The following is a 67,655-nucleotide window of genomic DNA, read 5'->3' as shown; positions in this document are numbered from 1 at the left end:
ATGTACAACAAAATATTGTTTTGATCTCAGAATATTGTTTGTGTAGCTGCACTAGTAACTCACGCTCTAGAAACCCCAAATTGTGAGCTAGAGGAGGCCTAAAGCCTTCCTACATCCTTTAGGTCCCTACGCTTTGGCTCTAACCTGTGACCTTTAGTTCTCCACCCCCAAACAGTCGTAGGATTAGTCATTCCGGTCTTGTCCTATGCCAAACTATCTTTAGTTTTGGGACACTAGATTGAAGGAAAAAATTCATACATTCTCTGTACCATTGATGCTTGCACACCTATGAAGCAATTTGTCAGCATAACCCACTCCACCGATCAACCTATCAACCTTTTCTTCAACACCTGTATGCTTGAGCTCTTTCTCCTAAAAACCCTCTCATTCCCGTCCTCATAAATCGTCTGAAGTGTAGATGGAAGGCTAGACACCACAACATTCTTCCTCTTGCTGACCACGCCAGTACTTTCTAGGTTGCAACTAATGAGTCTAATGATTTTGATCCAATGGCAATCAAACATGGAAAATACATAATTACGGATTTTTACTGCTATCAGACAATGGATAAGAAGGTGGTTTAGTGTTTCTTCAGCGTTTGAGCATATGCTTCAAATATTCTGCATCCTTCAATATCTATTGATTAGGTGGTCAATGGTCAAAATTTTGTCTCGCCCCATTGTCCATCAAAAAGTTGTTAAATCTGGGGGTGCTGGAATAGAACACAGTGTTCAGTTCTCCCCCCGCCAGCAGTTCACTTCCCATCAATGCTTTGAACACTCACCATCAATGCTAAGTACATAGACTCAACAGAAAACTCACCATTAGGTATTTGTGTCCATATTCTTTGATCATTTCTGTGCAGCCACACAAAGTTATTGCCAAGGACCTCCATTAATGAAGCTACCACATCTATTTTCCATTCCTAGAAAACTTCTCCTAAATGTCGGTGTCCATCTTACAACTTCAGCTATGCACTTTAGCTGAGAACTTACCAATGCATTCTTGTCAATGGCAAGTCTGAAAAGTGACTAAAATAGTGAGTTTAGAGGCGATTCGATGAACCATAAGTCCTCCCAGAAAGTCACCCTATTGCCAGCCCCTATCTGATATCCTAATCCACTAGAGAATGGTTTATATGATGACGTCAATGTCCTCTATATTCCCAATCCTTCACCTCTTCCTAGCCTTCTTGAAATTCATCCATTTCTTTCCAACCCAAATTTCTTTGCCATAACTTCTCCACTCCACCATAAACTTCCAAAGCCATTTCCTTAGAAGAGCTTGGTTCATCTCCTTCATTTTCCTAACCCCTAGACCCCCTTCCCACTTTGGTTTACAAACCAAATCCCATGCTACTAAATGGTATTTTATGATTCTCCCCACTATCATTCCATAGTAATATCTCTTGGATTTGTCAAAATGGTCCACAACATTACATGGGCATGGATGAAAACATATAGTAGATGGGCAACTTGACAAGAGCTGATTTTATAAGATACCACCAAGGGCATGAAAAGTTTACTTTGAATATCAATTAAAAAAAAATCCTTTTGAACCTCTTCACGACCGGGCTCCAAAGGGTCATGTTCAGCAAATTGATGCATGGCACACCAAGATAGGAAAAGGGTAAATCTGACATGCCACACCCCAAGATAGATGCAATATTTTCCACTAGCAGCTCATCCATCTTCACTCCCAACACTACAGATTTAGAAAATTTGACATTGGCCTTAAACTGCCTCGTAGCATCTTAGAACATCATTGAGCTCCACAGCAATGTATTATCTGCATATTTTAAATGGCTTACGACAAAATCTCAGCTAACTACCTTGAATCCATGTAACAGCCGTCCAGATGTGGCCTTTTCCATCATCTTGCTTAAGGCATCCATTACAAAAGTGAACAAAAATGGTGATGGTGGGTCGCCTTGTCGTAACCCTCCTGAACTTTTGAAAATTCCTTTGGCGTTCTGTTAACTAGGATCAAGAACCATGCCGACAAAATACACGCTTCCATCCATTGCCTCCATCGATCTCCAAATCCAAGCCTCTCCAACATATAATCTAAGAAACTCCATTCTATTCTATCATATGTTTTTTCTATATTAATTTCGTAAACATATGCTTTTCTATATTAATTTTACAAATGATCCTGCCTCCCATTCTTGTAATGATGGTCCATGCATTCATGAGCTATCAAAGTTCAATCAATGATTTGTCTTCCATTGGTAAACATACCTTGTATACACACTCTTGATTGAGCTTATAGGTTTGTAGTCCTAGATCTCTTCTGTCCCTTCCTTCCTTGGGATTAATGTAATAAAAGATTCCCCGCTACCCGTATCCAACCTTCGTTGATGGAACCCCTTGAAGACTTTTATTATATCTCTTAATGTATAATAGATTAAATAACGCCTTCTCCAACAGCTTAAGCTTTTGGAGTAACTGGTTGTTTTCACATGGTATCAGAGCAAAGGTCTTGAGTTCAAACCTCCTTGATGTCAAAAATCCAGATGCAATGGTCAACCCAAAAGTGGGGTCACATGTGCCACGTGTAGGCCAACCGAAATAAAGAGGGGCCACGCATGAGGGGGAGTGTTAAAAGGATAAAAGATTAAATAACGCCTTCTCCAACAGCTTAAGCTTTTAGAGTAACTGGTTGTTTTCACAACATCTTCCATAAGGAAATCCAACAAGATTGAAAAAAGGCCATGCAAAAGCCAAATGACCCCGATGATGTATCGCCTTTCATTGCAAATGGATCATTTTCAATCACTTTTGTAAACTCATCTTCTGGTGACCTCCGCTTATCTACGGCAATGGTTTTAAATTCAATCCCATCCAACCTCGGCTTAAAATACCAGATCTGATGTTATAACTCTTTGTAGAACCGAATAATTTCATTGGCTATTTCTAAGGAATCGTCCCTTCTCCCTCTATTTATTCTCATGCTTGTCCCTTCTCCCATTTTCTATGTTGTGAAGGAATTGTCTTTTTATCTTCGTCCTTCAACTGTTGTATCTTTGATCTTTTCTTCCATATTATTTCTTCTTGGATTATTATGCTCCTTAGAGTGTGTCTTGCCTATTGCCTATCTTGGCTTTCTTCCTTAGTTAACTGCCTTTGTTCCTCCCTTCTATCAAGGATTTCAATTAACAAACCTCCTCCTTTGCTTCGATTCCAGCTTCCCTAATTTTCGCCTACATTGTCAACTTTTGCTGTCTATTTTTTGACCAGTCCATCATGATGGATTTCTCTGCCTTCCACCAATCTTTAATTTTATCCTTTATCCCGGTTCCTCCAACCACCACATTTCAAACTGGGAAAAGGTATTGGTCCCCAAGATCCTGCATCAGATTCGAGCAATATGGGGCAGTGATCAGTACGTTTCGGTATTTCTTTTTTGGATAATGCCCGAAACATGCCTCAGTCATCCATCATCTACAAAAAATCTATCAATTTTGATCATTACCGAATCCATCATTACCGAATCCACCTAATGATTTGGCCACGTAAACTTAGCTACGCTTAACAGAAAGTCTAGAAGCGAGTTTCTCCTCACAGAATCTAAAAAAGCAATCGTACTAGGCGAAAAATTGGGACCCTTTCCTTCTCGTGGCAAAATTAGATTACCTTAAAATCTCCACGCAAACACCAAGGATCAGTCCACTCCTAATCTCCTCCAGTTCCCACCACATCTCTCCTCTCATCCCTTCATCATTAGGGGCATATTGCCATTATGAGTTGTAGGCTTAGGTGTGAAATGAAGAGATAAGAAGAGGAGAGGAGAGGAGAGGATGTGTTTTTCCTTGTGTGTAGGTAATTAAATCCTAACCCACACAATTATAATATATAGAAGAAGACTAGTTACAAAACTACCTCCATTATACATAAATGACAGAAGTACCAATAGCACCAGGCATTCAACTCGTTCAATACTCCCCCCTCAAGTTGGAGCATATATATCGTATTGGCCTAACTTAGATAGAGCCTTCTCAAGTTGAGCTTTAGGAAGAGCTTTGCTGAACATGTCTGCAAGTTGACTGGAGGACCGCACAAAGGGAGTAGATATAATCTTGGAGGCAACTTTCTCCCTAATAAAGTGACAATCTATCTCAATGTCTTCCATTCTTTCATGGAAATTTGGCTTGTTGCAATGTGCAATGCTGCTTAATTATTGCAAAACAATTGCATAGGCCCTTTGATGGGAAACCCCAATTCACCCATCAAGTATTTAAGCCACATCAGTACACATGTGGTAAGAGCCATTGCTCTATACTCAGCTTCTGCACTTGATCTGGCAACAATACTCTACTACTTACTCGCTCGTCCATCCGACAATTGAACGTTTCATAATGACCAACTGCTTCATACTCGAGAAATACCCCAACATTTCCATTGTACCTCTCTGACTTAGTCGTTGGATCATCTCCATCCCAACTCCAGAGCTTCTCTACCATTAGTTCAAAATGGATCTCTTCCCTCATTGCCATGTCATCACCATCAAGCTCTCTCCCTCCCTCGTTCAATCCCTTCAACACTAATCCTTTTCTGCCTTATCACTTGGCTTCAAACTTCTCCATCTCCATAAATCCTTCGTCGGAATAGACTGTGTTAACATAATAGGGTCTTCCCATTTGCTCCTTATTGTGATGGGAATCATGAGATACCACTGGTCACTTGCAATCTGCACCACGGAATGGATGACCTACCAATCCCATGACAATACCTTTACTCATGATATATCCAGTCCTCTTCCCAAAATTGACTTCTCATCCACCTCGACGACTAGATAAAAAATGGAGTTGGTTGCCTTGGAAGTTTCTGAAAGCCATGCATGTAAAGGGACTCCCAGAATGTAAACCCAAAATGATTCGCCCCTGAAAGGCTTGCTAGGTACATGGATACAGGGTTATCAAAACTGCTCCTTTGGCATTGCTCCCATCCCAAAATTTTATCGGCTTCGCTCTCCATTTGAACTCACATAGATAGATTACTGGCCTCAACCTTCTAACCTTCAAACCAAGCTTCCTCCATCTCCGAGATACCCACTCTTCCAGAACTTCCACAGCTAATTCGTAGTTTCGTACCCTTGTATCTCCTCGACTAAGTAGCACCCATGGATTTAGATTTCGGTTTCGGCAGAAATTTCGGCTGAAATACTGGTAACGAAAAAAGTATTAATTTATTAATTCCAACATTTTGCCAAAATTACCGAAATTTCAGAATTTTAATATATTTTTGAAAAAAATTCAATATTTCGAAATTTCGGATGAAATTCCCGAAATTTGGGAAATCCTGAAATTTTGGATTTCGAAATTTTGTTAAATTTCGGATTTTGGCCAAAATTTTAAACCATGGTAGCACCTCATCTCTCATCTCCTCTTTTCGACTACCTTTTGATCTACGATTGCAAATGGTTCCTAATTTTTCATCACCACCTTAAAAATCTCCCCATTTGAAATGTGTTACCCTACCACTGCTTCCAAATAGGGTTTCTTCCTCACATCAAGTATCCACTGTTGACCTAGTATTGTATTACATCGTCATTCTCCGAGAGATACTGCTTGCCTTCCTTCCTTCCTCCTCGCTTCTTTATCCCTTCTCTTCAACACATTGAGGCATACCTTATCTTTGCCCTAAAAGCTATAGTTCAGGCATCTGCATCTCTAGAAAATCAATCCACCCCTTTTCTCTTATCGTCATGCTTTCTCTACCTTCTCCGTTCTCTTTTGTTGTCTCGATTTGAATTCCTTCCAATTCTCCTACCTAGGCCTTTCTGAGCAACCTCATCTTGGCCATGGTTTTAAATGTTGTCTAAGCATTTCGTTTCGGCCAAAATATTTCGATTTTGGATGCTACTGGAACGAAATCCACTTAGTTTTGAAAAACACAAGACTTTGCTTGAAATTTTGAAATTTCGCCCGAAGTTTTGGTAAAGTCAAAATATGCGAAACATGTAACTTTTCATATAAAAAGCGAAATTTTTGTTGAAATGTCGACATTTCGACAGAAACCCGTGCAAAAATCAACTCCACTCTCATAAAAAACAACAAAACACACTTGGTGAAGAATCTTACATGGATTTTATTTTTGACAGTAATTTCGTACAGAAAAGCTTTTGCGATTTTACAAGATTTTGGCTGAAATTTCGTACCAAAACCGAAATTTAAAACCTTGATCTTGGCATCTCTTTCTCCTAGGACTCACACCCAATTAAGGCAATGTAGAGACCAGAATTTGGATGAATTAGGATTAATACAATCCCATGATCAAGAGGTCGAGGAAGTTCGTCTTAGGGATCTAGTGAAACAACTCAAATTATAAACACCAAGGTTTTGGCAAGTGGACAGACACATCCCATGGATTCCTTACATGGGAGATTCCAAAACCAGCTGCTCTGATATACACATAAGCCAATTTCACAAACAAAAAATGGAGTGAAGCAACAAACAAATGCAGGAAATAAGAAACCAGAATGTAATAGTTCAAGGAAAGATCAAGTATATCATTTTATGACAAAGTCCGCCATCTATTGCTCAAAATAACAATTCAAAATAGTTGGCAAACATCAATGGTGGTTTTAGGCTATGATTTAGTTGAACTTCGAATTTATTGCTGACACAAGTGTCTGTCCGTGTCCAACACGACACCCATGTCCACACGTGTTGACACTCCTTTGGACACTTTTAAAGGTATGACTAGAAGTGTTAGACTTAATGTGGGCGTGTGGACACGTTTTTTGTACTGTGTCAAGTTTGACATTCAGTTTTATTATTGAACATTATGTTTACCACTTTTATTATTAAGTCTTCTTTTATTATAAACTCTTATTTGAACTCTTCTTTAACTAATATTTGCTTCCATATCCCTTCCCATAAACCTAAAACCATAAACAAACTCTTATTCCAACACTATATTCATTGTATCATATTGGTCTCCTTTCACGTTGTACCCCTTTCACGTTGTATACTGGGGACGGAACATAACTAGATTAAATTGATGAATGCGTTATTATTTGATTATCTCATATGTTTTAGATTATAGTTGATTAATTCTAAGTTAGTTTGTTAAATGAATATCATATTTATATTATAAATTATGATAGTAATCAATAATTTTATAATAATTTTATATGTATGTAGTGTCATCATGTCTAGATTTTTAGATGTTGCCATGTCAGACAACTCATATCCGTGTCGAAACTCAACACATGAATCCGTATCTACAACGCATGATTATATATATTTTGTATTTTAGCCGCATCCCCATTTCTAAAATTTGGGAGTTTGCCATGCCCGAAACTCTGTGTACGTGTCGACGTGTGGCACTCATGTCAGTGTCCACAAATCATAGGTTTTAAGATATAATGTAGCTGAATAATGGTTACACCTATTAAGGAGATTCCACATAGACAATTTCACTCCACATTGAACTTTGAGTGGGAGCTGTGAAAGATAACAAATAATGACGTTGCAAAAGGAATAGGGTATAAGACCCTCAGGAAGCACTATGCACCCAAAACTTTAATAATGTTGTTTAATGCCTGAGGAGGATGGTCTTAATTCTTAAATCAATTCTGTGATAAATATGTTTTCCAAACTAAAACAAATAGGAATACACTGGAGTTTTATATTATACATATAGCAATAAATAATTGAAAAGACAATAGCTTTTAGTAACAAACAGCCTTGTTGACGTGTGTCTAACACAATAAATTCTCAAAAATGATGTGCCTTACATTCATGGTTGGATAGAAAAATCAGACAACAAATTCCATGACTACTTACTTAGTCCTTTGAATCATAGTTCCATTCATTATAACATAAATTTATTTAAAACTACATCATTGCTTCTGAGAAATTTCAAGTCCATTACAGATCTCCAAATGACTACCACAAGAAAACAAAATGACATTTGATGATCTGCCTTGAAAACATAATGATACACTGCAACAAAGAAACTTCATATGGTTCACTTGTAAATAGCAAAGAGAAAATTCAAATATATGAGCCAGATCAACAGAAAATGAGATGACATATTCATTATAACAAGCAACCTCATTCAAGACCATCGACTTTTTTACCACCTAAGAAATGATTAGTGCTTCCAACCAAATGGTAAAGAAGTACACCGGCAGCAACACTTACATTCAAGCTCTCTACAGCTACAAAGGACTGATATTCCTTACCTGAACATATTGGATCAGTCCCTTCAGATTCCTCACCTTCAACTCCCCCGGCAGATAAACCCATGGGAGTGTTCCCGGGGATTCTAATCAACTGAGTACAGGATCTCTCAACCAGAGGTCTCAAACCAGTGCCTTCACTACCCAACACAAGAATAGTCGGTGCACCGCCAGCAACCTCATTCAATGGAACAGCTTTCGAAGAAACCGAGCCTCCAAGAACCCGCCATCCATTTTCAACTGAGGATGCCAAAAACTGCATCATATTTTTGCAAGACCTTAACTCAATCAATTCGAGTGAACCCGCACTCGCTTTGCTCACAACTCCACTCAGAGGAGCTGAATTCTTTGCACATAACACCACCCCTGCTGCTCCAAAGAAATAAGATGACCGAACAATGGCCCCTAAATTTTGAGGATCTGTAACCTCATCCAAAGCAACCCAAAGGGGAGCTGTAACTCCCTCAACTAAAACAGGGTCTAGTTCCCTAATACTAACCATCTCCAATGGAGAAGCGTCTAGCACCAAGCCCTGATGAGGCCGGTTGTCGACAACCATATTGAGGTCATGCTTTGAAGCTTCTTTTACAGTTAATCCTATCTTTTCTGCGATTCTTATCGCCTTCTCTATCCCTCTCTTGTCCTTCTTTTTCCTGTTATTTCCACTCAAATCCATTCCTTCCTGAACATACAAAGTATAGAATTGCCTTCTCCCTACTGTTAGTGCTGCTGAAACAGGACCAACCCCATAAATCCCTTCACCAACCATCTTTGGTACAGTTGATTCTGTAGCCTCTTTCCATGTTTTCCTACCCCAATTTTCCTGTTTATTCCACGTATGAATCTCCGGATTTTCAGGCCTAGTTTCTCTATCTATAATTCGCTTGTACTTATTCTTAATCCTATCCCATCTAGGATCATCAATAGGGCCGACATCTTCGTCCTCCTCCACCACCTCAACTTCCATTTTCGTAAAATCCCTTCTACCTTTTTCTGAATCATCTACCATTCTAGTTTTACTCTCCCAGTTCTCTAATGAAGGCTTCGAGCCGTTTTTCAAAAAATAAGTCTCCGCAGATTCTTCCCAAGAAGAACGACTAGTTCTTGCTGTTGGCATTTTCTCTGATCCTTTGGTCTCCCTACTTTTGTATGATGCAATCCAAGGGAGATTTTTTCTGGGTTTTACCTCTCTGTTGCTTTCCATGGCATTCTGATGAGACCCATTTGAGAAATTCCTGGCTCTCACTATATTTATGCTCTCTAGGGTTTTCAGACGAAACCCATTTGAGAAGTTTCTGGGTTTTACTTTATTGATGTTTTCTAGGCCTTGATGATAAAACCCACAAAAGAAAATTCTGGGTTTTGCTCCAATGTTGTTATCTAGGGTTTTTTGGTGAAACCCATTGGAGAAATTTATTGTTTTTTGACACCCATTTGAGAAAGAATGAATCTGGAAGCTCTGTGAGGAATTAAAGCATTTGGGACGGCCAGAAGCCCTAGAAACCAGAGGAAATGCGTGGCCTTTTGCGAAACTGGAGTACATGATAGGCATTGAAAAAAAATGTATTAAGGAGAAATAAAACTTTGAAATGTATCTCAGAGGGAGAAGGGGAAACCTGGAATGCAAGAACCCATTGTTGGAAGAATACATTGCCAAAAAATTCTGCTATTTGCCTCTTCAAACGCCTTGAGTTTCAGAGGTAAGGCTAAGAAGAAGCTATATCATACGAATAGGAATAGGAATTAACCAATACACTGAGGCCATTGATATTGGCACTACCATGTTTTAAAAATTGCACAAACTCTTCTTGTCTTTTATTACTTAAAGACATGCTAAGCTTGTGCAATTATAAAAACATGGTCGTGCTAATGTTGAATAAGATCAACGGTCTTGATTCCACATACATGTCCCGTATGGGGCCTAGCATTGATCATCACCTTTGATCTGTCATGAACAACATGAGATGATAGATTCTACATAATTGTGCAATCAAGACCGTTGATTTTGTTTAACATCATGAGGGGATCCACGTGGACTTTGTCCCATGCCAATCGAACATCTCAGGAAAAATAATCAATGACAAAAAAAAAATCAACGGTTCATCTTTTGATCTGTCCGATCAACGGCTCCGATCAAAACACCGCTCTCCTTTTTCTATAGGTCCGATCGACGGCTCCGATCAAAATACCGCAGCCCAGTTCCACCTCTTATTTCCCCTTCCCCAAACGACCAGCTATTTTTATGGTTTGATTGCTTCTCGACCCAAAATATCTAGGGTTTTTAGGGTTTGACTACTACTCGACCCAGACCGCGAACATCTAGAACTTTTAGGGTTTGATTACTTCTCGATCCGGAAAATCTAGGGTTTTGAGGGCTTGATTACTTCTCGACCCAGAACATCTAAGGGTTTTTAGGGTTTTTTCTCTTCTAGGATTTTTCTTCTTCTCTTCTAGGGTTTCAAGGATTTTAAGGGTTTCTAGGGTTTTCTTCTTCTCTTGGTTTCAAGGGTTTTAAATTTTTCTAGGGTTTTTCTCCTTCTCTGCATCCATGGGAACCCCAGAAACCTCTCGAGAACCCTGCCCGGACCGAATCCTCGACGACATAGGCGGGGCCTTCGGCATGGGCGCTGTGGGCGGCTCCGTATTCCACTTCCTCAAAGGCGTCTACAACTCCCCGAAAGGCGATCGCCTTATCGGCGGCTCCCAAGCCGTCCGAATGAACGCTCCCCGCGTGGGCGGGAGCTTCGCAGTCTGGGGCGGACTCTTCTCTGCCTTCGATTGCACCATGGTCTACGTCCGCCAGAAAGAAGATCCCTGGAACTCCATCATCGCCGGAGCCGCCACCGGTGGCTTCTTACAGATGCGTCAGGGGATGGGGGCCGCCTCGAGATCGGCTATGTTTGGTGGGGTTCTTCTTGCTCTTATTGAAGGTGCTGGGATTATGCTTAATAAGGTTCTTAGTGCTCAGCCTTTGCCGCCGATTGAGGAGACTATGCCGAGTAAACCCGGCGTTGGAGCGGGGTTTCCGGTGGGATCGATGCCGGCTCCAGCACCTGCGATGGAGGGTTCTGGGGAGGGGTCGGGTTCGTGGTTTGGTGGGTTTTTTGGGGGCGGGAAGAAGCAGGAGGCTGCGAATGGGGGTGGGACGAAGACGGAGATTTTGGAGAGTTTTGATCAACCCAGTTCGCCGATTCCGTCGTTTGAGTACAAGTGAAGCAGTGGAGGTTGAGTTGAGGTAAGATGAGGGTTTTAGTTTATTTCTTTCAGATGTATTTGAGTTTAAATTGACATTTTTTTTTTTCATGAATTTAATGTTCAGGTATGGGTTGAATTTTGAATTTGTTATGTTGGTACATGAATGTATTGTACTGCTTTTTGACTGTAAGTGTTATTGAAAGTTTTTAAAGAGAATGATTAGGAGGCTCTGATGAGAGATTTATCTTTTTTTTTTTTTTTGTGTTTCTTTGAACAATGCACTACTCCTTTTAATCATATGTTAATGTATTTGCATCTGTCGGTTATTTGGCTTTCTTTGTAATGCTAGATTATTTATTTGTTATCTGATGTGGCTACATAACTCTCTTTAGGCAATGATAGAAATGGAAAAAAAATGAAATTGTGCTGTGGTTTTATGAACTCTACTTGGTATGATTACCCTCCAATTTTTTTGTTATCAGTTGTATTAGTGAGTTGAAATCTCATCCCTTTCTTGATTTTTTAACATGTCCAAATGTTTGGTAAATTCTATATTACATGCTAGGTGAAACCAAGCAGTGGGTGGATGAGTTACCACTGTTTTCTTATCAGATCAGATGGCCATGATGGAAGGCTCAGTGTGACTTTTCTTGATGAACTCTTTAGGGACGGTCTAATGGAGCTGGCGTAGCAATCCTTGAGATATTCTTATAATAGCCTGCTGTGAAAATCTACAAGTAACTAAGTTAGATATTTTTATCTCTGCAGGATAATGATGATGATATTTTGTTCTTGCTTACACTTGACAAGTCAAACAGTCCACAACATTACATCAAAATTCTTATATGTTCGAATCAATTGAAAGTGTGGGGTTTAAAAAAATTAAATAGACAAATTGGTTCCCGTGGGTCACTAGGCCAGTGGATAGTGATCGAAAATGATTTATCTGATATTCGGTAGGAAGGTAATGCTTTATGAATGACATAATATTAAAAGCTGTTGGTTGGGCTTTTTGTTTTGGGATTCTAGAGGAGTGTCAAATAATGTCAGATCTGCTAATTCGAGGGCTATTTTGCAGGGTGGGAGAGTTTTTTGGGATTGGAATTAGGTAAAGGGTACCTGCGGGCAATAGAGTCTGTAGGAAGAACCATGGTGTGTTTTAGTGCTTTAAGTCATTGGGAGATATGTAGGGAGTTATTAGGTTGCAAAGGGGTGAAGGTCGAAGAGTATTACTTAAATATAGATGATAGGATTGCTTGGAACTTAAAAGAAGTGAGATTGGGTATTTTTGAGATTTCTTAATATGCTGGACTAGGTTTGGTATACTGTTAAGAGTGTGGAAGTGATGTCCCAATGCAGTCTCATGTCTTTTTATTGGTACTTCAGTAGGTATGGGCTTCAGTCGTTCCTAGGTCTACCTAGAGTGTGCTTTTCGTTGGATAATATTTTTTAATAATATTCTGATGGTAGACCACTTGAATCATTGGCCTTGATGCATCCTTAATAATTGTGCCATGTGTAAGGCATCAGAGGAGGAGATTATGGTGCGTCTTCTCTAGTTTTGGAAGTAGCTGTGTGATGCCGTCACATATAGAAGCTATGGTTCTTCTATTGGAAGTTATGCATAGTTTAAGTTGAGCAGTTGGTGTGTGAGGCCATATGGTATAGGGCTGCAACAGGGTCGGGTTGGGTCGGGTTCCCATTATCTCGGCCCTTACCCGCCCTGACCATGAGTCAGGGCCGAAAAACCTCAAGCCATTGCCCGTCCTACAGGGCTCAGTGCTGGGCCTGGCCCGCCCTGATTGGGCAGGGCTTGGCCGGGCCGGCCCTAATTGACCATAGTGCAAATACCTGTCAAGAGTGCCAAAAATAAAGCAACCACTTATCATATAGAACAAAATGATCAATAAACAGAGAAAGGGAACAAAATAAGACAATATGAATTCAACATGACGGGCAACAAAAACAATTAATAACAAAAATCTAAAGAAACATCAATCCTAGATAATAGAAAACATTAGCAAAAGAAACATGCATAGATGGTTCAATTCTATAATAGAAAACTTAGGGTCGGGCCGGGTCACGGTACCCGAGGCATTAACCGAGAACCCGACCCGACCTGAGTCAGGGTCTAAAAAAATGAACCTTGACCCGCCCTCAGGGTTGGAAAATCCAGCTCTGATCCTGTTCGGGCTCAGGGCGGGTCAGGGCTGACAGGGCCAAACTTGCACCCCTTATTATGGTATATCTCATTATTTTGTCTCTTCTTAACAGTCATTTTTTTTCATATTGTAAATGTTAAAATAAGTGAATGAAGTAGCGCATACCCCACGATATGGACACACACTCTTACTCCCACTAGCATTTTCTCTCTTTCTCTTCTTTAATGTTGTAAATTACATGGTATCATAGCAGGATTAGATCCACCTTGCCTTATATTTAATCCCTTCTTCTTCATCAATCTACATCAAGTAGTCCAAAGAAGCTACCAAAGAGTGAAAATGAGAAAACCCTTCCACCCTACCTGTACGACAAGCCCCATCAGCTGTATGACACATCTCATTCTAGGTCTCAGACATGTGCTAAGTGGTGAATAAATATCATCCTTGAGATATTTTTAAAGATATTTATTTCAATTTTGTGGATGGATAGAAAGTTTTTTTATAAAAAACATTTTTTTATAAAAATCATCTATTCTTAAATTTAATAGAGCAAATCTGTAATACTTTGATCTAATCTCTCCATTAGAAATATCTTTTTTTAAAGTGGCTTCTCATGTTTCAGCATCGTTTTTTCTATGGTGAATCTTGTGGAAGTAATTTGATTTGATTTGGATAAAGATTGAGGGCATTGGAACTGATTTTCTAAGGCTCTTGTGATCTTGGAAGTGACCTATTTTTCATGTATTTTTGTCTGAGATTAAGTTTTTCATGAAAGCATATGTTGGACAGCCATTATTAGGTATTGATTGATGTGTTGAAGTTGTTTGAGTTTGGACCGTGTCCAAAGTAAACTCATCTGGCAGTTTTGTATGAGTGTTCGGCATCCGACTCTTGGATATTAGGAGATGAAATAACAAGGAACGATAATTCCTTGCCTTCCAGGTATAATGCTTCCTGTTCTTAAATAATAATTTAGTAATACGTAGGACATGCAATGTAGTATCTTATATGATTGTTTTGCTCATATGAATTCTTTATCTAGCTGATGCCGGGTACCCTTTATTGGGACATTTTATTACTCATATCGGGGCACAAGATACCATCTCAATGAGATCATGGGCTGCAGGCCAAACATTGCTAATGAGCCATTCAATCATAGGCATTCATCATGCTGAAATGTCATCCGAGTGTGCCTTCGATGTTTTGAAGAAGCGTTTCAACATTATTTACGAAGAACCTATGTATCCCTTCGAGAAGCATATCGATATTATGTTAACTTGTTTGTTGCGTCGACAATTACACTAGAGGGTTTTTTTTTTAAAAATATTAAAAATTGGGAAAAATACACTTAGACCACCTGTGGTTTCTGACACATTCAACTTAACCCCTAATGTTTAAAAAGTTACAAGTAGACCCCCTATGGTTTCAATTTGTATACGGTAGGCCCCCTCAGTCGACGGATTCATCCACAGATTGAAGGGTTAGGATGATCCGATGGAGCTGATTTTTTGGGCACACCCTATCTATGTCAGGGCCCATCAAATGAACGCTTTGGATCATCCAAACAATGTGCGACCTTACCCGAATCCAAACACTACCAAAAACACAGTGGGCCCACATTGTTTGGATGATCCAAAGCTTTCATTTGATGGGCCCTGATATAGATAGGGTGTGCCTAAAAAATCAGCTCCATCGGATCATCCTAACCTTTCAATCTGCGAACCGTCAACTGAGGGGGTCTACCTTACACAAATTGAAACCACAGGGGGTCTACTTGTAACTTTTTAAACATTAGGGGTTAAGTTGAATGTGTCAGAAACTACAAGGGGGCCTAAGTGTATTTTTCCCTTAAAAATTAATTGCCAGGAAATCAAGACGTACAAAAGAGAGGGACAAGGTGTCCCAAATACAATACCAATTACACTAGAAGGTTCATGCCAAATGATTTAATAGTGAATGATATCGATCAACATAAAGCGTATAAGAAGAGGATAGTGAATGATATCGATCAACAGAAAGCGTATAAGAAGAGGACTCTGTTGCATTTCCAACGCTTTCAAGGGAAGAAGATCGAAGAGACGGATTAGAATTAGAAATTAAATCACGACAGCTGTGGAATGATTTCCAACAAACCCGTCAACGTTAGGATAAAATATTCACTATGTTTATGTATTTGTACTAATGTTTATGGATATGATGACATTATGGTTATTGATTGTTCGGTTCTGTAGTTGTTTATTGTTATGATGTTGATGTGGTGGTTGATTGATCACACTCATATGATTGTCTACTGTTATCATGTTATGTTTTTTTTAATGTCTATCATGTTGTTATGGTTATTGTTTGATCAGTTATATGTTTAAGTTTTCGTACTACAGTACTTATATTGGTGTTTATTTTCACAACTTTTGTTAGCGTGAAAATGGCATTTGATGATATAAAGAGGAAAGGGAAAAATGTAATGTGGAACATTGAGATGGTCTGGGTTTTAGTAAATTCTCTGTTACAACAAGCCAGCGGAGGTAACAAAATATCTAATGGCTTTTAGGACGTGAAGTATAATGCAACGGCCAATGACATTAACAATCACTTCAATCTGAAGCTGACAAAGGATAACAACAAAAATCGTATCCAGACCATAGTTGCCGGAAACTCCTTGGGCGGGTGGGAAACCCGTTTCTCGCGGTTGGGAAACTCGTTTCCCCTAAAATGAGGGAAACACTTTTCGAAAACGTTTCCAAAATATGATATAAAATTGGAGAAATATTTCTGAAACACATGGGAAACATATGAAAAACTAATGTAAATAATGTGTAAACGCGTGATAGACGTATGCAACACTCATAGAATTCTACGCATATGAGATGTGTAGGAAACATGTGTGGAACTTACAAAAATCATTGTGGAAAAAACACATCATTTCCTAAGACGTTTCTCTTACGATTTTCTATTGTTTCTCATTTCTTGTTTCCCTTGTATTTTTTTTCATGCGTGTCCCATTTCCGTTTCACGTTTTGTTTCCCGTTTCCGTTTCCATTTCCATTTCCCACCCTGGTAACTATGATCCAGACCTTAAAACAGTCATATAAGATGGTGAATAGCCTGCTTAATCAAAGTGGGTTTGGCTGGGATAGTACTACAAAAACTATTTTACTATATACTTTTCCCTTAAAAAATGCCGTTCAACTAACTCACTAAGCACAATTTCTTAGGCCAAAAAATATTTGGTTATGTATCCTTAATACAGCGTGATTTCTGACATCAGAAGATATTTGTCGACAAAAGTTAAGTACAGTTGTTAGGGACTAAAAGTGTACGGGTCTTACATGTCTCACATAGTAGTAAGTAAATCGTACATGCATTACTTATTAATGGATTTCAATTGTTTGCTTATATATTTTCTCAGTCCTTGTATTTCAAAGAGATTTTTTGAGGTCCGCATGAGTTATACAAGGAGATGAGGGATGTTTTTGGAGTAGATTATGCCACATGACAATGGAGTGGGTAAAGGGTAGCAACTACTCAAGAGGTGGATAGCAGCATTCCCTCTACTCAACTGATAGGTCTGGAAAACAAATCAAACAACTTTTTTAATGGCTAGACACCATCAAAATCACAGAGTTGGTGCCACCATCTATTGGGTGAGCAGTAGAGGAGTCAGTGACTCATCCCCACTTTCAGGGAATAGACAGGAACCAAGCTGAAGGCAAAGGAGACATCGAACAGGTCAATAAATGGGTACAATGGAAAAAAGTTGCTTTTAAGATGACTCAGGTGGTACCATTCAAAAAAAAAAAAAAAGATGACTCAGGTGGTTATTGCTATCGAAAAGCTTTCTATCCGAGTTGACCTCGAAGATCTTTACACAGCAGTTGAAGGGGTTCAAGGTCATAGCTCAGAGGTACTGTTGAAGACATTGGACTATTGGAGTACCTCAACTGTAAACTGATTGTAGCTCGACTATCTTTTATATATAACGATGTTCATAGGAGGGCATTCATTGGTTGGCAATGGCCTGATTTATCTAGTAGATGAACGTTTTTTATGATGGATTTGAATCGTGGGATTAGGACTTTCTATACAAGAAAACTTCTATGAATAGAAAAACTTGGATATAATGTTTTTTGGATATTTTTTTCTACTTTTATGCATATTTGACTGATTTGCATGTTCTAACCCTTCATATTGCTTGTTATTAATCTATGTACTTATATGTACATATCAAAACATGCGCAAAACAAATAAAAATTTATTACGTCGTCTTTAGCGGCAGACAAGGGATGTTTTTCTCTTGGCCAGAGTTTTAAGTTCAAGATGATGGCTAAAATGGAGCCTTATACTGCTCGTATAGTAGTGCGGAGGAGGCTGAAGAATAGTTGACCGCAATACCGCATACATGGGTCAGAACATAGTAGCTCCACTTCAAACATAAGTGTTTGAAGAACCTAAACCTACAACTTCAATGCTGCTATGAGTTGCTATCATTATCATCTTGTTTTTGGGTTATACTTTTTTCTCTTAAAAATATTGGTTGTGTTGTGAAATGTATAGTGAGTCCACTTTTTTGAAACATTAGGATGTCTCTATGTGGGTCCCATATTAGATGCATAAATTGGCAAACATTGGTTTCAGATAATATCTATGGTGAAGTTAGTAAACATGCCATGTGCTTTCTATCCTACAGAACGCGTCATTTTGTATTTTTAATTTATTTTCCTTACCGTTTCTAGACAACTGCATGCTCAGACCACTGCTTTTCCTTTCCAATTCCTTACTATTTGCCATGCCATTTCCTTTTCCTTTCCCGTTCAAGTAGCGCAACAGTAACAGAATGAACCATTCACAAAACTTGTTTTCACTTCTAAAGTTTTGTCGTGCAGTGGAAAGTGAGGAAACCTTAAACATCTTAGAAGTATATATAAGGCTTAGGCTAGAGACGTTTTAAATACACTAGACACTTGAAAGATCTAATAAGTCTATAAGACCTAGTCAAGCCCAATTCAAATTTGAAAGCTAGTTCACTAAGCCACAGGCATACTAATAAAGTGGTGGGTCCAATGGATTAAGCAAGGGCCTAACCATTCACAGGGATAAAAATTAGCGTGGTTAGATAAAATAGACCCACCGCTAAATGTGCTGACTTTGATCTAATTGATTAGATGCAATAGGCCCACACCACTCGCTTTTCATCAAATTACTTGAATACAACAGACCCCTCTGTTTGTGGTAATATGGTGCTGTCTTTAATCTAATTGATTTGATATGTTGTCTCCACCACGTACCGGTATTTGTCTCTATCAAGCTGCTTATACACACACGCACACACATCAGTTAAAATTGCAAGCTGCTTATACACACACACACACACACACGCACACACATTAGTTAAAATTGCTTGATCTTTTCTATAAGATCCTTGGTTATCACTAGGTGGTGTTTGACTCGATCTTTTTCATAAGATCTGTGGTTATCTCTGAGTAGTGAGTGGCGTTTATTTTTTGAATGATTCACCAAGTGGTGTGTGTCTTGATCTTTTAAATCTACAGACCTTAGTGAAATGTGTTTTAACTCGATCATTTTCTTAGATATGTTAACTTCATTGAGCTGTGTTTGCCTCTATTTTTAGTGACGATTTATCAACATACCAAGTATAGTTTGTTGTGAATCTCTCTAGCATCTCCTTTAAAGTGTTTGTGGGTATCTGATTATAGCCCCCACTTTTAAGTTTCTCCTAATTAAGATATATTGAACTATATTGTTAACTCAATGATCTCTCTCTCTCTCTCTCTCTCTCTCTGAAGGGAAATAAATTGATTCTCCAGTTATAGTGTTAACTCAATGGATTTTTTCTGATCACGGTGGGGACTTAACACTTGTGATTTTTTGGGAATTCTTAAGGAGACTCAGTTATACCCTTCTCATATTTTGGTAGTGCAAACCTCATCTTGAGGTCATATAGTCTGGTACGGTTTAGTCCAGGATAAAGAGTTGCCAAAATCCCTTGCATGTTGGTAGGCTAACTATATTCAATAAGGGGCATTGTGACACATAGTTTCAAAACTCCGTGTTATCGTAGACTTCCCTTAGTCGACTCCCTTTTACCTTGGCCGTGTTGTCCAAGTCTGCATTTTGCGTCACAGTCAATCAAAACTCCTTTGACTCTCGCGAGTTATGACCGCATCAACCAAGTACTCGACTGCATCGTGCCAAGTCGACTAGGATTTGCTTTGGATGCCTTCTGACCCACATCCACGTTTTAAAACGTTGTTGCAACGCACCTCTAAGATCTGATTTGAAGGTTATTAGATTAATTGATTGACATGCAGTTTATTTTCAACAATTTGAAGATATATTAGGGTCTATTAATTTTGTTAACCCGATGAACCCTAGCCAAGTCACGGTTGAGCGCTTTGAGAGGATGAACTTTCAAAGGTGGGAACAAAAGATGGAGTTTCTGCTTAAAGCCTTAAAAAACTTGAGATTGTGCTCGTATGCATGCTGAATCATCTCCTGAAGAAACTAAAGCAAAGGAAGCCTTGAGGGCTCGTATTTTGAAGATGGCCAATGATGATTGCATGTGCCGACTTACTATTGTGATTGCCCTAGTAGACAAGCTCTATGACCATTCTTCAAAGAAGATAATCTGTGAAGGCATTGTCAGACTTTGCAAAATGTATATATAGTTGAGGAAGCTACCACCAAGAAGTTCATTAAAGTATTTACATTGAATTCAAATTCACAAACGATGGCCCAATAGGGTCTCAAGCGATGGAGCTACATTTGTCTTTCTTTGTTTTGCTTTTTTTTTTTTTGAAAGGTAACGATTTTACTCCAAGTACTAAAAGCCTACTAGATAGTAGGGACAAGATGTCCCAAGCATAACAGTCAGATTTACAATGTAAAAAAGTGCAAAAATTAGAGAAGGGCAGCGGAAGGCCCAATGCGAGATACATCAAAAATCACAGATGTATCTCCCCGTAAGCGCCCCCCCCCCCCCCAAAGCACCCAAGCAAGACCATCTGCCAACTCATTAGCCGATCTCCGCATATGCACCACACCCGGGGTTTGATGAGGCGTACCAAGTCCCGCATTTCATCCAGTACATGTGAAAGCCTCCGAGGACCCGGGCAACGATTCATAGCCCAGGCAATCACATTTGCCGAATCCCTTCGATGATGAGTGGTTCCCTTCTTTGTTTTGTTTTCCTTCGCGCATTTAAGAGATAGAGGTGCTTTTTTTAATTGCTAGAGATGGAGGTACTTAATTACACATTTTTGTTCTTTTCCTGCTGCTAGAGGTGCTTTTTTTAATTGCTAGAGATGGAGGTACTTAATTACACATTTTTGTTCTTTTCCTGCTGCTTGTGCTTCTATTTGAATTTTTCCTATCTTTTTTGGGACCTACTGCAGCTCTTTCTTATTTGTGTTATGAATTCAATTTAGCAAAGACATTTTTTTAGTGCAGAAGGTGAAAATGAATATATTAATCCTGCTTTGGATATATTAATGTTGGTTTGTAGGGGATGGATCAATTTTATCAAGTCAGTCAGTTTTGGTGGCGTATCTACATCTATGGGTCACTTGGTTGGAAGCACCATGAGGATTTTAGACCATGTAACTTCTTCAGAGTCAGCTCAAATGTAGTTTTGTGCATGCTTACTTGCATAGTGTTGTGCATGCTAGCAATTCAAGTAAATCTTAATAGTCTCATCTGGGGTTGGAATTTGGCATTTGTAAGTATTATTAGATGCATGGTGTGTATACAGAGATAGCTTTTAGAATATGGTGTGTATGCATGGATATGATGATACATAAAATTGAATTAAGCTGTTTCAATGTGACAGTTTCTTTTCCACATTGGGTTATACTTCGAGTCGGCGGTGTTGCATGTGCACGAACAGGTCTCACAGTCTCACCCTCTCATTGTCTCACCCTCTGAGTATGGTATCGGATTTCACACCATAGAGAAGTACCATTTAGGTGTTTCGAGTCAGTTCAGGTGCACATCCCTCGGCGTTCTAGTGATGAAAACCCAATTTATTTGCATCTCTTTTTCTAGCCAAACTGTTAGCTCTTAGATTTTCTAAACTGATGACCCAGAAAAGGGCTTGCCAGTTTAGTAGGTTGAAGAACACTGAAAGGACTGCTGTTATTTGTAAACAGTGTGACCTGGTTCATGTGTGATGGGATCCTGTTAAGAAATCGAAAGTCTAAGCCTAACCAAGTTGTAGTATATCAGAACCTGTAGATTTTATTCCGGAGCATGCTGAGCTTATTTCTGTGCTCTCTAATTGCCTACATTATCCCCCTGTTTTCTACGTTGGTTTTTAAGCAATGATTCTGAGAGAACCTAAAAATTGGGGGTGGGGATACCCTATGTCATCAGGGGAAAAAAATGATTTTGAGACGTGCCCAGATAGATATGCAGTCCGTTCTGGTTGCCTATGTCAATCAATCTTAACCTGACCCAACCCGAGTCTTGGGTCGAAGAGGGTCAACCCTATCCCAACCCGGTTCTAAATCTCTGAACCCGTCAGACTCCATTTTTCAAATTGGGTCGGGTTGGGTTCACATGGGCCGTGGCAAAAATAGAAAAACATGCTTAAAATGAATATTGGGTTCGGAGTTTATTCGGGTTGAGGTCGGGTCGCAATAAAATTAGGATAAAATCAAGGGGATAAAGATAGGGTTGGGTTTGCTTTGCCTTGAGTTGCCCAAGGTCTCAGCCATAACTAATTTCGAAATTAAATCAGGTTGTCCTTTTCTGACCCTAACTCAACCCAACCCAACCCAAGGAAAGGGCCAAAATCGGGCCCTACCTCCAAACCTCACAAGTTAGGATGTGGTGGAATTTTGTTTTGTTAGAGCTATGATCCAAAACTCTATTTGTTGATCTCCAGTACTCTATCCATTCAAATTGTAAGGTGCAAGCTTTACAAGTTCTTTTTTTTTAAAATAACGGTAAAAAAGTGCTACAAATCGGATGGTTAGGATGTTAGTTCTTATAAACAACGAAAAGATGATCTATCAGCTTCTCATTTTAAAAAAATACGTTTAACTTTCTTCGTTGGTTCTTCGAACATACAAGGATTTTTGTGAACATACTTTATTGTGCATGGCTTTGTTTTCAGAAAAAAAAAGAAAGAAAAAAGACAAAACAAAAGGACTGGATGTGTATAATATTTGTGAGTGCGTACAATTTTCCATTACATGGCCACATGATGAATACTAAGGAAGATGGAGATCAGCACTCACTTAGTTTATTATTTTTTAGATTTTCGGATTGGTTTTCCAGATACTAGAGGACGAAAAGACTAAGAGACTCGGTCAATATTGGTCTTATCCAGCCACCGGTGATGGCTTTAGCTTTAGTAAAGATGTCATTCATTTGAAAATTGAACCATTGGGTAGTGTTAACTTACCAACTTCTCCAAAAGCTTAAGCTGTTGGAGAAAGGCGTTATTTATCTTTTATACAGGTAGATTGTATTTTTTTTAACATCGTTTTTAATGCTAGAATAGATCTCCATTTTACCTAGAAGTAATATGAATCAGTGTTTCAAAATGGGGGTGCGGGCAAAAAAACAGCCAAAATAAATCTCAATCAACTCGGGGTGACTGAGTACTCAGTTGACACGGTCTGTAACTCAGGAGAGTCTAGAGAGTTTTTATTGACTGTGTAGGGCAAAATACAGACTCCTGACAAGAACTTGAGCAATGTAAAATGTAGCAGTGAGTACTTGGTTGACACGGTTGTAACTTGGGAGAGTCCAAAAAGTTTTTTATTGACTTTGTAGGAGAAAGCGAAAACTCGTGACAAGAACTCTAACAAGGTAAAATAGAGTTAACACGGGAAAGTTAACGATGACATAGGGGAATTTTGAAACCATGACATAATAAGAATGTGATACTTGAGAGATATATTGCCATGTGGGACCCACTAAGTAAAGATAATTTGTGCAAGTAGAAAAGGCACGCACTAGGCATGCAGCACTTTCACAATTTCCCATCACAAGTGCAGTTATTCCTACCCCCACTTTGCCCACCCGCATTCCATATCTGACATTTTCTTGTTCTAGAAACTAGTTGCAGACACGTGCAATGCACGGGCTGGCCCAAAAAAATATTGTTTTATAAATTATTTAAAAAGAAGAAGAAGTAAAGAAACTGCTAAAATAAAATAAAAATGAAAAAGAATGGGCAAATTATTATCCAGATTATTAGCATAATGGATTGGTATCTGTTGGTTTTACACAAAGGGTTTCCCCATTTATTTTTTCTTTATAGCCTGATGCAAATTTTCCTATTGGTTAGCCTGTCCGGCTTTTCAACCCATGTTTTATTGTTTACTTGCATAAAACTCTTTAAAACTTAACTAAAAAAAGAGGGAGATAGATTATAATAGATTTAATTGGTTGCTATGGAGAGAAATAAGGAAGTTGTAGAAATCCTTTTGAAAGTAGAAGGTTAAAAGAGGGGTTGCTTTCCCTTTAAAAGGTAACTAATAAAAATGGAGAGAGATTATAGGAGATTTAATTGGTTGATAGGGAGAGAAATAAGGAAGTTGTAGAATTCCTTCTCAAACATGAACTGATGAAATTTCGCTGCTATACACAGAAGTTGCATGTATAATATCCTTTCTCTTAAAAGGGGTTATACATAGAAGTTGCGCGTATAGGATGGGTGCCACGTGGCAGCACCACATTGTGCAACATTCAACTTTACTTATATATAATTAGATAGCTCTATCAAATATTAAAAACGAACAATGCACATTTAAAATTAGGAGCTCATTTAGGTTTGTTTATATCTAAGTATGGAAACTAATTAATATCTCCACCCGGTTTTGTTTGTCTTTTTTTTTTCTTTCGACCTAGAATGGGCGTAAAATAAATTTCAAATGGGGGCAAAAATTTTTTTATGATCATTTTAATTTCGAAAGAAAAGGAAACAAAAAAGGGGTGAAAGTACAATGATTTTTGTAGAAAAAACAAAAAAAGACCGTAAAAAATGAGCCTTAAAATTTACACCCATTTTTAAGTGGAAAAATGGACGCAAAATTTTTTGGTAATATTTCCACCCCATTATGTTCGTCTTTCTCGCCTCTGTTCCTTTGGATGAGGTAGAATGGGGCTAAAATAGGCTCCTAAACTCTCTATGACAGACTCTAAAGAGGAAGAAATCCTTTAACCTGCGAAAACTCTAAGGTAGGAAGGGAAGGGGTTGGCTCAAGAAGCATTCCGTCATAGCCTAAGGAATATATACTTACTAAGCTCAAAATCGATACTCGAATGAAGTAAAGCTAAAGGAGAACAAGTTTCGCCTTTGCGCTGCGTGGAAAGATAGTCAAATTCCTACGGTCATATCTTTTGCACCATATTTTGAAGGCACCCACTAGGAACCCCAAGGTAAAAGTCCAAACTAAGGCAAAGGATGGACCCCAAAACTGAGTCACATAAACATATACATTGAATTCTAGAACCCAAAGAAGACTAGTAAAACTACTTCCTCGTGCTACTTGGGCATACACCTTGAAAGATTAAGGAGCCCAAATGAATAGTGATACCCTACAAATCAAGTGAGGTATTAAGATAAAAATCTATATATCACCAAATGTCATAAGTAATCAGGATCTGTCGATCATTTTGGCTCACAGACTAGATGAGAAAGCATCGAAATACCTAGATTTTAAATTCATAAAGTAAAAGATCGGATGCTTGAATAGAAGTGTAGAGGTATCTGAATGTATAAATCAAGGCATGCCCAAGTCACAGATCTAGTTGAGGAAAAAATTAGGACAGAGCATAGGAGTTATGAACATCCGAACCAAAACATTCGTGGAAGAATGCGATGGAGTCGGGCTCCAGCCTCATGTACCAGTCGTTGGCGGTCTTTCTTAACAGGGAGGCAAAGACTCTGCACATAAATCCGTCCGACGCGCCCCGGAGCGTCATTACCCATTTGAAAGTTTGGAGGAACTCAAGAGGGTTTGTGCTCCCATCGTAAACACCGAAACGGGAGAGGTCTACTCCTGCTTCCACTGGGGTTTTAAGATCTCCGAGGTGAACGGAGATGCCGTTTCCCTCTCCCACTCGTCGCGGATGTCGTGGGCGTAAGGTTTTTTCATTTCCCGTTTTACTTCTCGGATTTGCCTTTGCAGGTCGGCTAGCGGGTCCAGTCCGGGGGGTTGCGCTACCTCCTCTGTCCGAGCTGGGGGAAGTTCCTGGAAGCGAGTCGTCTAGGCAGGGGGAACGCGGCTTAGCGTAGCTTGCTTTCCGTCGTTTCGCTGGTGCCCCCTAGCTGTGGGAGGCAAAGGGCTATTTGCCGAAGGGGAGGGCGTCCGGCGGGCCGGTACTCGCCTTCGCCGGGGATGACACTCCCCCGGCTGTTCCTCGTCACAGGCTTCCGTCTGGTCATGTGTTGTCAGGAGCCTCCCCTGGCTCCTGGTCATTACCCCTATTTCTTGCTGTTGGGTGTGGTTTCTCATCGTTGTAAGGCGTTCAATACTCAACGAGTCCCACGGATGGCGCCAATATGATGGTGTCGGAATCCGGGTCTGCGATTGCGCGGTGGGTAGAGAGCCTCCGCGGGGTCTTCAATAACAAACAAATGGGTCAGGGGGTCCGGGGTGGGTCCCGGACGACCACTTCGACACCCAAGTCAGATTCTTGACCAACAATATAAAGAACAGCGAGAAAAGGTGGGGGTTTGGTCAGGTTTACCAAGGCCAAGGCACAGGTTCTTTTCTTGGTATGTGGGTGGATGGGTCGGAGGGGACTAACAGGGAGAGTGGGACTAAGCTCCCGGCCTCCTCTGTCGTTGCCTTCCCTCTTTCTTTCTTTTCCGGTTGTCTTGAGGGAGATTCAATCTGTCTTCTTCTTCCCCTCTCCCCCTTTTAAGGGGTGGCGTGTGGGCCTTTTCATCATCATGGAGAGAAAACATTTCTTCGCAGGATTGGGCCGTTCTCCTGTTTTGACGGCGCACGTGGTTTCGCTGGATAATCCCTTCCATAATTTGTAATGATGAGGCTTGGATGGCGAGAAGGTGACACGTGTCGTAACCGTACGGTCTTGCTGTTTATCAGCACCTTTCTTCATGATGGTTAAGCTCCATTGGTGCATGGACGACACGTGGCGAGATTTAGGAGTCGCGCCGTATTTATGTCCCATCATTATTTAAATGGTGTCCAAAGTTATTACAGTCCCCAGTCCCCAACAAGCTCTCATAATCCAATTTAAAAAGAAAAGAAAAACTGAGTTGTTGCGATTATTAAAACATTGTACCGCCAATATTGCTAGCCTTTAAATATCTAAACAAACATTTAAGAAGAAACTGGTCTCATAGCAATGCGCCATTGCCCTCTCCGTCGAAAAGAACCCGACCTCTACCTTACGCCGACCTATACCTCGAGTTGATCAGCACTTTTTAGGACACAGTACATCCAAGTTCCCCATGACCAGTCGTATAGAGTGACTTCAAGTCAGCGACTATAAGCACCTTGTGCTGCACCCGCCTAGAAAGTATGCATTTCAATGGCCACATGAGCCTAACAAGAACAATCATTCCATAGTCCTTTATGCAATAGATGCAATATCATCTTCACTATCATCAACCTTTGCCGATCTTCTACTTCCCTTGTTGCCAAATAGTGAACTTGTATCATGGAGGATGGGAGCTATGTTTAGCGAGCTTGTATTATGGAGGAGGGGAGCTATGTCAAACTCGATGTTTGCCTTCTTACTTCCATAAGCCTTTAGAGGAGAACATCGGAGTAGGATTTGCAACACTTCCTTCATGGTCGGCCTACTAGAAGGCAATGTGCCCGTGCACATTAGCCCTACTTTCAGGACCGTGTTCATTGCGTCCAAGTGACAAGGTTCCTTAATCTCCTCATCAAGGACTCCAGTGATAGAGTCGCTCTCTTGGAAGTTATGCCGCACCCACTCGGTGAGGCACGTGTTCTCACCATCCCCATTGTTGGCTTCCCTTCCTGTCGCCAGCTCTAGTAGGACTACGCCAAAGCTATAAACATCGGCCTTCTCGCCCACTTTCCTTGTGTAGCCGTACTCTGAAATTCAAATCACAAAGATTAGTATAACACAAATACTGCAAGTCTAGTAAAATTACATAATTTATGAGATCAAATAGCAAGACAAACTCGTCTTGACGAACGAAAATGATCATGACCTTAAGATCGTTGTTCCACTGTGCTGTCACAGATGACCCTAAGTCGAGGTCCAATGCCAAACGGTAAAATTGAGGCGGACAAAACTCAATGGTTTTCAGACTTTTTATTAGTGTTTCAATGCGTGGACCAGGTCAAAATGCGACTGAAGAAAATCCTAGTCGACTCGGCACATCACAGCCGAGTAATCGGTTGATGCAGTCAAATGAGTTTTGATTGAATTTGTAAGGCAAAATGATGAATCCAACAAGAACGTAGCAAAGGTAAAAGGTAGTGGATTTTGAAAATATGTTCCTAAGAGGAGTCCTTCACAGCATGACTGATCAAAGGTTTAGATTCATTAGATGATTAGTTTCATTAAGGCTTCGCTTGTATAAATTTTTACGCCCATATTTCCACTTGAAAATGGGTGTAAAATTTCTTTTACCCTCATTTTATGTCGAAAGAAACAGAGCCTAACAAAAATAATTATAGCTCTAAAAGCTTTTCTCGTAGTTCATAGAGATGATTTAAAGTTCTTAAGATTGCATGTCTCCCTCTCATAGTCTCGCCTATGGTTAGCAACAATAGTCTCTCTATTTTGTTCTTCGCCAAGTGCTTGTTGAAACACTTGTGAAGGCCATTTGAATCCAAGCATTGAATTGACTAAATTACATATGTGACGTGAATGATCTATTGTGAGTTGGCAGATTTACTGTAACTTAGTTTTTTAGGAAAACTTTGAACAAGTTTAAACTTATTAAACACATTTTGGCCAAATTTCGAAGTTTACCCAACTATCAATTGAAAATTTCAAAATTTTAAACGCACTTTTTTGTGTTCCATTTTTTACTATTTTTTTTTTTTTTTTTTGAACCAATACCGAATTAAACTCAAAATTTCCCGTCACTTTTGCTAACTATGTCTCACCTGGGGCAATATATCCGAAAGAGCCAGCAATGTCAGACATGGTATCAGGTTCGCCATGTCTGACCAGCATCCTGGCGAGCCCGAAATCTGCGATCCTCGCCTTGAACTCGGAATCGAGCAAAATATTGCTCGACTTTACGTCCCGATGAACGATCGGGGGAGTGCACGAGTGATGCATGTAGCACAACCCTTGAGCAGCGCCGATCGCAATCTGGAGCCTCGTTGGCCAATCCAAAGGTCTGATTTGCTCCGAACCCGATAACATCGAACGGTTATTCTTGCTATGAAGCCAACGGTCCAAACTACCCTTCTCCATGTACACATAAACGAGAAGCTTCGAATCCGCTCTGGAAATACAACACAACAATTTCACAATATTTGAGTGCCGAATTTTCCCCAAAATCTCAACCTCCGCCTGAAATTCCTTCTCTAATTTCTCATCCATATTTCGATTATTCCAAATCTTCTTAACCGCAACAATCTCACGTGCTCGATTTCCAAGGGCAATTCGGTAAACTTTCCCAAACCCACCACTGCCTATCATGTTCTCTTCGGTCAAACCTCGTATTATGTTTGACTCGTTGAAATCTAAACGGTGGAAATAAGAGATCTTCCACGTGGCAAGATCCTTACGGTGCTTTCTTCGCCGGAAATCTTTTACAGCGAAAAAGACGAATCCAACTGCCACGAGCGAAATTACCCCGGTGAGGACGATAATCACGACGAGAAATTCGGCCGATATTTTGCGGGATTTTTCTGAATAGCAAGAGCGGAGGTTTAGATAGGGGCTAGATGAGCACAGGCTAGGGTTATTGAGGAAGCTGGTATCGTACGCCGGGTTTTGTAACTCGGTTGGGACTCGGCCGGTGAGTTGATTTGAGGAGAGTTTCAATTCACTGAGTCTCATGTAGCCGAGTTGAGGTGGAATTTCACCTGAGAGTTGGTTATCCGACAGGTCGAGGGAGTTGAGGTTGCGTAACGATCCGATCGCCAGAGGGATTGTACTGGAGAGGTGGTTGGAGCTGAGATTGAGAATGCTGAGAGATCTCCATGAGAAGATCTCCGGTGGAATCTGGCCGGAAAGTTGGTTTCCGTCCAAAAGGAGTGTCTGAAGATTAGTTAGGGCAGTCAAACTGAGAGGAATCTCTCCAGAGAAGAGATTGTTGGTTGCTGTGAAAACTGTTAGGTTTTTCGAGAATGAGATTTTGGACGGAATGTTTCCTGAGAATCTATTGTTGTTGATCTGGAGTCTTGTTAAATTCCGTCCTAATATGGACGGGAGATCGCCGGAAAACGAGTTCTCGCCGATCATCAGAGAGTCGAGATTAGGAGAAGTCCAAATGCCATCAGGAATCGTACCTGAAAATCTGTTCCTGTATAGCTGAACACTAGTTAGGCTACTGCAAGTACTGAGAGATTCTGGCACCGTTCCGGTGAGATTGTTAGAGAAAACCACCAGTCCGAATAGCATTCCTCCACGGCATAGATTTTCAGGCAATTCACCGGAAAGTTGATTTTCCGAGACCTCGAAATCTCGCAATTTCGAATGAAATCCTAATTCTGGAGGTAAAACTCCAGTCAAGCTGTTTTTAAACAGGCGAATGTCAGATAACGCCGGAAGTGTGCCGATACTCACAGGAATCTCGCCGGATAATTGATTGTTATACAAGAACAGAACTGTTAGGTTCTTCAATTTTCCAAAATCTTCCGGTATGGATCCGTTCAGCTCGTTCATGGACATATCGACTGCTATCAAATTCAAAGAATCAACCGATTGTGGAATTTCTCCTGATAATCTGTTTTGATAGAGATATACAAACATCAGATTCTTCAGCCGAAACAAGCCGATCGGGATTTTCCCGCTCAACTGATTTATTGAAAGATCTAGCTGTTGCAGTTCCATCATGTTATCAAAAGATTCAGGAATTTCTCCAATCAAATCTATGCTTCGCATCCAGAGGAACTTCAGTTTCTTCAACTTACCGAATTCCGGCGGGATTCTCACCGCCGTGAAAGGATTATTGGCCAACCATAGATTTTCGAGATTTGTGAGATTGCCGATTTCTGATGGTAGCGAGCCATTAAGTTGATTATACTCAAGGTGGAGATCTACAAGCTTGGTTAAACCGCCAATCCCGGACGGAATTTGGCCGGAGAAGTTATTGGATGAGAGATTGAGGAACTTGAGGGTAGAGATCTGGTAGATGTCAGGTGGAATCTCTCCGATGAAGATGTTCTGAGAGAGATCTAAGCTTTCGAGATTCGTGCAGTTGTAGAGAGAAGTCGGAAAATTCTCAGAAAAATAATTCCAAGAGGCGTCGATTTTTGTGAGATTCTTGAGGTCGCAGAGAGTGGTGGGGAATTTTTTGGTGATGTTGAAGTTGGAGAGTGAAATTCCGGTGATAGAACTGCCGGAGCAGCTGATTCCCTGCCAGCTGCAGTGGGGCCCGTTTGAGGTGTTCCATGAGAGGAGAACTTGAGGATTTCCCCAATCTTGCTTGATTTTAAGTAGGATTTGTTGCTCTGAAGCTTCTGTTGCTAGTTGTGATTTTCCCTTAAAGGGCAAAGAGAGGAAGAGGAGAAGGAAAGGTAGATAGATTGAAGGGAGGGGTATTTTCGCCATTTGTTATACTGGAAGAAGAGGATTTGCTCCTCCTTCGTTATTGAGGCCGAGAAGAAGGTGTGGTGTGAAATGAAAAACTCCTACTGCCAGTTTTGAGAAACAACGGTGACGGTTATTTATTAGCCATGCTCTATGGCCCACAAGGGTTTGGCTCTTTGGCATAAAGTCATGGGTTTGCTCCCCAGTGACGAGCGTTCGAATCCCCCTTGCTTACCCGTTTCCGGGTGATTGTGTGCATCCGTACGGAAATAGTACTACCCCCAATGGGGGTGGGTGGGGACACCCTTCGTCACCCAAAAAAGAGAAAAAGAAAATGTGTTTCACAATCTTTACTATTTTTTTTCTATTCACCCCCCTTTCTTCTCTAGGACATCTCCTTGCCTTGCAGTGTAAAACCTAAAAAGAGAACTCAAAAGTCATATAAATACACTGGTGGGTAGGGTTGCAGCTCGGGTCTGGCGGGCCAGGTTTTCTAAAACCCTACCCTACCCGAGAAACTATCTCGGGTCGGGTCGGGTCGGGTTTTTTTTTTGGAAAACCCGGGATTCTGATGTGTTATCCAAAGTTCAGAACCCCTTCATGCTGACATTAACAGGTGCTAGAGAGGGGTTTTGGCATTTTTTTTGACAAAAAAAAAATCTGAACCGTAAGATATGATTTTTGGGGTTTTCCACAAGAAATGTTTTTTTTCTACAATCCAAACAGCAACTATACATAGAATATTGTGGCAAGTGTAATAGGTAAAAGACAATCTGTTGCATCACTATAGCTGTTTTTGAATTGCCAGAATAAAGAATCAGAATCAGCACCCTAGTACATTTTTACGTGGTAAACGAAGAGGAAAAAATTGAACTTAAGAATTTATTTAAAAAAATTTCAAAGAAAATTTAATTCTGACCGGGGCAGAATCAGAATACTACTTTTTGGGATAGGAATCAGATTCTGACATATTTAGCACCTTTCATTCTGCCCCCTTGTTAAGCACTTAAGCCTTCCCACACAAGCTCATTGTAATAAAAAGAATTGATCACTACAGAATAGTGAATCCCACCTTTGATTGATCTGGACCATCCATTTCATAAGCCTTACTTTGAATCTCCAGACCCAAAAAAATCCAATCATGCAAACTCAACCAAGAAGCACAAACCAAATCAAAATCTAAAGAAACAATGCATTGTTGCTTGCTAAGACCAAATTTTAAAACCTCAAATGAAGGATAGTGACAAAATCTAAAGAAACATGTATTCTTAAACCCACAACAAACATATAAAGAATAGTGACAAAATTGAAGAAACCCTAATCTTAACTTCTTCTCCAAATTGAAGAAACCCCAATCTTAACTTCTCCTCTTAACTTCTTACGTATGCTATAAAGAAACCCTGATTCTCCTCCAAACTGAAAAAAAAACCAGAAAACCCCCTTCTCGTGTCTGCTCCGAGAGAGAGAGAGAGAGAGAGAGAGAGAGAGAGAGAGAGAGAGAGAGAGAGAGAGAGAGAGAGAGAGAGAGAGAGAGAGACCTTGGTCTAAGTTGAGGCCGGCGGCGGTTCCCATTGTGAGATGAGAGAAGGCAGAAGAAGGCGAAAGTCAGAGAGCGAGCGGGGGTTAGCCGGCTAGGGTTACTCTTTTACCATTTTCGTTCGTGTCTTACACTCTTGTCTTGGTGAGATGAGAAATGAGAATTACTAAATTACCCATATCAATGTTATTATTTATAACTTATACCATTACAAAATGGAATAAATGCGGGTTTTCGGGTCGGCCCGGGTATTCCACCTTTAAAACAGGCCCGACTCGAGAATCACTCGGGCTTTCGAAAAGTAAACCCGGCCCAGCAACTTACCCGGCCACTATAAACCCGACCCATGTTTTTTTCAGGCGGGGTTGATGCGGGCCGGGTAAAACCCGACCCAAGTTGCAACCCTACTGGTGGGCGTGGCCCAGGAAGAAAAAGGGGCTAATATATCACTTCTTTTTTACTTATTGAGGAATTTACGTGTGCTAGAAGGTGACCAACTTTTAAGTTTTGCACATAAAAATGTGTTTCACAATCTGTACTTTTCTTTATATTCGTCCCTCTTTCTTTGTCGGGCATCCCCTTGAGAAGGGGTGCAACTCGGGTCAGGCGGGTCGGGTTTTGCAAAACCCTACCCTACCCGAGACCCTACCCGAGAATTATCTCGGGTCGAGTCGGGTCAAATTTTTTACAGGAAAACCCGAGATTTGTAAATCCGACCTTGCCCAAGATAGTTTCTCGGGTCGGGTCGGGTCGGGTTTTCACTTTTCAGCGTAGAATATTGACTAATTTTAAAGAATGTAGAAAATAAAAACAAATCTTCACACCAAGAATCTCTAAACTTATGTCATCAAATAAATTTAAGGACGCTATATTTTCACATAAAAGACATTATCACCTCAATGAAAACAATTGTATCAATATATTGGGAAATGGTTTGCTATGTTATTCAAGAGATATTTAAGAAAGTCGCAATACACCCATATGACTTGGGTCGGGTTTCGAGTTTCGGGTTTTTTTTCTTTAAACCCGGCCCTTCCCAAGATTGAATCAGGTTTTCCAATTTAAAACCCAGCCCTACCCAAGACCCATGATTTCTAAACCCGACCCATGTTATTTTCAGGTCGGGTAAAACCTGATCCAAGTTGCAACCATGGTTTTAAATTTCGACGGAAATCCGAAATTTTGGATTTCGGTGGACACCGATACCGAAACTACACAAAACCGAAATGGTCATTTATTTCGGCCGAAATTTCAGATTTTCGGTCAAAATTTCGGTTTTTCCGAAATTTGACACAAAAAATCTGTTTTTTTAATATTAATTTAATATTTCACCGAAATAATCGAAATTTAGGTAATTTCGGCCGAAATTTAAGAATGAATAAAATATTGTTTATTTTTTTTGTACCAGATTTTGACCGAAATTTCAAAATTTCAAAATTTCAAGGTCCGAAACCGAAATTTTAAACCTTGGTTGCAACCCTACCCTTGAGTGTAAAAAGGGAAGTCATAAATACACTGGTGGGTGTGTCTCAGGTAGAAAATGGGGCGAATATATCACTTTCCTTTTTATCCATAGCTCTGTTTGGTTGCTTGTAGATGGCTGGGAGAATAGGAGAAAAATGAGTCAAAGAGAGTTAGACAAGAATGGAAGAGAATGGAAGATGGGGAGAATATCAGGAGAGAGATTTGCGAGTAGTGTTTGGTTGTGCGAGGAAATTAGCAGAAGATGTAGGGTGTCATTATCATTGCGGAAGATGTAGGGTGTCATTATCAAAATATAAGTGGAAGAGAGAGAAAAGTAAGAGAGAGAAAGAGAGAAAAAGAATAAGACAAGAATTTCTCCTAATTCCCCCAACAAACTTCTCCATTTTGGTGAAAAAAGGGGAGAAGATTATGGGGAACATCTCTGCCACGTAGGCGCCACTTAGGAGAAAAACCAATAATGATGTCTAGAAGTTGTCTAGTGGTCAAAGGTGTAAATGACAACCAAACATGCTTTGGGAAGATCTCTGGGAGATCTCATGCATTTGAAACTCCTACAATCCCCCCAAAACAAGCAACCAAACATAGAAATTTACTTGTGCAAGAAAGGTGATGAAACTTCTAAGTTTTATAGTGAAAAAGTGCGCGTCTCTTTCTACGAAGGTCACACACTCAGACATTGGATACTCACATCTTTCGTAGAAGGGTAGAAGTATAAGTGGGGCCCACCTCTCTTTTTTACGGTAGGTGGTAAATTTGCACCCCTTGTAACGTGAATTGTGGCAGATTAACGCTTTATTACGTGTAAAAGGGGTGTGAATCATCCTAGGCGGGTGCAAATTTATCATCGCCCTTTTTTAATGGTATAAGTGGGACCCACTTGTTCTATAATCCAGTTAATACATTAGAGGAGATGGCCCGGGAGAGCATAGGGGATTGAATATAACATATACCAACTGTACCAGCTTAAGCTTTTGGAATTATTAGTTTTTTCGCAGCCTTAACAATGGGCGCCCCGATGGATGATCAGATTTGAAGTGAATCGTGACCCAGGCTATGAAAGTAAGATCTAAACACCTTCAAAAAAGATCCTATCGACAAGGAATCCGAATTGATAGTGACCAATACACTGTTGAATCTAATCCTAAGGCTCTATTTGGATCACAAGAAAAACATTTTTGATGGAAAGTTTTTCTTGAGAAAATTTTCCTTTTCATGATTTAGTAATTTACAGGGAAATGGTATGATTATGGTTAATTTATAAGGATATTATTAAGTTGAAGGTCCCTCCATGTAAAAATTTAGTAGGATTGGTTAAAAGTTTTATCTCTTTTCATGTGCAAAATAGGAAATTTTAGAAATATTTTCCTTTCTAAATCTTTCTAGAAAATTACTGGAATCCTAACAGGGCCTGAGTGGATCCATTGATGCATCTAGTTTTGGGAAATGATATATTCGCTCCATTTTCGTCCCCAGGCCACCCACTTGTCGTGTAAAAGGGGGTGGCCTGGGGAAGAAATGGAGGCTAATATAACACTTCTCCTAGGTTTGTTTTTCATATTAGCACCCCCAAAAAATAAACAATAAACTAAAACGGTAGGGGTATCGATCCATTGACACCCTCTTCTGGGGAGAGAAGTATCATATATATTCAATGGTTTAAGGATTTTAAATAAAGAGAAATTATAAGGTGTCCGGCAGTGCAGGTGTAGCCCAATAACACAGTAGGCCCCACATTGTTTAGGTGATCCAAACTGTTTGTGGAGGTGTGCCCAGAAAATCTTCTCCATACGATGATCCTAAACCTCCAAGTTGTGGATGAGGTTTAAAATTGATGGCTTAGTAAAGAAACGGTTGGGATCATTCCATGGAGAAGATTTTTGGGGCATACCCCATCTATGTAATGGCCCAACGAATGAACAGTTTCGATCAACCAAACAATGTGGGAACCACTGTATTTTTGGGCTGCACTTGCATTGCCGGCCGGCCACCATATAAATTCTCATAAATAGACAACTTTAGGTAGCATAGATACAATTTTAGGGACCATCTTACCCATAAATAAATTTTTTAAAAAATACATTTTTAGGGGTATAGAAAGAGGCCCGGGTTTTGTTTCTTATCTTAGACCTTCTCGAAGATAAGGCGAAAATGGTTGGCGCAGCCTTTGCTTCTCCTTTAGAGTTAGATGATGAAACACGGAAGGCTTAGTCTTTGAAGGACACAGTTTAATTTTATTTGATTTGATAATTAATTGTTCACTTGTGATTTATAAAAGAACACTTTGAATAGGATTCAGATAACACTTTGAATAGGATTCTAAGGATAAGGGTTCTAAACGGATCCGATCCAAATTGGATCTGCTGACATCCCAAAATAATCATCTTGAAGGGAGACTATTTTTCGTAATTTCAATTGACTCGTGGGTCAATAAATCAAGGATAACGACATAGTTTTTAGGGACAACATTGGAATTTGGTTTGCCCGTATCTCAGAGGCACTTTGGCTTTGCTCCGGACCTCAACTAATTAATTTCAAGTTTTTTTTTTCTCTTTATAAAGCAATTATAGGTCAAATGATTAGGGATTTGCTGTTGGGGTCCAACGCAAAAGCAAATAGTCCCACATCGGTAAAGTGATTTGGATGGGGATGGGGTATAAGGAAATGGGCACCCTCCCTTTAACAGCTAGCTTTTAGGGGTGAGTTATACCCGGTTAAATTTCCTACAAATGGTATTAGAGCTCAGGGCGTGGTAACCCCGGTTTGCCTCCGAGGGCGTGAATGTCCCTCGGGGAAGATCTCGGTAATCCCGGTTTGCCTCCGAGGGCGCAAATGTCCCTCGGGGAAGATCTCGGAAACCCTGGTTTGCCTCTGAGTACGGTAATTCCCTCAGAGAAGATCTCGGAAACCACGGAGTAGTATCTTGTGGTTCCCATGTTACGCGGTGGGGTGAGAATGTCCACGTTGCTTCTGCGTGGATGGGGAGATTGTTGGGGTTCCACGTAAAAGCATATAGTCCCACATTGGTAAAGTGGATTGGATGGGGATGGATTATAAGGGAATGGGCACCCTCCCTCTAACAGCTAGCTTTTAGGGGTGAGTTGTACCCGGTTAAATTCCCTACATTTGCTAGGGACCATCGAAGAATGCATTTCTCGGGCATCTCATATTGATAGTGACTATTTAAGTATAAAAGATTAAATTACACCATCTACAATAGCATGACCTTTTGGAGTAATTGGTTGTTTCACATGATACTAGAGCAAAGGTCCTGAGTTCAAAACTCCTTGATATTAAAAATCCACATGTAATGGCCAACCCAAAAGAGGGGCCACATGTGCCACGTGTAGGCCAACCCTAAAAAGCGGGGCCACACGTAAGGGAGAGTGTTAATGTATAAAAGATTATATAATGCCATCTCCAACAACTTAAGCTTTTGGAGTAATTGGTTGCTACACAATGACACTAGCCACTTTATTAAAATTTAAACATGTTTTTGTTTGTTTGTTGATATTATGGGGAATTGAAACTATGTTTAACTGTTGAGTAGAAAAGCATTAATGAAGAGAGGGGTACGATTATTGAAATAGGAGAGTGCAAATATCATTTCCCTAAATATGCTATGTTAAGATAATTTTGAATATTTTATTGGGAAAATTATTAAAAAAATGTGAAAATTTGCTGAAATTATGAATCAAAGGAAAAGTTTTCAAAATCATGAGAAAGGGGTGTCAAGTACTGCTGTAGACACCCCTTTTTAACGTGCCCTAAACCTTCAACGTTTGTGCAAACCCGACCAAATCAGTCAATTAGGGTCTCAAATTCTACCCTAGAATAGCTTGGGGTCCTAGTTATGTGTCCGTAAAATTTCAGCCCAATTTGAGTAGAATTACCAAATAAGACGAAGCAGGTAAAAAGTGCAATGCAATCCAGAAGGGGTGTGAATTTATCCTGAAGGAGGTGTGAATTTATCCTGTGAGGGGCGCGCCTGGGTCGAATAAGACAAAAATTGCGGGTGTGCCTTATCAATTTTCCGCTCGCCTCATCCACTTGGAGTGTGGATATCAACCACCAACAATCCTTATAAATACTTGCTAACCCTCATTTTTCAAGAGAAATCTAGATTTTCCCTAATTTTCTAGAAAGAGAAGCTCTCGGTTTTCTAGAGAGAGAAAATAGATCTCATCAAAATTTCATCTTCTCCGATCAGATTTCAACCAGATTCGTAACCTAAACCTTGGATCCAAGTTAAATCTTCTTTGAAAACCTTAAAATGCTTCTTGCTTTTGTTTTGTACCACTAATTTGAGAAACTGAGAGAGATTTGATAAATTTAGAAATCTAAGAGAAGGAGTTTCGAAGAATCAGAGAAATAAAGAGAAGATTGGACCTGATATGAGCATTTTCAGAGAGTAGTTTCTTCAAATCAGAAAAAGGAAGAAAAGATTCAGAGGAATAAATGAAGAAAGGAAATAAATTGAAGCTTGTATGCTACTGAAGAGGAACGCTAAGTCATCATAGCAACAACAGAGGTATTACTCTTAATCCCTTTCCTCATTTTTTTCAATTCGTGTTAAATTCAGTATCTATGCTCTGATTTCACGGTTATTCCTTCTCACGTTAGAATCTTATGATTGTGTTTGATATATTTTGTTCTTTACACTAGTAGAGATCAGGATTTTATATAAATGCAAAAGGCATGGGTTTTAATCACTATATTCTAACGGATAAAATGAATTTAAAATTTGATTTCTACTGGAATTTTCAACTTACTAATGTTAATGATATGATGAAATATAATATTTGAGGATACTATTTGATAGGGTGTAAAAACGCTGCAGCCTATTGGCTTCCGACACGTGGCTAGAGGAGGGCCCACCGCAGACCAGCCTATCAGCTGCCGACACGTGTCCCGAGGGGGGCCCATTGCAGATCCCGCGTCAGCAAGGGTAGTTCGGTAATTACCTCAGAGTAGGTGAGCTCGGGCCTATGGCTGGTCGACACCTGCCTTGGAGCATTAACTCCCCACCTACCCCAAATTTCCCCTATAAAAGGGCTTCCAAAGCTCATAAATCAGGGTAATAACTTCTCACTCACCACTCTTAAAGCTCCCTCTTCACTCTGGCTCATACTGACTTGAGTGTCGAAGGGCCTGTCCGGAGTACACTCCGGGTCGGTCGTTCTGACCTCGTTTGCTTCTGTGCATAACACAGTTCATCCGGACTCTATTTCCTTCACTTTAGCTCCTCAGGCCCTCCAGCTCGGCTCTTACGTCACTGTCACATCTGTTAACCGATTTCGGACCTAACAGATTGGCACCATCCGTGGGACCCTGAACTAAAGGCTGTTCCGATCACTTTACAAAAAAATGGCAGGGCGCAAGAGTGCGCGGGTGCCAACCGCACGGACTACCCGAGCCGTGCTACCCGGCAGGACTCGGAGCGAGCGATTCGCCTCGCTGGTGGTGGCAGCTTCCGCCACGGCCGAACAGAGCCAGCCTCGTTCGGTACACCTCAACTCCATGCCCACCCCAGAGCAAGTCCAAGATCTCTTTCAGCAAATGACAACTCTCGTTGGTCAGTACCAGCAGCTACTACAAGCGCCTCCCCAACCTCCTCCGGAGACTCCACGACCTGTCCAAGAAAGGCCAGAAATCCATAGGGGAGAGTCGTCGCGCCATGGTGAGGACCGAACTCACCAATCCCCCGGACAAGTCCGTCACCCCACAGCCAGGCATGCACAGACAGAGCCGCACCACCGTCGGAGGTCGCGGTCTCGCTCTGTGCAAAGGCGCAGAGCTCATGAAGAGCGCGCACCACAGGCAAAATCCCGGTCCCGTTGTAGGAGTCCGGAGAGCCACTCCGGCTCCGCGGCGAGCCAATCTGTGGAAAGAAACAGGTCACTAGACCTTAGAGCTGACCCGATGCTGCGGAGAATAGAAGAGATGGACTACCGCATAGAAGAGCTGGCAAAAGATCACAGCCGACCTGCTCCGCGGGCGTTCTCAAGCAGAACGCCGTTCATCGACGACGTGATGGGTGCCCCAGCACCCAGGGGATTTAAAATGCCGACTATCCCACAGTATGATGGGACCACGGACCCCGTGGACCACTTAGAGACGTTCCGGACAATGATGCTCCTCCACTGTGCGTCAGACGGTTTCCTCTGCAGAGCATTTCCGACGACCTTGACAGGTGCAGCAAGAGACTGGTACTCAAGGATCAGACCGAACTCCATCAGCAACTTCGATGACTTCGGGGAAGACCTGGTCCGTCACTTCATGAGCAGCCGCAGGCCAAGGAAAACAACAGCATCCCTGATGACCTTGCGGCAGGAGGATAATGAACCTCTCAAAGCCTTCATCAGCCGCTTCAACAGGGAGGCACTCCAAGTGCCATATCTAGACCCCTCGGCCGCTACGAACGCGCTTCTCGCAGGTGCTAGATCAAATGATTTCCGTCGAGCAGTGGCCCGCCGGAATCCTCACTCCCTAGCAGACCTAATGGCCGGGGCAGAGGAATACATATCAGTGGAAGAGACACTGGCTGCTCTGGACTCGAGTTGGAGGAGGACCTTTGATGACAAAAACCAAGACAGGTACCCTGCTAACCAGCGCAGGGATGATAAGGTTGTCAGAAGAGACAAGTCCCCCCAGAGAAGGGAGGAAAACTTCACCCCTCTCAACACCTCCCGAAGACATATACTGGCTGCCATCAGCGGAGAAGAGTTCATAAAGTGGCCAACCCCAATGATCTCCAAGGGAAACAGGAGAGACAAGTCGAAGTACTGTCGGTTCCACAGGGACCACGGCCATGATACAGATGACTGCTGGCAGCTGAAGGAGGAGATCGAGCAGTTGATCAGCAGGGGCTACTTGAAAAAATATGTCCGAAGCGACACCCACAGAAGTGACCCCAAGGAGAAAGGTCCGCAGGGCCGAAGCCCTCGGCGGTCTCAACCGCCCACAGCCCGAAGACAATCTCCTCCGCTGCCTAGTCCACCACCAGAGGCACACCGCTCCCAACCAAGGGGAGTCATTGGCACAATCATAGGCGGTCCGGCAGCTGGAGGCACCTCATCCGCTGCTCGGAAAGCTTACGCACGCCGAGTCAATGCCGTGCACGTATGTAGCAAGAAGGCGAAGACGGAGAATGAGATCTCCTTCTCGGATGCAGACCTCGACGGCTTGATATTACCACATGACGACGCCCTAGTCCTAACGATGCTCGTCGCAAACTGGGAGCTGAGGAAAGTCCTGGTAGACAATGGGAGCTCAGCTGACATCTTATACTATCACGCCTTCGAAAGGATGATGATAGGTGACGACCGCTTAAGGCCGGCGAACTCAGATTTGTTCAGCTTCTCTCGAGAGGTCGTCAAGGTGGAGGGACAAATCGAACTTCCTGTCCTCGTCGGGGATCCACTCTGCCAGGCTTTCGCCATGGTCAACTTCCTAGTAGTGAGGGCCACTTCGGTCTATAACGCTATTTTAGGACGGCCTGGGCAGAACCTGATCCGCGCCGTCGCGTCTGCTTATCACTAGAAGATGAAATTTACTACGCCAAGCGGCGTCAGAGAAGTAAGGGGAGACCAGCCACAATCTAGGGAGTGCTATGCAATGGCACTCAAGGGCAAAAATGCAACGGAGTCGTTCCCAATCGAGCTACTGGACCTGAGGGATGAAGCTCAGGGAACTCAGCCCGCCGAAGACCTTATGTCCATTCCCTTGTGCGAAAATGATGATGAGAAGGTGGTTCAGATTGGCTCCTCTCTAGACGACGACACCCGGCGCAGCCTCACCCAGTTTCTTCAGAACAACGCAGATGTCTTCGCATGGGCTCCTGCAGACATGCCCGGTATTAACCCGGAGGTCAGCACGTACTGGCTAGGTGTTGACCCAACCTGCAGGCCGGTAAAGCAGAAAAGGAGACACTTCGCCCTCGAAAGGCGGCAGGCGATCAGAGAAGAAGTGGAGAGGCTCCTGAGGGCTGACTTCATTCGGGAAATCCAGTACCCGGACTGGTTGGCAAACGTAGTCTTGGTAAAAAAGGCAAATGGGAAATGGAGAACCTGCGTCGACTTCACTGATCTGAATAAAGCCTGTCCCAAGGACAGTTACCCGCTTCCAAAGATCGATCAACTCATCGACGCCACTGCAGGTCACGAGTTACTGAGCTTCATGGACGCCTTCTCCGGATATAATCAATTCAGAATGTATGAGTCAGATATCCCGAAGACCTCCTTTGTAACGGACTAGGGGACCTACTGCTACCGCGTCATGCCCTTCGGCCTGAAAAATGCCGGAGCCACATATCAGAGGCTCGTAAACAAGCTCTTCCGAAATCAGATCAGCCGCAACATGGAAGTCTATGTCGACGACATGCTGGTCAAAAGCCGAAGCGCGCAAGATCATGTCTCCGACTTGAAGGAAACATTTCAAGTCCTGAGAAATCATAAGATGAAGCTCAATCCCACCAAATGCACCTTCGGCGTCAGCTCAGGAAAGTTCCTAGGGTTTATGGTTAGCCAGAGAGGGATAGAGGCCAATCCGGAAAAAATCAAGGCCGTGGTGGAGCTCACTCCGCCGAAAACCATCAGAGATGTGCAGCGACTGACAGGGATGATAGCCGCGCTGGGGCGCTTCGTCTCAAAATCTGCAGAGAGGTGTCTCCCCTTCTTCAGCGCAGTCAAAGGACTCAAGACCGTGCCCTGGACAGAGGAATGCCAGGTCGCCTTCGAGGAGTTAAAACAATATCTGTCATCTCCACCGCTATTGACAAAACCGGAGCCCGGTGAGGAGCTACTTTTGTACCTATCTATAAGCCCCCTGGCTCTGGCAGCAGTCCTAGTTCGTGAAGAGCACAGCCAACAAAAGCCGGTCTACTACGTTAGTAAAGTCCTGCACGACGCTGAAATCAGGTACCAGTGGGTCGAGAAATTGGCTTACGCGCTGGTGACGGCAGCCAGGAAGTTGAGACCGTATTTTCAAGCTCACACGATAAAGGTCCTAACTGACCAGCCGCTTAGGCAAGTTCTCCATAAACCGGACACCTCGGGACGACTCGTTAAATGGGCCATGGAACTGAGTGAATTTGACATCCGGTACATGCCCAGGCCCGCAATCAAGGCTCAAGTATTGGCAGATTTTGTAGCTGAATGCTCCATCCCCCAGCAGATCACCGAACCAGAAGTCGCCCAAGCCCCAGGAGCGAAAAGTGCAACCGCAGCTGGGGGGCTAGTAGAAGATGGAGCCGGAACGGGAATCATCCCCGTACCACCAGGTGAACAGGGTCCTTCAACCGCCGAACCACTCTGGGAGGTGCACAGGGACGGATCTTTGAACAAGGTTGGCTGCGGAGCCGGTCTGGTTTTAACCGGGCCGGACAGTTTCGCCCTAGACTACGCCTTGAGGTTCGGATTCCGCGCATCTAATAATGAGGCTGAGTATGAAGCACTCCTCGCCGGAATGAATCTTGCAGTGCAGGCTGGCGCCCAGAGATTGAGAGCCTAGTGTGACTCCCAGTTGGTCGCCAACCAGATCCGAGGGATATACGAAGCCCGCGACGAACGTATGATTAAATACCTCTCCCAGGTCCGACAATTATCCTCCAACTTCAAAAGTTTTGAGGTCGTCAGAATCCCCAGAACAGAAAATACAAAAGCAGATGTGCTATCTAAACTGGCCGCATCCGGATACACGACTCTCGGGAATATATGCATGGAGTTCTTACAGACATCCAGCATCGAAAGAAAGGCTGCCGAGATAATGCAGGTGGAACACGATCCTGCTGGATGGACGAGATCGTCGACTACCTGCGTAGTGGGAGACTACCCGAGGCCAAGAGAGAAGCGCGCAAGGTGATCCAAAGAGCAGCCCGTTTTTCACTCGATGGCGAGAACTTGTTCAAAAGATCCTACACCCTCCCCTACTTAAAGTGTCTCCGGCCAAGCGACGCCGCGTACACCCTGCAAGAGACACACGAAGGTATCTGCGGAGAGCATCTAGGGGGCAAGGCCCTGGCGATCAAAGTTCTGTTGAGAGGTCTATACTGGCCGACATTAAGATAAGACGCACTGACCCTGGTCAAGAGGTGTGAGAAATGCCAAAAGTTCTCCCTCACCATTCATCAGCCCGCTGTATCTATGGCTCCAATAATCAGCCCGCTACCCTTCGCGATTTGGGGGATGGATATCTTGGGCCCCTTTCCACCGGCCTCCGGAAGGCGCATCTTCGTAGTGGTGGCCATTGATTATTTTACCAAATGGGTGGAGGCTGAACCTCTAGCCTAGATCACCGAGCAGAATGTGCAGAACTTCTTTTGGAAATCAGTGGTTTGCAGATTCGGGATTCCTTGCGCCTTGATAACAGATAATGGCAAACAGTTCGACTGCCGAAACTTTCGAAAGTTCTGCTCCGACCTGAAAATTGAGCAGAGGTTCGCCTCAGTAGCGCACCCACAGACCAACGGGCAGACAGAAGTCACAAACCGAATCCTACTACAGGGTATAAAGAAAAGACTGGACGAAAAAGCTGGCCGATGGGCAGACGAGCTCTATCATGTCCTATGGGCGTATCGCACCACCCCACGCACACCAACGGGTGAGTCACCATTCAACCTGTCGTTTGGAACAGCGGCGGTAATACCTGTCGATGTAGGCACCCCGTCCGCCAGGATCACCAGCTTCAACGAAGAGCTCAATAGTGACGGGCTCCGCGCGAATCTCGACTTATTGGAGGAGGCCAGAGAAGAATCCCGAATAAGAGTCGCCGCCTACAAGCAGAAAATATCTCGCTATCATGACTCCAAGATTCGCCCCAGAGAGTTTCGAGTTGGAGATCTGGTCTTAAGGAAAGCTGCCATCTCCCAACCCAAGAAGGTCGGAAAACTTTCCCCAACCTGGGAGGGGCCATACCAAGTAAAAGAGGTGGTTCGTCCGGGAAGTTATAGGCTGGAAACACTCGAGAAACAGTCGCTACCCCACACCTGAAACTCAAAGAACCTTCGCAAGTACCATCAGTAGCGAGCTAACCGGTGCAGAAATGACTTTGTAAATATATTCTGAATATAAATGAAAGAAGCTCTTTTACAAATCTCTTCGTATTCGTCCATTCGGAAACCCAGTTCACTAAAACTAGGGTACTCAACGTTTGGTTCGCCACGGCTTGTCTCCGCAAAGACCAGGAGCCCACTCCTGGTCCGGAACCAGCCCGGATGCAAAAACCAAAGCTCCTTCGGAAACCCAGTTCACTAAAACTAGGGTACTCGACGCTTGGTTCGCCACGGCTTGGCTCCACAAAGACCGGGAGCCCACTCCTGGTCCGGAACCAGCCCGGATGCAAAAACCAAAGCTCCTTGGAAACCCAGTTCACTAAAACTAGGGTACTTGACACTTGGTTCGCCACGGCTTGTCTCCGCAAAGACCGGGAGCCCAGTCCTGGTCCGGAACCAGCCCTGATGCAAAAACCAAAGCTCCTTGGAAACCCAGTTCACTAAAACTAGGGTACTCGACGCTTGGTTCGCCACGGTTTGTCTCCGCAAAGACCGGGAGCCCACTCCTGGTCCGGAACCAACCCGGATGCGAAAACCAAAGCTCCTTGGAAACCCAGTTCACTAAAACTAGGGTACTCGACGCTTGGTTCGCCACGGCTCGTCTCCGCAAAGACTGGGGCCCGCTTCTGGTCCGGAACCAGCCCGGAGGCAAAGACCCAGTATCCTGAGAAACCAAGCACATTAAGGTCAACCTAAGCCCATGAAGACCGCCTAGAGCAATCGCTACACAGTATACGGCCAAGCAGTATAAACTAGAGACGGACAAGCGGAGAAGAAGTAGACAGTAAAAATTTGCTTTCCATTCATAGATGAGGGCCTCAGAGGACCATTACAAAAACAACGCCTCAACGGGCTGTTACAAAAAGTTGGGCCTCCAAAGGGCCATTACAAAAAGAAGTCAAAAAGTCACCAAAAGGGGAGGAGAAGAGCTCAAGACGCCTCGTCGCCGCCATCCGGCGCTGGATTTGCCCTGAGGCCAAGGGTGCGTCCGCTGTGGCCGGCTCATCATCGGTAATTGTCGGTGGGTCAGGTAGAACCATCTTGGACAAATCAACACCCGGGTCGGATTCCTTGACCTGCCCGAGGCAGTCATAGAACCCAATTTTGTACCCCTTGCTAGATAGGGCGACGAGTTCATCCTCCTTTCTCTGAACGGCCGCTTCTTGCCTCTCTCGGGCTCTGTCCCTCTAGGCGTTGAGGGCTTCCACTGCTTCCTCCTTCTCGGCGGTCAGCTGAGCGGCGAAGTCTTCTCTGATCCGCTTGTTTTCTTCTTTCAGCCGCTTGTTTTCCTCAGCCAATTTTTCAGCGGTCTCCTGGAGCTCTTTCACCTCTTGGATCAGCTTGCCGTTCTCCTCCTCGGATTTCGTTATCGCCTCAGCGAACTTCTGACTCTTCTGATTGAGATCATTAAAGTACAACAAAATCTGCAAGCAGATCGACCAGCGTTAAGCATAGAAGAGTGAAGGATTGAGCAAAAATAAATAAACACTTGGAAGCCACTTCACCTGGTAAGTTGACGAAAAAATGGCCTCTTCAGCCGCGGCAGGAGGTTCGTGGAGAACCTGCTGCTTGTCACTGCTAAGGAGGACCTTGCTAAGAAGCTCCTTAGCCACCCGGGTCTCACCCAGACTGGTGTCGTTCTTCTGGACAGCCCAGTTGGGCCGAAAAACATTGTCTCCAGTCCTCACCGCGGCAGGAGGGTCCTGCCGATGTCCCTCCTGACTTGAAAGATTCCAGGCCATGGCTATGGACGCCCACCAACTTGACCACTGTCTTGGCCTTGGCAGGCGGTGCCTTAGCAGGCGGTGCCTTAGCAGGCGGTGTCGTGGCCTGGGAGGGCGCCGGACTCGCCATTTCTACGGTCTTTCTTTTTTGACCCTGACGGACCGTCCCAAAGGCCCCCTTCCTCATTTTATCAACTAAAGACTGCTGCTGCATCTCTGAAAGAAAGACAAAAAAGAAACCAGTCAGAATCAGGGAAAAAGAGGAAAGATAAGTTTTAAACGAGACTAGCCACGTACGCGCCCGGGTCGCCGTACTAAGGCCCAACCCGACCAGAACCTCTTCCCCGTGGAAGTCCGAACAATCGGTAGGTCCCTCGCGGTCCAGCACCTCTCGAAGCAAAGCAAGCATCCTCGCATCTTCACACTCGAGAAGCGGCTTGCGACTCATCGCGGCTGTGTCCGGGGTGCCCCATTTCAAAGGAACCGGCCAGGGATCGCTGGACTCCTTGTCCTTCACATAAAAGAACATGTTCTTCCACAAGTGTATTGAGGAGGGAATGCCAGTGATCATTTTCACCTCTGGGCGCTGGCTAATGTAAATCCAACCCCTGCCCTTGTGCCTCTTCAGTTGCGCACACACACAGAACAACGGCAATGACAAGTTCCTCTGGAGCCGGCCCTGAATGAGGTATACGAACCCTATCAGTAGCCTCCATGAGTTAGGCGCTACTTGAGCCGGAGCCAGCCCGTAGTATCGAAGCACCGAGGCGAAGAATGGGTGCATGGGAAATCTGAGTCCGGCTCTCAACGACTCATCATATATGCAAACATCAGAACTCTCGTTACAGGCCCTATCTCCCTCCGAACCGGACTCAGAACTAGAGCTACTAGACATGAAAGCAGGAAAAGAAACGAATGAAGCGCGCTGAAGAAAATTACCGGTCTACTCAAGGTACCGAACTGGAAGCTTTCGAATCCGCGGCCGTTCACAACTGCAAAACTACACAAGCCGAACTGGCCTTCGCCGAACTGACAGAGAAAGGGAGAGGAGGAAAACGAGAAGTTAAAAGTGAAAAATGAGAAGGTAAAAACCTCCTTTTATAAGTTCTGCCTGAGGCGGTGTGCATTTAATGAAGGGCACACACTTCGAGGGCGTCTTACTGGTGCCACGTGTCTTGTCATAAATAATGGACACACGCATCGAGGCGAAGGCGCAAGTGAAGACGCGCGTATCTCCAAGGAATTAAGGGCATCCGTCAAGTGTTCGTGCATCAGTGCGGCCCAAGCGGTACTCGTAAGGCAGTCCGGCCCAAGCCGGACTGTATATGTCGCGTCTCGCAAAACGACAAAAACCAGTCCGGCCCAAGCCGGACTGGATAGCTAACCGACAAAAAAATAGTCCGGCCCAAGCCGGACTGGATAGCTAAACGACAAAAAGCTGTCCGGCCGAAGCCGGACTGGATATGACACGTCTCGCAAAACGACAAAAAACCAGTCCGGCCCAAGCCGGACTGGATAGCTAAACGACAAAAAGCAGTCCGGCCCAAGCCGGACTGGATAGCTCAACGACAAAAAACAGTCCGGCCAAAGCCGGGCTGGATATGACGCGTCTCGTTAAAAGTTGAGCCGTACTGGTAAACTCCGGACTGCTCCAGATCCGGACAGCTCCAACTCCGGACTACTCCAAAATCCGGACCGCTCCCAAATCCGGACTGCTTTAAAATCCGGACTGGTAAACTCCGGACTGCTCTAGCTCCGGACTGCTCCAGAATTCGGACTGCTCCAAAATCCGGACCGCTCCAAAATCCGGACTGCTTTAAAATCCGGACTGGTAAACTCCGGACTGCTCTAGCTCCGGACTGCTCCAGAATCCGGACTGCTCCAAATTCTGGACTGGTAAACTCCGGACTGCTCCAGCTCCGGACTGCTCCAACTCCGTCGCCTCCCTCAGCCTAAACCTGGATGGAATACAGTATTTATCCCTAATCACCACCAACATGGACTCATCCAGGTGATTCTCCTCGTTGAGAGCCTGTATGTTCTATTTGGGATTGGCATCCATCCGGGCCCTCGCCACGACCTCAACGGCCCGGCCAGGGACTAACGTTGTGGACGCCTGGCCGGCGTCACTACCAACACTTCCCTCCAGTGGGACGTAACTATCTGTTAGAAGCGGAGCGGTGTTCAAGTCCAATATTACTTCGTCCTCCACCTCCTCATCACTCCATATGACATCCACACTGACATCGGGACTTGCCATTTTCGGGGCTGGTGACCAGGTAGGCCCGTCCTCGGTTCTAATCGACGCTCTAGACCCTGAACTACTAGAAGACGACTCCCCCGAACCGGACTCAGAACTAGAGCTACTAGACATGAAAGCAGGAAAAGAAACGAATGAAGCGCGCTAAAGAAAATTACCGGTCTACTCAAGGTACCGAACTGGAAGCTTCCGAATCCGCAGCCGTTCACAACTGCAAAACTACACAAGCCGAACTGGCCTTCGCCGAACTGACAGAGAAAGCGAGAGGAGGAAAACGAGAAGTTAAAAGTGAAAAATGAGAAGGTAAAAACCTCCTTTTATAAGTTCTGCCTGAGGCGGTGTGCATTTAATGAAGGGCACACACTTCGAGGGCGTCTTACTGGTGCCACGTGTCTTGTCATAAATAATGGACACACGCATCGAGGCGAAGGCGCAAGTGAAGACGCGCGTATCTCCAAGGAATTAAGGGCATCCGTCAAGTGTTCATACGTCAGTGCGGCCCAAGCGGTACTCGTAAGGCAGCCCGGCCCAAGCCGCACTGGATATGTCACGTCTCGCAAAACGACAAAAACCAGTCCGGACCAAGCCGGACTGGATAGCTAACCGACAAAAAAACAGTCCGGCCCAAACCGGACTGGATAGCTAAACAACAAAAAGCAGTCCGGCCGAAGCCGGACTGGATATGACGTGTCTCGCAAAACGACAAAAAACCAGTCCGGCCCAAGCCGGACTGGATAGCTAAACGACAAAAAGCAGTCCGGCCCAAGCCGGACTGGATATGACGCGTCTCGCAAATCGACAAAAAACAGTCCGGCCCAAGCCGGACTGGATAGCTCAACGACAAAAAACAGTCCGGCCAAAGCCGGGCTGGATATGACGCGTCTCGTTAAAAGTCGAGCCGTACTGGTAAACTCCGGACTGCTCCAGATCCGGACAGCTCCAACTCCGGACTGCTCCAAAATCCGAACCGCTCCAAAATCCGGACTGCTTTAAAATCCGGACTAGCAAACTCCGGACTGCTCTAGCTCGGGACTGCTCCAGAATCCGGACTGCTCCAAATTCCGGACTGCTCCAAATTCCGGACTGGTAAACTCCGGACTGCTCCAGCTCCGGACTGCTCCAGCTCCGGACTGCTCCAACTCCGGACTGCTCCAAAATCCGGACCCCTCCAAAATCCGGACTGCTTTAAAATCCGGACTGCTCTAGCTCCGGACTGCTCCAGAATCTGGATTGCTCCAAATTCCGGACTGGTAAACTCCGGACTGCTCCAGCTCCGGACTGCTCCAACTCCGGACTGCTCCAAAATCCGGACCGCTCCAAAATCTGGACTGCTTTAAAATCCGGACTGGTAAACTCCGGACTGCTCTAGCTCCGGACTGCTCCAGAATCCGGACTGCTCCAGAATCCAGACTGCTCCTAATTCCGAACTGGTAAACTCCGGACTGCTCCAGCTCTGGACTGCTCCAAATTCCGGACTGGTAAACTCCGGACTGCTCCAGCTCCGGACTGCTCCAACTTCGGACCGCTCCAAAATGCGGACCGCTCCAAAATCCGGACTGCTTTAAAATCCGGACTGGTAAACTCCGGACTGCTCTAGCTCCGGACTGCTCCAGAATCCGGACTGCTCCAAATTCCGGACTGGTAAACTCCGGACTGCTCCAGCTCCGGACTGCTCCAACTCCGGACTGCTCCAAAATCCGGACCGCTCCAAAATCCGGACTGCTTTAAAATCCGGACTGCTCCAGAATCCGGACTGCTCCAAATTCCGGACTGGTAAACTCCGGACTGCTCCAGCTCCGGACTGCTCCAACTCTGGACCGCTCCAAAATCCGGACTGCTTTAAAATCCGGACTGGTAAACTCCGGATTGCTCTAGCTCCAGACTGCTCCAGAATCCGGACTGCTTTAAAAAAATCGGACTGGTAAACTCCAGACTGCTCTAGCTCCGGACTGCTCCAAATTCCGGACTGGTAAACTCCGGACTGCTCCAGCTCCGGACTGCTCCAAAATCCGGATTGCTCCTGTCTCCGGACTGCTCCACTCCCCGGATTGCTCCAAATTCTGGACTGCTTCGCAGGCCCCTCGACCACCATCAATCAGAGATGTACTCTACCACATTTCCCCTAGTCCCCATAATAACTTGGAGAACTGGGGGGCAACTGATGGGGTGTAAAAACGCTGCAGCCTATCGGCTTCCGACACGTGGCTAGAGGAGGGCCCACCGCAAACCAGCCTACCAGCTGCCGACACGTGTCCCGAGGGGGCCCACTGCAGATCCCACGTCAGCAAGGGTAGTTCGGTAATTACCTCAGAGTAGGTGAGCTCGGGCCTATGGCTGGTCGACACCTCCCTTGGAGCATTAACTCCCCTCCTACCCCAAATTTCCCCTATAAAAGGGCTTCCAAAGCTCATAAATCAGGGTAATAACTTCTCACCCACCACTCTTAAAGCTCCCTCTTCACTCCGGCTCATACTGACTTGAGTGTCGAAGGGCCTGTCCGGGGTACACTCCGGGTCGGTCGTTCTGACCTCGTTTGCTTCTGTGCAGAACACAGTTCATCCGGACTCTATTTCCTTCACTTCAGCTCCTCGGGCCCTCCAGCTCGGCTCTTACGTCATTGTCACATCTGTTTACCGATTTCGGGCCTAACACTATTATTTTATTTGGACTATTATTATTCAACTAGAAACGATCCTCGTTTACAATCCTACTCCTCTGAAACCTGTTAAAGTCTTATTAATGAGTTGCTTATGCATATTCCTTCGTCATGTTGCTGAATTTAAGGATAGAGTGGATTTGATTTACATTGAAGTGGATGGGGATCTTATTGTATAACCTGTAAAAAGGAGCATTGATACATTTATGGCTAGTTCTAGGTGATACTTTTAATTTTTATAAATAATTAATAGTTCAATGATGATATTTATTGATACATATGAAGGATCCAAATACCTGCATGTTTTCTTAGCCATATAATTTGGATTTGTGTTGAATGCTATTTTTTTTTTTTAATCTCTGTCCTTAAATAATTTTGTCATGGTGGTTCCGGTTTTGAATTTTTTTTAGTTAATATGCATTAGTTAGTGAGCAGTTAGAATTCCTTTATACATTATGGTTTGCTTTATTGCTTGTTATTTTTAAAGGTATAACCAAACGGCAACTCATCCCATATTTTCTGAAGTTTTATAAATATTTTTAATAAGGTATGGCTGTCTATGTGTGTATACTTTTATTTGAAAATCAAAATAAGATAAAATATGAATAAAAGAAATAAATAAGCTTGGTGGATAATAGATAGGTGAATTAAATCTTTAGGAGGATTGAAGTGTGTCTTGTATGGTTATTTAGGAAGAGTGTGGTTTGTGGTTAGTTGCATTAGCTATCAATCTTAATGATAACTTGGATTTTTCTTAAAGGACATGATATCCATATAATCACATTTCAGTTGGTTCGGACAACAAATGATGAGACATATTGGTTATGTGATAGCAAAGAAATGCCCTGTTATGAGAATAAGATCCTGCAAAAGGAGGCCAAATTGAATAAATTGTATGGTCAGTGCTATGTATTAGAGTCTATGTAGTCTGTGATCCTTTAAATCATGAGTAGCTGTATCCAGTTCTTACAGAAATCAGTGGATGAGATGATATTTTGTTTTATACTTTATTCTAGGTAGTATTCTGTGATACTGATATACACATGGCGCACTTAATGTGGTTTCTAATGAGCATGGGTTTTTACTAAAGCGTATTGAGTAGGGATATAGTGTAGTCTTGAATCACTTTTTTCCTTTTTAGTGATGATCTACATGTGACAGCCTTGTACTTTGTATGTAATTCCCATCCTTGTAAGTCAATTTTTTCAGGATGCCTGAATGAAATGTGCGTTAGGAGAATGTAAATTTGTATGAGTATTTCTTTGTACATAGGCTTATTTACAATAGCTTGTGTATAGGTTTGGGTCTTTATATGAGTTGACTATTTTCTTTTTGTGCTCAGATTGCCTAAAGTAGTTATTTGTGTAACATTTTTACCGAAATATGGTGGCACAAATTTTGTAGAACATTGCTTCATTTTATGGCTCAACTCATGGCATTAATTAGTTGCAATAGTAGTATGGAATGAGCTTATCATTGCTGTTGTTGACCTGCTGCATCTTTTGTGTGATTGTAATAGATTATGTGGTTATCTTGAAGTAATGATGGTGCCCATGGCAGCCCCTCCTTTGTTTTTGGACCATGAAAATGTTCTTGGCAGCCCTCATCTTGTTGTTAAACATGATAAAGCCTATAGTAGCCCTTTTTCTATAGTTGAAATATAATAATGTCCCTAGTAGCCCTCACATATCTATGATAAGGGCAGCCCCCCACCTTTTGTTATTTCCCATCTTTCTCTCTATCACATTTTCTATGCACTTTCCTTGGACACAAACATAAGATGAGTTAGTGGTTCACATTTTATATTGGTGATAAGAAGACACCACTATTTCATAATGTTTATCATCGCCTTGTATGACATGACTTGTATAGGAAGTAGACTGAACTTGTTTTTATTCCCTCATGGCTTGGTTTTGTTTGCAAGTGTTTCGCTCATGAGTTTCTTCAAGACAACATTTTATCTTCTCATATGAATGAATGTTGCACCATCTTTATTGGAAGACATGAAATAAATCAGAAGTGGGGATAGTTAGTGGGTTTTGATGATGAAATCATAGAGAGGGGGTTATTGCTTTTGCAAATTTTATACTCTATTAGTTCTCCCTGTCACAGACTGCTTTATTATTAGCATGAGTTCAACCCTTATATCCCTGTTACACTAACAGCCCTCACACTATTCACATTATTGATATTAGCAACCCTTCTCCTCAAATCTCAAACTCACCTATTTTTCACACTCATTTAGAAGGGTTCTGAGCTATTGCTATTATTATTAGAAGTTATGATTTACACTTAATTAGCTGAATTGGATGGGTATATTTGTAATTTTGAGGTAGAATAAATATCCTATAAATAATGCTTTTGTTTGTCATGATGCTTAATGTGGAATTCTTCCCCTTCATATGCAAGTAGTTGAGATGATTCAATGTTTAAAATTATTAATGATAGTGGTGTTTGTGTGATCCAAATATTGGAGTCTGGCTCATTTTAAAATTGTTGATATCAGCTCATAACTTTATTGATACCTTAGATCAATCAGAAATTATATCATCTTGTTAGTGATTCACTTTGTCTCTAGTCTTAGATACGTGTATCACTTTATGCATTAGCTCATTTTAGTCAAAGTAGTTGCTAGCTTTTGGACATTCTTACAGATCCTGATGGGGAGTGGGTTTATAAATTTCCATTATTGTGTGATTGAAAGTTAATGAAATTGATACTATCATTCTTCATTAGTTACACTAGTTCTCCCATATCTATTGTTTTTAGTGTATATTCGATTATGAAAATCATGGTCAGAGGAAGAGAAGTTCTAGAATTATCAATGTTCAGTGGCTTTTATTTGATTCAGTTCATTCTTATTTGGGATTATTTCAACCTAGAGTGGTACCCATATTAGGCCTGTATGTTTAGAATAAAATTGATAATACAGGATTATGCAGACCTTGTCAGTGAACTGCTTCCATTATTTGTATTGATGTGGAATGCTATAGATTTAATAAAGCCGAGGTGAGCTTTGTAACAGGGTAGAGATAAATTTGGTACCATAATCTGTTAACATTAGTATGATGAGTTAGGCTTTACATGTGCTTTTGTAACTATAAGAAAATAATATAAATGAAAGATCTTCGTTTAGGGCGATGAAGGTGTTAGCCCAAGCCCATCTTTTAAAGGACTTACCAAGTCCAAATAGCGTTCTCTATCATTTAGAAGACTTGCTAAGTCTCTTTAGACGTGTTTACACATTAAGTTTTCCTCTTCATTGCAAGGGCAATGATAGCGCTAGTTGGAGCCTACCCTTTTAGGAGACAAGCTATGTCTCAATAGAAAAGTCCATCCTTAGAGGATTTGCGCAGTCTGAATAGCGCTCCTCTCTTTTTGTTATAAGACTAGCCCAGTCTTTTAGACAAGAACCCTGAAACCATTAGTTCATTCTCATTGCAAGGGCAATGATAAGGATACTTGGAGCCCATCTCTGTGTCTAGGAGACTTGCCCAGTCTCACTAGCACCCTCCTTTATCTTCTCTCCTTTTAGGAGACTAGCCTAGTCTCATTAGCACTCCGCTCTTAAGGTTGTGCACTAGGAGTCATTCCTTTCGTATACGAGTCAATATTTAGCTAGAGAGTCCGTCCTTAGTTAGAGAGTCATTCTTTAGCATAGGAGTCAGTCCTTCGATTTCAGGAGTCTGTCTTATCATCATAGGGGTTAGGATTATGTCCAACCTCTCATCAAGTCATGTGATTTTATCTAATCTTGCAAGGTATAGGATGCTGTCCAACCCTTGCAGAGTCGTGATTCTGTCTACCCCCTCACAAATTATAGGATGCTGTCCAACCTTTGCAAGATATCAGGAGTCTATCCTACCCGTATGATGATAGGATTCTGTCCTCTTGAGTAAAAAACAACAAAAACATTTGAAAATATCTGAAAAGCCAAAAATCTGAAAGATCTTGAGTCATTAGGAGTAGTTAGGAAAGTCTATTTCAAACTACGTTAGCTTGATCATCTTCTACGAGGTACGTAGTGCAGCTTGGGATCTTTATCCTTGGTCCAGCCAAACCTTACAAAATAAACATTTCAAACCTTCCAAAAATACAAAAATTCTTCAAAATCTTTTCAAAAAGATCTTCGCTTAGAGTTAGGAGTCTGTCCTAGATATTTGGGGTGTCTTAGAGTTAGGAGTCTGTCCTGTTTGTATTGATATGCTGTGTCTTGTCGTGTGAGTGTCCCTAGAGTTAGGAGGCATCGAGTCGTGGTCGGTTAGACACTTAGTCGAGCCGATGACTAGACTAGGAAACACTTAGTTAGCCCATAGTTTTCCGTTTATTTTCATCATCTTTACAGTGCTCTATTTCTTTGCTTATATGTTTGGTTTGACCTCTCTCTCTCTCTCTAGAGAAAAACCCGAATGGAACTCCTACCTATACAAACAGAACCACTAGTTAAAAGGGCTCAAAACCAATTTTTAAACCTCAGAACCACTATTTATACCATGCGACCACTGTTTATTCCTCGAAATCAATCAATAGTGGTTCCTAGAGTATACATAGCTGTTCTGAGTGTGTAAACACACTCATGACCCTATCTAATCAATAGAAGGCACTATTTAAACACTCAGAACATCTATTTATATAGTTGGAACCATTATTTAGACTTCTGAATCACTAAATTATGGTTCCAAGAGTGTAAATAGTGGTTTGTACATTCTAATAGTATTTCAATGTTTCTAAACGTTATAAAAAATCAGATGCAGTATTTAAACATTCAGAACATCCATGTATACATTTGGAACCTTTATTTAGACCTTGGAACCAATTTTAGTGGTTCCGATAGAATTTAGCTGTTCCGATAGATTAAATAGTCGTTCCTACATTCTAATACTATTTCATTGGTTCTAAAAGTGATCATGAATGTATTAATAGTGGTTTAAACACTCATAATCACTATTTAAACATTTGATACCACTAAATTGTGGTTCCGAGAGTGTAATGGTGGTTTATAGCTTATTGATAGTGGTTCTAACATTATAAAGTGGTACTAACATTCAAAATCGTTGTTTATAGTTTATAAGAAATGGTTCAAAAGGTTTAATAGTGGTTCTTACCCCTATAGGGTTTGCAAAAATGGTGGAAAGAAGGGCTTCCTTTATCTTACACGTTGATGGCTACTTAAATGATGAAGTATCATTCCAATATATTGGTGGGACGAAGATGTGTTTAATTGTGAATTACCATATAAAGTTTTTAGAATCTCAGTCTCTAATCCACCAAAAAATTGGGACCACATGAACCGACGTCTCATTATCTATAAAATGTCGATATGTCACCTTGTTATATGACATTCGAAATGATGATGACCTAGGTATGGCGATGATGCTTTTTGAGAATAGCCTCTTTAGTTCTATGAGCATGTACAAAACCAAAGAGTACAGAGTTGGATGAATTATTTCTGCACTGAACCTTGTAGCCACTATTTGACCGGTGGTGTACATGTGTTGGACAGTGATAATATATTTGTGTGGTGGTACCACTATTTTAGACCTTGGAACCACTATAAGTCTGTGTTGGAACTACAATTTTGATATTGGAAGCACCAGTTTAGACCTTGGAACTACTATTTTGAACATGGAACCACTATTTTGTCCTTGTAATCACTATTATGATATTGGAACCACTAATTTAAACCATGACCAACTATTTAATGGGATGCGAATTTTGACTTTCAGACGTCCGAAGAAGTTCTTTGGACTTCCGATAGGATTCCAGTAGTTTTGTTAAAAACTCCTACACATTCGAGAGTCCGAAGGAAATCATCAGAACGTCTCCTTCAGATGTCCGATAGGATTCCAGTAGTTTTGTTACGAACTCCTTCACATTCGGGATGTGCTTTCCGGCGAGGGACGTTACTTTCCGGCGCGAGGGACGTGCTTTCCGGCGCGAGGGAAGAAGAAGATAAAAAGGTGAAAAGAGTTGGCAGTGGAGAGAGAAGTGATTTTTGGGGGTTTATTACCCAAAGCAAAATAAAAAGAACCAATGGAGTTTTTTTTTCTAATGGCAATGGCAATGGCAATGGATTTTTACTGTTTGGAAATGACAGTGGCTTGGGGAAGAAGAAAATAAAAAGGTGAAAAGGGTTGATGAAGTGCATTGGGATCCATTCCTAAAAACTGGAGGGAAGAGAAAGAGAAGGGTATTATTGTCTTAAAACACCTCATGGCCGTTGTGGACCCTGCTCCGAGAGAGATGGGGGACGAGCTCCCAGAAAGTCTCTAGATCATCCACGTGAAGGAGAGCTCTTCCAAGGAACTCTAAAAAAAGTGCCCCTCAAAGCATGAGTGGAGATGTAAGGTGAGATACCTCTCAATTCGGAGACTAGCCCGGATTCGAGACGTACCTTACACAAAGAAGAGTCGTCATCCAAGGAAGTGGGTCGTGGATCCCATACTATGCTCTGTTGCAATGGATAACCAGAGATATAAAGAAGGTTTGTGCCTGATTACGATTTTGGAAGGTCCGAAGAGCACCTCATCCGCCCAAGTGCAAGCACCTGGTCTCTTATGCCATTTATTTATTAATTTTGAAGAGTTTTGGGCGAAAGTCATGTGAAATGGGAACATATATCTCCAAGAAGATGTCTACCTAATCATGCATGTCTCGGAGATGAATAATAAGCACAACCAAAAGAAATGAAAGAAATGTCACCCAAGAATAGCTAGGTTATGAGTGTCATGCCTAATTGGTGTCTAAGTTTTGATGGGCAAACACATGCATGCTACAACTAATGATATAAGGTCTGTACATGAAAGTAAGAAAACACAACAAAACACACAACACAACACGACTCCACACACGACTCGACATGACAAATCCTAGACTCTAATGTGATACTTGACTCAGACCAAGATTGCCATCCATCCCGGCTGCTCTACATATCCCGGCTTCGGGAAGAATCAGAGTCATCGTAGTTCAGTGACCTATTCTAAACTACGATGCTAACCATCTAAGGCCGCTATCCTAGACTCGATCAACTAGACCTGACTAGTTTTTAAAGCTTCTTGTGCGATTGCTTAACTTCAAATGAATTGTAATTTTTAGGACTCCCGATATGCCCTAACTAATGCAAGTTGATTAGCCTTAAGCTAATGCAGGTGATTCTTATATCCTATGTGTAACTAGGCTGTGTGTCCTAAGAAAAATCATGGGCTAACTAAGTGTTTCCTAGTCTAGCCATCAGCTCGACTAAGTGTCTAACCGACCACGACTCGAGGCCTCCTAACTCTAAGGACACTCACACGACAAGACACAACATATCAACACAAACAGGATCGACTCCTGACTCTGAGACACCCCAAATATCTAGGACAGATTCCTACCTCTAGGGGAAAATCTTTTTGAAAAGATTTTGAAGAATTTTTGTATTTTTGGAAGGTTTGAAATATTTATTTTGTGAGGTTTGGATGGACCTGGGATAAAGATCCCAAGCTGCACTACGTACCTCGTGGAAGAGGATCAAGCCAACGTAGTTCGAAATAGACTTTCCTAACTACTCCTAATCACTCAAGACCTTTAAGATTTTTGGCTTTTCAGATATTTTCAAATATTTTTGTTGTTTTTGACTCAAGAGGACAGAATCCTATCATCATAAGGGTAGGACAGACTCCAGATATCTTGCAAAGGTTGGACAGCATCCTGTATTTTGTGAGGGGGTAGACAGAATCACGACTCTGCAAGGGTTGGACAGCATCCTATACCTTGCAAGATTGGATAAAATCACATGACTTGATGAGAGGTTGGACATAATCCTAACCCCTATGATGATAAGACAGACTCCTGAAATGGAAGGACTGACTCCTATGCTAAAGAACGACTCTCTAACTAAGGACGGACTCTCTAGCTAAAGATTGACTCGTATAGGAAAGGACTGACTCCTAGTGCACAACCCTAAGAGCGAAGTACTAATGAGACTAGCCTAGTCTCCTAAAAGAAGAGAAGATAAAGGAGGGTGCTAGTGAGACTGAGTAAGTCTCCTAGACACAGAAGTGGGCTCCAAGTATCCTTATCATTGCCCTTGCAATAAGAAGGACCTAATGGTTTCAGGGTTCTTGTCTAAAAGACTGGGCTAGTCTTATAACAAAAAGATAGGAGCGCTATTCAGACTGCCCAAATCCTCTAAGGATGGGCTTTTCTATTGAGACATAGCTTGTCTCCTAAAAGGGTAGGCTCCAGCTAGCGCTATCATTGCCCTTGCAATGAAGAGGAAAACTTAATGTGTAAACACGTCTAAAGAGACTTAGCAAGTCTTCTAATTGATAGAGAACGCTATTTGGACTTGGTAAGTCTTTTAAAAGATGGGCTTGGGCTAACACCTTCATCGCCCTAAACGAAGATCTTTCATTCATATTATTTTGTTATAGTTACAAAAGCACATGTAAAGCCTAACTCATCAGACTAATGTTAACAGATTATGGTACCAAATTTATCTCTACCCTGTTACAAAGCTCACCTTGGCTTTATTAAACCTATAGCATGCCACATCAATAGAAATAATGGAAGCAGTTCACTGACAAGGTCTGCATAATCCTGTATTATCAATTTTATTCTAAACATACAGGCCTAATATGGGTATCAGTCTAGGTTGAAATAATCCCAAATAAGAATGAACTGAATCAAATAAAAGCCACTGAACATTGATAATTCTAGAATTTCTCTTCCTCTGACCATGATTTTCATAATCGAATATACACTAAAAACAATAGATATGGGAAAACTAGTGTAACTAATGAAGAATAATAGTATCAATTTCATTAACTTTCAATCACACAATAATGGAAATTTATAAACCCACCCCCCATCAGGATCTGTAAGAATGTCCAAAAGCTAGCAACTACTTTGACTAAAATGAGCTAATGCATAAAGTGATACACGTATCTAAGACTAGAGACAAAGTGAATCACTAACAAGATGATATAATTTCTGATTGATCTAAGGTATCAATAAAGTTATGAGCTGATATCAACAATTTAAAATGACCCAGACTCCAATATTTGTATCACACAAACACCACTGTCATTAATAATTATAAACATTGAATCATCTCAGCTACTTGCATATGAAGGGGAAGAATTCCACATTAAACACCATGACAAACAAAAGAATTATTTATAGGATATTTATTCTACCTCAAAATTACAAATATGCCCATCCAATTCAGCTAATTAAGTGTAAATCATAACTTCTAATAATAATAACAATAGCTCAGAACCCTTCTAAATGAGTGTGAAAAATAGGTGAGTTTGAGATTTGAGGAGAAGGGTTGCTAATATCAAAAATGTGAATAGTGTGAGGGCTGTTAGTGTAACAAGGATATAAGGGTTGAACTCATGCTAATAATAAAGTAGTCTGTGACAGGGAGAACTAATAGAGTATAAAATTTGCAAAAGCAATAACCCCCTATCTATGATTTCATCATCAAAACCCACTAACCATCCCCTATTCTGATTTATTTCTTGTCTTTCAATAGTGATGGTGCAACATTCATTCTTATGAGAAGATAAAATGTTGTCTTGAAGAAACTCAAGAGCAAAACACTTGCAAACAAAACCAAGCCATGAGGGAATAAAAACAAGTTCAGTCTACTTCCTATACAAGTCATGTCATACAAGGCGATGATAAACATTATGAAATAGTGGTGTCTTCTTATCACCATTATAAAATGTGAACCACTAACTCATCTTATGTTTGTGTCCAAGGAAAGTGCATAGAAAATGTGATAGAGAGAAAGATGGGAAATAACAAAAGGTGTGGGGACTGCCCTTATCATAGATATGTGAGGGTTACTAGGGACATTATTATATTTCAACTTTAGAAAAAGGGCTACTATAGGCTTTATCATGTTTAACAACAAGATGAGGGCTGCCAAGAACATTTTCATGGTCCAAAAACAAAGGAGGGGCTGCCATGGGCACCATCATTACTTCAAGATAACCACATAATCTATTACAATCACACAAAAGATGCAGCAGGTCAACAATAGCAATGATAAGCTCATTCCATACTACTATTTTAACTAATTAATGTCATGAGTTGAGCCATAAAATGAAGCAATGTTCTACAAAATCTGTGCCACCATATTTCAGTAAAAATGTTACACAAATAACTTCTTTAAGCAATCTGAGCACAAAAAGAAAATAGTGAACTCATATAACCCAAACCTATACACAAGCTATTGTAAATAAGCCAATGTACAAAGAAATACTCATACAAATTTACATTCTCCTGACACACATTTCATTCAGGCATCCTGAAAAAATTGACTTACAATGATGTGAATTACATACAAAGTACAAGGCTGTCACATGCAGATCATCACTAAAAAGGAAAAAAAGTGATTCAAGATTACACTATATCCCTACTCAATATGCTTTAGTAAAAACCTATGCTCATTAGAAACCACATTAAGTGCGCCATGTGTATATCAGTATCACAGAATACTAGCTAGAATAAAGTATAAAACAAAGTATCATCTCATCCACTGATTTCTGTAAGAACTGGATACAGCTACTCATGATTTAAAGGATCACAGACTACATAGACTCTAATACATAGCACCGACCATACAATTTATTCAATTTGGCCTCCTTTTGCAGGATTTTATTCTCATAACAGGGCATTTCTTTGCTATCACATAACCAATATGTCTCATCATTTGTTGTCTGAACCAACTAAAATGTGATTATATGGATATCATGTCCTTTAAGAAAAATCCAAGTTATCATTAAGATTGATAGCTAATGCAACTAACCACAAACCGCACTCTTCCTAAATAACCATACAAGCCACACTTCAATCCTCCTAAAGATTTAATTCACCTATCTATTATCCACCAAGCTTATTTATTTCTTTTATTCATATTTTATCTTATTTTAATTTTCAAATGAAAGTATACACACATAGACAGCCATACCTTATTAAAAATATTTATAAAACTTCAGAAAATATGGGATGAGTTGCCGTTTGGTTATACCTTTAAAAATAACAAGCAATAAAGCAAACCATAATATATAAAGGAATTCTAACTGCTCACTAACTAATCCATATTAACTAAAAAAAAAATTCAAAACCGGAACCACCATGACAGAATTATTTAAGGACAAGGATAAAAATAAAAAAATAAAATAAAAAATAAAAATTGCATTCAATACAAATCCAAATTATATGGCTAAGAAAACATGCAGGTATTTGGATCCTTCATATGTATCAATAAATATCATCATTGAACTATTAATTATTTATAAAAATTAAAAGTATCACCTAGAACTAGCCATAAATGTATCAATGCTCCTTTTTACAGGTTATACAATAAGATCCCCATCCACTTCAATGTAAATCAAATCCACTCTATCCTTAAATTCAGCAACATGACGAAGGAATATGCATAAGCAACTCATTAATAAGACTTTAACAGGTTTCAGAGGAGTAGGATTGTAAACGAGGATCGTTTCTAGTTGAATAATAACAGTCCAAATAAAATAATAGTATCCTCAAATATTATATTTCATCATATCATTAACATTAGTAAGTTGAAAATTCCAGTAGAAATCAAATTTTAAATTCATTTTATCCTTTAGAATATAGCGATTAAAACCCATGCCTTTTGCATTTATATAAAATCCTGATCTCTACTAGTGTAAAGAACAAAATATATCAAACACAATCATAAGAATCTAACATGAGAAGGAATAACCGTGAAATCAGAGCATAGATACTGAATTTATCACGAATTGAAAAAAATGAGGAAAGGGATTAAGAGTAATACCTCTGCTGTTGCTATGATGACTTAGCGTTCCTCTTCAGTAGCATACAAGCTTCAATTTATTTCCCTTCTTCATTTATTCCTCTGAATCTTTTCTTCCTTTTTCTGATTTGAAGAAACTACTCTCTGAAAATGCTCATATCAGGTCCAATCTTCTCTTTATCTCTCTGATTCTTCGAAACTCCTTCTCTTAGATTTCTAAATTTATCAAATCTCTCTCAGTTTCTCAAATTAGTAGTACAAAACAAAAGCAAGAAGCATTTTAAGGTTTTCAAAGAAGATTTAACTTGGATCCAAGGTTTAGGTTACGAATCTAGGGTTTGAGGCCTTGAATGAGTTTAAAAGAAGCAGCATCTATTCAACAATGGTGAAAATCAAGTAAAACAAGGTTTGCCGTCGGCGAAATATGGCCGGAATCCGGTTGAAATCTGATCGGAGAAGTTGAAATTTTGATAAGATCTGTTTTCTCTCTCTAGAAAACCGAGAGCTTCTCTTTCTAGAAAATTAGGGAAAATCTAGATTTCTCTTGAAAAATGAGGGTTAGCAAGTATTTATAAGGATTGTTGGTGGTTGATATCCACACTCCAAGTGGATGAGGCGCGCGGAAAATTGATAAGGCACGCTCGCAATTTTTGTCTTATTCGACCGAGGCGCGCCCCTCACAGGATAAATTCACACCTCCTTCAGGATAAATTCACACGCCTTCTGGATTGCACTGCACTTTTTACCTGCTTCGTCTTATTTAGTAATTCTACTCAGATTGGGCTGAAATTTTACGGAGACATAACTAGGACCCCAAGCTATTCTAGGGTGGAATTTGAGACCCTAATTGACTGATTTGGTCTGGGTTTGCACAAACATGAAGGTTTAGGGCACAGTTAAAATGGGGTGTCTATAGATGCCCCTCTTTGGCAGAGCGTGCTTGTCGCGTGAATGCCAAAGCTGAACAGACAACACATTTTGACTGGCCCAATATTGATTGAAGAGAAGAAGAATGAAGAAAATGAATTTTTGGAAGAATCAGACACCTCAGGGGTCTTGATATGGAATGGAAATGGGCTGGGTGCCTCAGGGGTCTGGAAATGGGATGGGTTTTGGTTGTTTTCTTAGTGCTCTCAAAGAGACTTTAATTCTTTCTACGCTCGGGGCGAATGTTATCAAGGAAAATTTGGTTTTACGCTCGGGGCGAATGCTCTCAAGGAAAAATTGGGTTCTATGCTTGGAGAGAAAATTTTCAAGGAAAAATTGAGCTTTACGCTTAGAGCGAATGCTCTCAGGGAGAATTTTGGTTCTACGCTTAGAGCGAATGCTTTCAGGAAAAATTTGGTTTTACGCTCGGGGCGAATGCTTTCAGAGAGAATTTTGGTTCTACGCTTGGAGCGAATGCTTTCAGGAAAATTTTGGTTTTACACTTGGAGCGAATACTTTCGAAGAGAATTTGGGTTGTACGCTTGGAGCGAATGCTTTTAAGAAAAAAATGGGTTCTACGCTTGGAGCGAATACTTTCAAGGAAAAACTGGGTTCTACGCTTGGAGCGAATGCTTTCAAGGAGAAATTTGGCTTTGCGCTCGGGGCGAATGCTCTCAGGCAGAATTTGGTTTCTTCACTCGGGGTGGATGCTCCCAGGGAGAATTTGGTTTCTTCACTTGGGGTGGATACTCTCAGGGAGAATTTGGCTTCTTCACTCGAGCTGGATGCTCTCAGGGAGAATCTGGTTTCTCTGCTGGGATGGATGCTCTCAGGAAGAATTTGGTTTCTTCACTCGGGGTGGATGCTCTCAGGGAGAATTTGGGTTTTCTACGCTCGGAGCGAATATTTTCAAGAAAAAATGGATTTACGCTCAGGGCGAATGCTCTTAGGGAGAATTTTCTTTTTTCCGCGCTCGGGGCGAATGCTCGGTTTGGTTACAAACTTCGATTGCGAAGGGAAACTCCGTTGAGGATAATGAGGCAGACTCTCAATGAAAGGATGAGAAAGACTCTCAATGGAATGGTAACACAAATTCTCATTGGATTGCTGAGACAGACTCTCAAAGGAACTTGACTGAGGAATTGAATTCAAAGACTGTGTTCAAGCTCCTCCTATCTCCATTTGTTGAGAATAGCCATCTCAATTATCATTGTGCACTTGATATCTTTTATGACCTGATTGCTCAGGGCATAAAAGATGCCCCTAGTTTGATTTTACTTTCATGACAAATTCATAAAAGAGCAAAACACAAGGAAATGGTTAAAAAGATTTTCATTTCTTGAATATTTGAGATTACAAAGCTTTCAGGTTTACAACAGACTGTATCTGCATGACAACCGCCTTTCATTTCTGATGATCTCTGCCGTTTCAGATGGGCTTGAAAACCCACCAGATGGACTTGAGAATCTACCATCTTCTGAACTTCGTTCTGCTCTATATCACCTTTTGAGAAGACACAACTTCATCATTTTTTTCACCTTCGCCTTCTTGCTTCTTGTTACCCCAGCTTCAGGAGGGATATTAGACTACATAGGCTTCCCCACATAAGACTCTGGAACTTGACCTTGACTTGACGAAGAAAGGACTTTGACGGACTGTAGACACCCCTTTTGACCTGACCCCAATTTCCCAAAATTTGAATAAAAATCCCAAAATCGAATAAAGTTCCCGAAATCTGAGTCCTGAAACCAAATTTAGAGTTTCCCATAATCAAATTTCAAGTTCCTAAACTGAACCCCAAATTCCCAAAGAATCGAGCCTTAAAGCGTGATACCCCTGAGTTTTGGTATTGGCACCTTTCTATACAAATTTCTCAAGTGTGGATGATGCTAGCTCGACCTCTCCTTGATATTTTACTAACTTACCTAGTCTCTTAGTGTTTAGACTACGATTAAATGGGTACATTTTTGAATTAAAATATGTCAAAGGACAAGCTGAGTTTGTGTGATTACAAAGCGAGTGTGAGGTTGTTTCATTTGCAAATGGAAGGGGGTTGATTTAAACAAGGGAGGTGTGACAATACCAAACCCTTGTATTAAAAGGAGAATGATATATTTGTCTTTTTTATTACTTGGAGCAGCCCACTCAAGTGCAAAAGGAAGAAATAAAATACACTAGATGGGGGCTGCCCATGAGAGAGAAGGGGGCATAATATATCATTTCCCATTTACAAGAAGGCATTATTGGAAATTTCTATTGCTTCCTCTACAAGCAATGAGTAAAGGCCATTAGATCAAATTAGAGGGTTGAGATCATGTTGAGAGAAGGGAGTCTTGGCCCCATTTTCTAACCAAACCACACTCCAAGAGTTAAAAAAAGGTAGTCATAATATGCTAGACGTGGCTGTCCAAGGAATGAATGGGGGTATGAATATATCATTTCCCTATATCCCACCGAACTAGGGCATCGAGGAGGGAGGAGCTGATTTGGGGCAGCCACATAGAGAGAGAGAGGAGAAGATAGAGGAATTTGAGAGATAGAGGAGAAGAAGGGGGACCCGAGTTTCAGCCCCACCTCCACCATCTCCCTTTCCGCCACCTAGCTCCCCTATTGCCTCCACCTTCGCCCCATCTTCTCCGGCCGTCCTGGCCGGAATCCGGCCAAGCTGCCTCCACCCTCTCCATTCCAATCCCATTTTCTTCTTTTTCTAACATCACCCTCTTCATCTTTCCCATCGATTTCAGCCATCTCCTCATCCACCACCCCTTGAAACCCACATCAAAATTCAACCCCGACCTCCATTGATTCCGGCGATTTTTGCCGGAATCCGACCATCCTCTACCTTCACCCTTAATATCCAAACCCATTTTTTGTCACCCCTAATCTCAGCCATTCACTTACCTCACCTCCATCTCCATCGAATTCCCCTTTATCACCATTCTTCATCTTCCCAAGCCACCACCACCACCATCCTTGCCACCATC

General features: G+C 41.9%; 2 protein-coding genes and 1 pseudogene across 4 annotated transcripts; 1 reads left to right on the top strand and 2 right to left on the bottom strand.

The window, feature by feature from the left end:
- Positions 1-7,764: 7,764 nt before the first annotated feature.
- On the bottom strand, positions 7,765-9,912 carry LOC143852216 (tRNA/rRNA methyltransferase (SpoU) family protein). The gene has a single exon (XM_077361599.1). It carries the CDS (start codon positions 9,839-9,841, stop codon positions 8,063-8,065), a length of 1,779 nt encoding a protein of 592 aa, XP_077217714.1. The 5' UTR covers positions 9,842-9,912; the 3' UTR covers positions 7,765-8,062.
- A 508-nt stretch (positions 9,913-10,420) lies between these two features.
- LOC143852203 (mitochondrial import inner membrane translocase subunit TIM17-2 pseudogene) lies at positions 10,421-21,401 on the top strand (annotated as a pseudogene). 2 transcript variants are annotated; one of them, XR_013236743.1, is made up of 2 exons: positions 10,421-11,425; positions 14,337-14,862. The product of XR_013236743.1 is annotated as a mitochondrial import inner membrane translocase subunit TIM17-2 pseudogene, transcript variant X2 (transcript). The 2 variants fall into 2 exon arrangements; XR_013236740.1 differs by lacking the exon at positions 14,337-14,862 and adding an exon at positions 21,067-21,401 and having other exon boundaries at positions 10,424-11,425.
- A 5,336-nt stretch (positions 21,402-26,737) lies between these two features.
- On the bottom strand, positions 26,738-31,385 carry LOC143852195 (uncharacterized). Its single transcript, XM_077361575.1, has 2 exons — positions 28,640-31,385; positions 26,738-27,613 (listed from the first exon to the last, which is right to left on the bottom strand). Exons 1-2 carry the CDS (start codon positions 31,260-31,262, stop codon positions 27,120-27,122), a joined length of 3,117 nt encoding a protein of 1,038 aa, XP_077217690.1. The 5' UTR covers positions 31,263-31,385; the 3' UTR covers positions 26,738-27,119.
- Between the last annotated feature and the right edge of the window lie 36,270 nt (positions 31,386-67,655).

Source organism: Tasmannia lanceolata, unplaced genomic scaffold, assembly GCF_043159265.1.
Source record: "Tasmannia lanceolata isolate RefF3 unplaced genomic scaffold, GAP_Taslan_0.1 ptg000003l, whole genome shotgun sequence".
Lineage (NCBI taxonomy): Eukaryota > Viridiplantae > Streptophyta > Magnoliopsida > Canellales > Winteraceae > Tasmannia > Tasmannia lanceolata.
The sequence above is the reverse complement of the archived record's forward strand: the minus strand, read 5'-3'. Positions and strand labels throughout refer to the sequence as shown.

What these genes read in the sequence shown, in the direction of transcription:
- LOC143852216 (XM_077361599.1), bottom strand. Translation starts at nt 9,841, where the DNA reads ATGTATTCTTCCAACAATGGGTTCTTGCATTCCAGGTTTCCCCTTCTC.
- LOC143852195 (XM_077361575.1), bottom strand. Translation starts at nt 31,262, where the DNA reads ATGGCGAAAATACCCCTCCCTTCAATCTATCTACCTTTCCTTCTCCTC. An exon ending in TTTCGGATATATTGCCCCAG is followed by an intron (nt 27,614 to 28,639) that starts GTGAGACATAGT and finishes TTTGAATTTCAG; the next exon opens with AGTACGGCTACACAAGGAAA.